Raw genomic sequence first — 72,089 nt, 5'->3', positions numbered from 1 at the left:
CAATTCATTTCATTAGTCAACCTATAATATTGACCCTTGATGCACTCTAAGTGAGTCAATTCTAATGTTACCAATATGTCACATTTAATAGCCTTTTAGTGTTGGTACATGTTACCAAATTTATTTTCAAGTATATTGCATTTGCCAAATTTCGGTATACTAATTTGACCTAGCTGGATGACCTAGTTCCCTCGGTTTTCGGGTTTCAGTCAAAACTACAAACTTGTAGGTCTATGTCTTATTGCATGTGAGGTAAAATTTTAGGACATTCTGTGTTGTGTAGACCAAGTTATGGTCAATTTACCAATACTGGACAAAATGTACCAAAATGGTAACTTTAGGTCATTTTTAAGTCACTTTTGGTTCGGCCAGTTTTGGTACCCGAACTTGTACAAGCTATTTGACTTGCTTATGATCATTTTTGGGTGTTGGTGTCTTCATAAGAATTGTAGATATATGTCTAAAATATTCATGGTAAAAATTTTAAGTCAATTGGACCTGGTTTGAGTGAGTTATGGCTAAAACACTAACTGCTGCCCAAATGGTCAATTTTCAGGCTTTCAAAGCACTAATCCGGATTTGGTCATTTTTCAAGTCATTTTCTCGGCAGAATTTTGGTAAGCTTCCTTCATGAAAGTTGGCACATTTTGTGCCTAGTTTCACGTGCAATTTTCTCATACCAATTGGAGCCACACACTTAAGGTTCTAAGTCAAAACATACGCTGCCCTATTGTACATTGTTCACCCTTTACCAATTACACATCCTATGCTTATCAAGTCACTCTTCTATGCCAATTCTGGTTTGTACCATAACATTAACACATTTAGCAACTCATTTTTGGTCATTTTGGTAGCTTATAACCATTCTCAATGTGCACACTATAACCCAGAATTTTCCAAGTCCAATTACAACAATTAAACACATGAATGCACCTCATTTACATGTCCAAATTCAAACCTTAATACACACATACATGCTGCCATCCATAACAACATAATTCAACAATATAATTCCATAAACCAAACCATGAAACAACATATTTTGATCTTTTTCATAAGGCTGCCACAAGTTTACACATACCCATCAATTTCCACTTTCACTTTTCAAGCTTACAATTCAAAATACAATTAAACATTTCAATATCATTCAAACTACTATTTACATGCAAGAATAAACTGTTTTTATTGAGGTTCCATGGCTACCAAAATGTAAATCTCCATTAAAACATCAAGCTTCGAAATTCTTCCATAAATTAACTACCCATAACATCCATTCAAGGTTTAATGAAACAAGAATAAAAAATACATACTTACCACTTTTGAAATTCTTCAAAACCTCACCAAAACTTAAATTTCTTGCTACCTATCTACTGCCCAAGTTGTGTAGAACAACTTTAGTGAAGGATAATGGAAGGATCATGGCTTGAAGAAGGGAGAGTGAAGCTTACATGGTTGGCCATCCATAGAGGTTTTGAGAGTTTTTTTCTTCAATTCGGCAAGGTGAGTGAGGTTGAAGAAGATGAGTGATCTGCTATCCACAATATGTTTAATGGTCCACTTTAGTGGAGTTAGTGGAGCACTAATAGAATTAAAAGCATTTTTTTATGTTAAACTTCCATAATTTGCACATTTTCCTCCTATCCTTTGCTATTTAGATTTTGTACCACTATTTTAATTTTTTTCATGACATTTTTAAGTGTAATATTATTTATTTTTAATGGAAATTTAGGTCAAAAGACAACTCGGGGTGTCAAATGACCACAATGCTCCTGTTCGGGTTGCATTCCCGATTTTTCGGTAACACTGAGTTTTGTCGTTTTCTCGATTTCTCATTTTTCTTTGTACTAAGTAATTAATTTTTCTTTGATATTTCTAATGATATTTATGCTTAAATAAGTCTTTAATTATTTCTTAAAAATACTTTCTAGGGTTCCCCACGGTCCAGGGCTAGTCCACGGTCCACGCCACAACTTACCGGTGCGGTCACCCATCGCTATGGTTCTCGGCTCGTTTAACTTAGTTATATTTCATTGCTATTTTTTTTTTCTTGTCTTTTCTTTTCTTATATTTCATTATTCTATGTCTTCTCGCTAATATTTAAATATAGTTCTAGGCATTCTAGCTGTCTGGACAGACAATGGTCACCAGAGCAATAGAACGCACTACCGAACATGGGAGCGTTACAATTCCCCCCCCCCCCCCTAAAAATAAATTCCGTCCGTGAAATTTTACCCAATAGCCATATTACAATAGTCATACGTTTATTTTCTCCTTTCTATATGATCGTATAATCTTCTTTCCCTCGAATTTATATAAGACTTTTAACAATTTAATACAATATTTAATTTATTTGTATAACACCAATCTTCTCTTACTATTGTGCTGTCTAATATTTCGGTTCATGTTCCTTCTTGAATGACCCTTGAGGTCATGTTAGAATGATTTATCTAGTCGTTAGTCCTCTGACCATTCTAGTCAATAGTCTACCTCATTCGTAATATTTCTTTGTTATATATGAATCAACTGTTCAAATCTCTACTTCCATAACTCTTTTTATCTGTCAATATTCTATAACTTACTTCCTTTTGTACTAAACTATAACCTTTCGATTTTCTAACTTTTGAGTTTTAAATCCCTAAGTAGGATTTTCAAACTTATTTCTAACAATTAAATTCTGTCCTGGCATAACTATACCAAAACAGATGTCGTTGGCAACTATTCTCATCTTGGTGTACTATCGAGTAGTATGTAGCTTTACACAATAATCTCAAGTCAGTACTGTAATCTGCAGCTTACAGTATAAACATCAAGAACATTGCATAGTTACTACGATACATTCCACTAGATCAAACTTTCCTATCTTTTATCCTTTTCGAATTCACTAATATCCGAGACTTATTCTGATTACAATAACCATTGACAATTACTAACTGTAACATTTTTGCCCTCATTTAGAGCAATTCCATGACTATAACTTACTTTTAGGTGACTAACAATTTTTTTTTTTTTTATATGAGGGACAGCAGGAAGGCAAACAATACTGGCACTAACATAAAAGTATGCAAACCCCGGGTCAAACAATACATATATATATTAGTTACTAGTTTAGAGAGTACCAGCAACGATGTCAAAAGTCTCAGCCTCTTCCCTCTGTTGTATAGCGTATACTCTAGCTGAAGCATCACTTTGTTCTGGCTGATTCACAGTACTCTAACTTCTAGGTGTACTACCCCTACCTCTACCTTTGCCTCTACTAATTGATGGTGAACTATTTGGGGTAGAAACTTGGGTTGACCCCTCTGGTGTAGTAAATGATTCAGAACGGCGTGGATTTATACAATCCCTAGCAAAATGACCAATCTTTCCACAATTAAAACATGCTCCTATGGCTCTATAACATAATCCACTATGTGGTTTACCACAAGTTTCACAAAGTCGAACTAACAGCACATTTCTAGGTTTCTGTTGAGTTTGCTGATCGGATCGAGGTGGTTTCTGTCTAGAAGATTAATCTCTACCGGACTTCTTACCACCTCTGTTGTGTCCCCCAAAGTTTTTCCTCTTTCTAGTAGGACCACTGGAACTCTGTTCTACTGACTTTCCCTCTTTTTCTGTCTTCTCTGATTTCTTTTTCTCAGGGGCCATTTCAGATTCAATTCTTTTTAATTCTAGTGCTTGAGAAATAAGTTCAGAGAAGTTGTTATGTTTGAATCTGACCACTTGTAATCTGATACTAGGCTTCAAGTTGATTTTAAACCTCTCCCTACTGGTAGAGACTAGACTTACTGCATAATGGCTCAGGCAGGAAAATTCCCTTTCATATTCAGCCACCGATCTACTCCCCTATTTCAGACTTAGGAACTCTTGCAGCTTCTGGTCCACATAAGCATCAGGGACATATTTTTGTCTAAACTCCCTTAGAAAATCATTCCATGTTAGCACTGAAGGTTCTACCAGACTATGGGGAATGGTTTTCCACCAGTCATATGCATCCCCCTGTAGCAGAGACACTGAATATTCAAATCTGAGCTCCTTTGTGTAGTGCAGTTTCTTGAACACCCTATCCATTCTCTCTAACCACTGTTCTGCCTCTAGAGGATCTACTGTCCCCTTGAACTCAGTAGCCCCATATTTCATCAATTTATCATACTGCCTAGCAGAAGACCGTGGTTGTACCACTGGTGTCTGTAGTGAGACTTGAGTAGGCACGTTACCAGCTATCTGTTGGAACATTGCAGCCATCTGCTGAGCGAACTGAGCAGGAAACTATGGTAATGAAGGGGCTGGTGCGGCTGATCCACTAACATTGTGTAGGGCTGGGGCATCCTGTAACACCCTCCCGGTAGCAACTCCGTACAGTCTACTATTCCGGTGACCGGTGTCGGTCCGGACAGCTAGAACTTCTGGAAAAAAAATATTTAAACTAAAGTGAAGAACCATAATTAACTCAAATATTAATAAGAAAAATTTAGTAAAAATTTTAGAAATAAAATACAACCAAGTTAAATGAGCCGATGCCCTAGCGAAGGGTAACCAGAGGGAAGTTGCGGTTCTCGCAACGAGGAGCCCTAGACCCGGGGGAAAAATTTTAAAATAATTTTTGGGACTCCAGAGAAGGGTTATTGAGGTTCCTATGGCATTAGAATGCCAAGAAAATACCTAGAAAAATTTTTCAATCGGTACAGACAATTTTGACCCGTTAAGCCAAACGGAGGGCATTTTGGTCATTTCGCCTTCAGAGGTGATTTTTGGCCGACTTGTCCAGTTAAGTAAATAATTAATATGACATAAAATATGAATAAACATTACTAAAAATAAAATTGGAAATGAGTAGTGGATAAAAGAAAAGGAAAATGAAATAAAAAGCAATTTATGACATCTTGATGATGTCATTTAAAAGCCATAACCAATCACAATTAAGTAACCATTTGACTAATTAATAAAAGAGATAAATAAAGACCAAGGAAGACCAAAAACAAGCAGCCATCTTCTTCTTCAAAACGTGATCCTCTCCTCCATAACCCTCCATGGAAGTTTTCTTTAATTACTTCCATTTTCCCATGAATTTGCACTATAAAACCCTAAGTCCCTTCACTAAAAGCTTGTCTCTACCTCTTGGGAAGTGTTTGGCAGCCTAGAAAGTGAAGGAAAGTGAAGTTTTAGCTTGGAAAATTCTGCCCTACAAGAGGTTAGTGCACCTATCTACTTAAAACTTTTATTTTCTATGTTAGGGACTTAAAACCAACAAGTATTTGTGAATGAAATGAACCAAACTCATGTGTATGTCCATTAGAGAATTCGGCAGCCCTATTGAAGGTATAGGAATAAGTGTTTTGTTTGTCTTAGAGTGGACTAAAAATGATGTTTAGGATATATATATATATATGGATGATGAATTGGTATGCTAACTAAGGCATCTTGTAGAAATTATAATGTGAAGCTAGGGTTTTGGGGAGTGAAAATTGGCTTGGCTTATGAAATTGTTAGAGAACATTTTAATGATCAATTAGTGACCATTTTAGGTAAGTTGACCACAATTTGGACTGAAAAATAGCATGGCCAAGTGAATGTGTAGGCTGCCTAAGGACAAGAAAGCAGAGTGATCAAATTTCATCCACTTGGACTGCCATATCTTGGGCTGTGTTGGTCCAATTGGTGTTTGGCCAATTGGACATGAAACTAGGCTTATAATGGCACATTTTTGCTGAAGAAACCATGACCAAAAGTGAAGGAACGGAAGCGTGAAAAACACAAGATTATACCATTGAATTCAAAAATTTTCACCTAGGGTCACATGCACCATGCAAGATTTATTTTTATCTATTTGATTTCAATGATAAACAACATATTAAAACTCTTTTAATATATTTTTGGATCTGTATTTGCCATTTAAGATTTTAAAATTAATCAGATTAATTTTAGAACCCTAGATTAAATCAAGAACGATTACACTAACCTCTTGATGTGCCGCAATGTCTGCGCTTTGAGATTCGTCTTCAGGACACCAAATGTTGTCCCTCTAGCTTGTCCACACCAAGAACACCTATGGCAGCCCTTGAACAGCTTCTAAAGCCTTTTCTATTAATTAGAAATTCAAGTTCTGCCTTTTAAGAGATTAGAGATGTAAACAGGACACTAGAAACAATTTCTAGTGTTCTTAATTCAAGAGATTGATGGCTAATCTCTTTGAATTGATGAGAGATGAAGAGAAATAGCTGGAGAGGCTCAAAGTGGCGTGACATATGAGAGGAGAGGCTGCTGGTTGTGTTTTCTTTTCATAACTCCACTTAAATAGCTAGGTTAACACATTAAACCCTAGCCACATGTCACCTTTTGATTAGCTCTAGGTTTAAGTGACCCAATCACATTGTGCCAAGTGTCAAACCTATATTTAATCTTGATTTTAATCATCTTACATGATTAAAAAAAAAATTTGGCAAGCTTATGTGTAATCCCATGTGTCACCATCTCATGGTGCCACGTGTCACACTGCAAAATGACCAAAATGCCCCTGTGTCTTAATTTTGAGTTCTCAACCCAAAATAATTATTTTTCTTCTTCTAATTAATTTATATCAAATATAAATTAATTAATTAATCTCTATTAATTAATTTCTCATTAATTAAATTCATATTTAAACACTTTAAATATAAATTTAACTTATATTATACATCCAATAATCTAGATTTGGTTTCAAGTCATGCTAGGGACTTTGCAATTTTATTGCAAACTAAATCTATTTAATTAATCAATTAAACTCTTTAATTAATTAATTAAATCATATTTAAATAGGTGATAACTTGTGTATGTGTGTGACTTACTAGGCTCATCACTAATTGGCAATGAGACATGATATCAACTCTTAATATCATCAGAACTCTTTCTTACCATAAATGATTTCTCTAAATCATTTTATGAACCTCATAGACCATGGTTAACACCTAGCATAGCATGCCATGGCCACCCAATTAGTAATAAGGTTTACCTTAAATGAACCTATAATCATATGTTACCATGCACTAGAATCTCTCTGTTACAAAATCCCAACTCAAGCTGGAGTCATGGTTTATGTCAAACTCCATTTGCTATGAATATTATGTTCTCTTTTAATTCCAGTTCTTGATTAAAAGATTTTTCTCATCGAAACTCTTTCTCAATAAATCTATCTGTCCTGCCAGAACTTGAAACATCAAGAACAATTAAATGAACATAGGATTTTAACTCTATTTACTTAGAGGAACAGATTCCATCTTGATCAACACCTACCTCCATATATACATAGCAGTAGCCAACACATGCCCATATACCCATACATAGTACAAGTATGAAAGCAGTATCAAACTCAAACTACCTATATACAAGATAACTGTGCTATCTCAGGTCTAAAGATTATATGCACTGATATGATTTATGACAAAACATTGACAAGAGTAAACTCCATGTGCTTGTCATAAGTGTCACTGGTTCGGCCTACTTATCATTTATAAGTGCCTATCATGTTTGTTATATGGCATGAGACTCACCATTCCATCTTATTTATATCTCATATAAATAACTTGGGAACAAACATGAATACAATCTTTCTGGATAAGTCATGTCCTTATTATGAAGTATCCTCGATTGTGAACCTATTTATGATACTTTGTGCTAGAAATATTGTCACTCATATTCTTAACAACTTAAGAATAATATTTCTAACAAAATATCAATGGACCTTTTCTATTACACATAAATATATTATGTAAACGGAAAAGTGGAAATGCCTTTTATTAATAAAATATATACAAGATACATACTAAATGATATGCTCTAGGGCATACTACTAACAAAAAGACCAAAGAAAGTGGACCAAAAGTTGGCCCCAATCCAGATACCCTGCAACAGCACCTGCAGAAATGACCAAATAAACAGTGTTCATTTGGCCATAACTCACTGTAGAGTTGGTCAATTGATCTGAAATTTTTACAGCAACAAGATATGATATAGACAAACAACTTTCATGAAGAACATCACCCCAAATTATGCCATTAACCCATTCAAATTATTGAACAAAGTTGAGTTATCAAACCTGCAACTCTGCAGATTTACATTTGAACAGTAATGTTTGGAGGACTATAACTCTCTCTAGAAAACTCGGATTTAGGCGATTCTTGAACCGATGGAAACCTAAGGCATGGTAGAACAATTCATATGAAGAAAGTTAGACCAAATTATGAACTTAACTTGGTCAAATTACTGACCAAAATTGGACCAAAATCTGCCAAAATCCAAAATTTCAGCAGAATGCAGTGAGCAGTAAACTTATTTTGGCCATAACTTGAGCTACAAAACTCCAAATGGAGTGATTCAAAAAAAGAAATTCAACTAGACAAAATAAGGAACAACTTTCATGTTTACCATTTCCTCAAATTCCCACTGTAACAGTGCTTAATGGAATAGTAAAATTAAGCTTCAAAAACTGAAAATTTTGTTTCCCTTGGTTTAAGCCTAGAAATGGTAATGGTGATCACTTCCAACAAGTTTTAAATGAAAAATGTGGTATGTTTGAAGTGCCAAAGTCAGTGTACATATTTTCTATGCAAAAGTCAACTTTTTTGTTGACCAATGAAATGAATAGTGACACCAAAAGTTGAAATTCAAAGATTGAAGAAGTTAATATCATAAAACATGATTAGCCCTCGACTAAACATTAAGTTGATAATTATTCAGTTCTTATGAAAACGATGGCTAAGAAATTATGATTTTTATTTGCATATTATATTTTCTTGTATTATTGGCACCACTAAGCTTTATGCTTAGCGCGTCGCTTTTGCAACGCATAGGTACTGAAGATTTGGACAGAGGGCCCAGTAGACCACAGATTCGGTAAGGCAGTTCACAGTTCTGCATAGTGTCCGTGTCACCTCACCTTCCACAGTGCATTGGTAGGACACTAGGTCCCATTTTGTATTTTGAGATTTTTGTAAATTTGGTAATTAAACTCTTATTTTATCATATGTATTTGAACAAATGTAATATAATTTTGTATTAATGTAAGTACTTTTAATTTGTGATTATAAATCACATGTGAGAATTTATTTATGATTTGAGTCTAATGATGATGTGAAATGATAAATAGAGGAATCGTTAAGAAATTGCTGTAACTTGATGTGATACAAAATGTGAATTGTATATAAGCACCATGAGATGAATGATTGAGAAATAAATGAAATTGATGAAATTATTCTGAGACTTTGTTGATAATTGGAGTTGGGATTGATTGAATATGATCATAGGAAGTGTTTTTCACAGGTTCCGAAGAACTGTTTTCTCCATTTTTAGCCGGTACTCCGCCGGATTTTCTATAAAATTTTCGGAACCTCAAATAAATTACAATTTCAATAAATGAATTATATTTCACAAGTTATTTTCAAAACTATGATAAAAATGAATTAAGATAAAATAGAGTGCTCCGGCACACTGAGTGGCATAACTTGCTCGGCTACACTGTAGTCGGGTAAGGGGTGTCACACATCCCCTTGTAGTTTAGCCTCTATTGATTGATCGACTGAACAGTCCCCTTCTTCCATAGTCAAGTAGAGGATATTACACCTCCTGAATAATTAACATAAGGAGATTTCCTCCTGTTAGTGCATATTTATAATGTAATGTACTGTATGTATCAACCCATGACATTGAGCAGTTGTATTATGAAGGAAAAATATTCCAATTATAGGTCAAAACAGAATTTAAAAACTAGCTTTGATACCACTAAAACATGTCACACCCTACCCCTCCGTAAGGCATAACATGATCCCGTAGTATACCTAATGAATTACCAACTTCGTCTCCTGATAACCCATTAAATACACTACAAAGGATTTTAAACTTTTCTTACTTCTTTTTACAGTGGTAAGCACTATTAACAAGTGTTAAAAAAATTTTTGAACTGAAGTGAAACAGCTAACACTTTTGAATAATTAACAATTTATGCAAAAATTTTGGCAAAGTGCCCTCTGTAATTTGAATAAAACAGTTCTTCAATAACCTGTAAAAAGCACTTCAAATATATTTCTCAATCTCAAACTCTAACATCCAAATCAACACAATAAGTTTCTCAACATTTGTCTACTCAATCCACAATAATTTTCCAGTATTTTCAAAAGCTGAGATAAAAGAAATATTTACAAACCAAAATAATTTACAATTTTAGTTTACAACTTTAATGTACAATTTTAATTTACAACTGCTCAAAACCAAGAACACTATATACATACAGTGAACATACATTACAATATAAAATGCAAAATATGGTATACTCAATATACCTAATGAACTCTCAATATAGCATTAGGAGCCTAGTCTGCTGCCCTGTCAGTCTGTCTACCTGCGATAGCAATGAAAAGCTATCGCTGAGTAAAATTTACTCAGTGGTGCACAATAACAAATTGAAATGCGATATATAAATCTTTTATTGACAATTCACAAATCAAATAATTCACAATTCCATTTCACAATTTATAAAGTTCATATAACACAAATTTGATAAAACAATTGAATAACATAGTTTTGTCAATCAATAACACCATTTGATCAAATAACTGAATAATAAAGTTTTGCCAATCAATAACACCATTTGATCAAATAACTGAATAATACAGTGTTGCCAATCAATAACACCATTTGATCAAATAACTGAATAATACAGTGTTGCCAATCAATAACACAATTTAGGCCATGACACAATTTTTCCACACATGCCGTGTTGTACACCACGACAAGGCACACTCGCCTCAATAATCGAAATCAATGAGGGAGGAAGCTAGATAGATAATGAGAACTCATTCACACTCACCTCAGACTGGCAAGTCAAAGAGGGAGGAATACAATCACACTCACCCCATAAATGGAGGAGGAACATAGTAATATTGTCATGCCAAGTGTGAATCAAAACAATTCCAAATCACAATATTTAAATATTTCATACAAACCACAAATCACATTTTAACTCAAAATTTTCCATTTGCAAAGTAGGCAACACAATAATTTTCAAATACTATTCCCAAAGCCAAAACAATAAAAAATTATTCATAACTCATTTCTTCAAATAAATTTTCTAGTAAAAGCAGTGAATATAAAAAGTATTGTGCACAAACACAATTTAAAACTATAATGTTCAATTAAATTTTCAAGTAGAAAATGAGAAATCAAAATTAATGTACACAAACACAATTTAAAACAATAACATATAAATAATCATAATTTATTTCAATTGAAAAATTCAAAAGAAATAACTATTGTGCACAAACCTCTAATATATTCCTCTTGGCCCTGACTCAGTGTTCCTTATGCTTCTCAATATCCTTTTTAACTAAAACACACAATTTAAAGTGTTTCAGTACTCAATGAATTTGTTTCTAGCAATAAAATCCAATATTTAAATTTTCTTAGTACTATTCTCTTCAATTCATTTCATTAGTCAACCTATAATATTGACCCTTGATGCAATCTAAGTGAGTCAATTCTAATGTTACCAATATGTCACATTTAATAGCCTTTTAGTATTGGTAAATGTTACCAAATTCATTTTCAAGTATATTGCATTTTATTGCAATTTGCCAAATTTCGGTATACTAATTTGACCTAGCCGAATGACCTAGTTCTCTCAATTTTCGAGTTTCGGTCAAAACTACAAACTTGTAGGTCTATGTCTTATTGCACACGGGGCAAAATTTCAGGTCATTCTGAGTCTTGTAGACCAAGTTATGGTCAATTTACCAATGCTAGACAGAATGTACCAAAATGGTAACTATAGGTCATTTTTAGGTTACTTTTGGTTCAGCTAGTTTTGGTACCTGAAATTGTGCAAGCTATTTGACTTGCTTATGATCATTTCTGGGTGTTGGTGTCCTCATAAGAATTGTAAATATATGTCTAAACTATTCATGGTAAAAATTTCAGGTCAATTGGACCTGTTTTGAGAGAGTTATTGCCAAAAAACTCACTGTTGCCCAAATGGTCAATTTTCAGGCTTTCAAAGCACTAATCCGGATTTGGTCATTTTTCAAGTCATCTTCTAGGCAGAATTTTGGTAAGCTTCCTTCATGAAAGTTGACACATTTTGTGCCTAGTTTCACCTCCAATTGGTCTCATACCAATTGGAGCCACACACTTAAGGTTCTAAGCCAAAACATACTCTGCCCTATTGTACATTGTTCACCCTCTACCAATTACACATCCTATGCTTACCAAGTCACTCTTCCATGCCAATTCTGGTTTATACCATAACATTAACACATTTAGCAACTCATTTTTGGTCATTTTGGCAGCTTATAACCATTCTCAATGTGCACACTATAACCCAAAATTTTCCAAGTCTAATTACAACAATTAAACACATAAATGCACCTCATTTACATGTCCAAATTCAAACCTTAATACACATATACATGTTGCCATCCATAACAACATAATTTAACAATATAATTCCATAAATCAAACCATGAAACAACACATTTTGATCTTCTTCATAAGGCTGCCACAAGTTTACACATACCCATCAATTTCCACTTTCACTTTTCAAGCTTACAATTCAAACCTTACACATGGGATTCAACTTCAATATAATTAAACATTTCAATCATCATTCAAACCACTATTTACATGCAAGAATAAACTGTTCTTATTGAGGTTCCATGGTTGCCAAAATGTATATCTCCATTAAAACATCAACCTTCAAAAATTCTTCCACAAATTAACTACCCACAACATCCATTCAAGGTTTAATGAAACAAGAATAAAAAATACATACTTACCACTTTTGAAATTCTTCAAAACCTCACCAAAACTTAAATTTCTTGTTGTCTATCTACTGCTCATGTTGTGTAGAACAACTTTAGTGAAGGATAATGGAAGGATCATGGCTTGAAGATGGGAGAGTGAAGCTTGCATGGTTGGCCATCCATGGAGGTTTTGAGAGTTTTTTTCTTCAATTCGGCAAGGTGAGTGAGGTTGAAGAAGATGAGTGCTCTGCGGTCCAGAATATGTTTAATGGTCCACTTTAGTGGAGTTAAAAGCATTTTTTTATGTTAAACTTCCATAATTTGCACATTTTCCTCCTATCTTTTGCTATTTTGATTTTGTACCACTATTTTAATTTTTTCATGACATTTTCAAGTGTAATATCATTTATTTTTAATGGACATTTAGACCAAAAGACAACTCTTGAGATTTTATGTACTTATAAAGTTTTGTACTATTAAATTTTTAATACTCCCATGAATGTAAATATTAATTTTGTTACCTTAATGAGAGGTTTCAATATTTGATTTTATTTAAACTGTGTATTGAGTTGCTTGTGTTGATTTGTGAAATGAGATTGAATAATGGAGTTGTGATTGAGGAAAATATTGGGAGTGTCTTTATTTTCAGGTTTTGAAGAACTGTTTTCTCAAAACACAGACGGCACTTTGCCGAAATTTTTGTAAAAATTGCGGAGATTTTAAATATCTAAAAATTTAATTTATGTTTGGACTTTAAATAAAGGTTTTTAAAATCTGAAAAAAAAAAAATTTACCAACCAATTTAAAAATGAACGAAAATTGTTTTAAAATCCCTTGTAGTATATTTAATGGGTTACCGGTAGGCGAAGTACGGTAATTCATTAGGTGTACTACGGGAGCATGTTACATCTTACGAGGAGTAGGGTGTGACATGTTTTAGTGGTATCAGAGCAAAGGGTTTAAAGTAAATTTTAAACTGTGAATTTGAAATATTTTTCAATAAGTACAACTGCTTAAATATTTGATACATATAGTACATTTACATCATAAATATGAACTAACGGGGAGAAATCTCCTTGTGTTGGTTGTACAGGAAATAGAAAAAAAAAATCTTGTGAATAGATATGGACAAGGGGGATAAAACGGTAGAGCGATATCTGATACTAACGACAAGGAGAGGCCCTGGCCACAGAGCGATGGAGGTCCAACGGCACCAGTCCCTCCTATACAAATTACTGCACAAATGGCCTAGCAGATGGCCATGTTCTTTCAGCAAATGGCTGATAATCTGTCAGCCCAGGCCTAAGTACAAACCCAGCCCCCTCAAGAGCAGCATGAAAAAGAGAAAAGTGGGAAACCCATCGGTCAAAGTTCGAGTAGTAAATTGGGAAAGAGAAAAGATTTTGAGGGACCCCAAGCTCCTAAGTATGACAGAGGCGGATCTTCAGGGAGAAAGCAATCAAGAACCATTCGTCAAAGAACCAGAAGTTCCTACCCTACCCGTATCTGTGACGTTTATGGAAAATTTCACGGGGGTATTTGCCATAGGGTCACTGGAGCCTGCTTCAATTATGGTGGAATTGGACATTTCGCCCGAGATTGTACTAGCGCACGTCGATTTATGCCACATACTACACCAGAGGAATCAGTTTAAGATTCTGATTTTAGAGGCTCATTAATAGTTAGTAGGGGTAGCGGTAGAAGTAGAGACAGCACTTCGAGTAATCCTCGCACAATGGACCAACCCGAGCAGAGGAATACATTAGAAAGAGGGAATGCCATGCATCGAAGGGAAGAAGTAGAGACTTCAGATGTAGTTGCCGGTATGTTCTTAACTTGTGAAAGGAATAATTATGTACTATTTGATTCCAGCTCTACTTGTTTATATGCTAATGATAAAATTATATGTTCTACTGCTATTCCCTTGCATGGAGATAAATTTTAATGTGTTAATAATTAGTCTTTTAGGATAAGAATTGCGATAATAAGCGTGATTGGATTTAATTTTGAAAAAGTTTCTAGTGAGAGACATCTCCTAGGCTATGATAAATTATAAAGTTAATTAGTAAGCCTAATTAGGTAAGGCAAGAGGACCAAAAAGTAAGTTATAGCAATATATCTGCCCTAGATGGAAGTAAAGGTATTACTGTTGATAGATGTCAGTAAGTACCATAATCAAAATAAGTTTAAGATATTAGTGGATTTGAAAGAAATAAGACATAGGAAGGTTGATCTATTAGGATGTATCGTAGTAACTATGCAATATTTTTGATGTTTATGCTGTAAGCTACAGATTATAGTACTGACTTGAGATTTATTGTGTAGAGCTATGTACTACCCAATAGTACATAAGGATAAAAATAGTTATAAATGACTTCGCTCTGGTACAAATATACCATAATAGAGTTTTATTACTAGAATTGAGTTTGAAAATCCTAATTCGGGATTTAAAACTCTATAATTAGAATATCAAAAGATCATGGCTGCAAGGTAATAAGAGTTAAAGACTCCGTTACCCTAGCATGAATTACAGTACATCAAGAATTGTTATGGGATTAGAGATTTTAGCATGGTAAAAATTTAAAAATAACACCTATAGGGCTAAGTCATCCAGTCTCCGATATGGGGTTTATAGTTATTTTGGTATTGCAATGGATCTTTTGCTCAAAGTTTAGTAAGGAACAGTATTCTATTTGTATAGCAGTAAGACACAAAATATGATTTTGTTCCCCTGGAAGAGACAGGATGTTATGGATGGCAATTATAACTTATAAAATAGTTAAGAAATGATATTCTACTGATAACAGTAATTCGATAGGAACTAGTTGGTCAGGTATTCTTTAGGAAGAGCACAATTTTATTATGCGGATCATAAGGATTAGATTAGAATTAAAGCGAAACTTTGGAATAGCATGGAGAAAAGGAGAGGCCGGTAGACTTCCTTCTTAAAATTGAAGAATTGTTTATGGTTGAAAAAAAAAAGGGTATTGATCGCAAACCAGCAGAAAATAAGCTATAGAATATTGATAGATAAAAGAGTTGTGGAAGTAAAAATTAGAATAGTTGGCGCAAATGTAATAAAGAAACATTATGAATATTAGTTAAAGTGTTGACTAGAATGGTCAGAGGACCAAATCAAAGTAATATTGAAGTATAGTGGATTTATTAGGGATGATAAGAGATGCTAAATCATGACTCGATAGTCAAGTTAAGGAAGAAGATAAAATTGAGGAATAAAATAATTAAAGTTAAGTTGTGAAATGGAAAAAAAAAATAAATAGGACTGTTAGAAATGAGAAAAACAGTAGATGAGGAATTGCCACCAGGGCAAATAACCTACTTAAGACGCGTAATGAAATCCCGAACTATTTTATCAAGAAAGAAATAAGTTAAACAAAAGCAAATAAGATAGTGCAAAATGGCACATAGTCCTTGGTCATAAATGGAAATGGTAAGATAATGGTTATGGACCTATGGCCAAGAAAGAGATAAGTAATTCATATATGACCAACAAGTTCATTTAAAAAAAAAAAGACTACAAAGGAAAATAATTGCTAAAACAACAGCAAGAAAAGACTAAAATATTCTAAACTAAACTGAAGGTTGCATCAAATGATCAAGAGATTTGATAAGAAAAGAGTAAAACTAAGTTCTCACCCATAGGATCATACGAGGTCCTAGAAAGAGTGGATCCACTAGCACACAGATTTGCTTACCGCTAAAATTAAAATGAATTTGAATCTAACTTATGACAGAAGGTCATAAGAAACTTGGCACACGAGGTGAGCAATCGATGAGTAAATAGTATTGGTTAAAGTGCTAAGGAACCATCATTCAGGCCAGGAGGCTACTTAGGAGCGTGAATAGGACATGAGGAGACAGCACCCACAACTGTTCAGAGATTGATACCAGGTAAAATTTCGAGATAAAATTTATTTTAAGGGGGGGAGAATTGTAACACCCCTATTTGCATAGCCTGGTACATTTCACTATTCCGGTGACCAGAGTCAGTCCGAACAATTAAGAGGATTAGAACTATGTTTAAGACACCTAGAAAAGCCTTGATTGAAAATAAATAATGATTGCCGAACATAAAAGTAAAAATAAGAAAAACAGAACATAAAAGGTTAAATGAGCCGAGAGTCACTGCGATGGGTGACCTTCTCGGGAAGTGACTACGAAGTCAGTCTAAACTCAAATTTTGAACCGGAAAATGTGACGCTGCGGTCCTTAGGATTATTGCGAACACAGTAGAAAAGAGAAAATCACGAAAAAGAATTGTTAAGCCTGTCAAATAATTAGGTCAGGGATCCAGAAGAAATATTGAATTATTTATAAACTGGGTCGAACCGGCGAGGGGCAGTTTGGTCAATTGACCCCTGGAGCTGACTCCTGACCTAACTGTCCAATAAAATCGAAGAAACGAAAATTTTGGAATCAAAAATTAAATTAAAAAACTATTGAAAAATTAAAGAAAAAGAAAAAGAATAAAAATGGGACTTATTACATCATGATAATGACATCATATATGATGTCAAAATTAATTTTAACTTTCCAACCTTTTTGACCAAGTCAAATAGCCAAATAATTACATAAAAAAAAGAAAAAAAAAAGAGAAAAGAAAATAAGGATTAATGACATCATAAAGCTATATTTAAAATTTAGGAAATTATGGGATAAATACAATTCAAAAGGGACCAATTAAAATTAAAGGATAAAAAAAAAGTAAAAACTCAAATTTTTTTCTTCTTCACCCGTCACTCCCTCTCTCCCATTTCTCTCTCTCATTTTCTCTTCATTTCTACCATTTTTGGACTTAGAAAGCTTGATTTTCTCTAGTTTCTTTTCATAAATTTCTTAAACTCCAACACAAAATCACACTCTTAGACCTAGATACATCACTTGGGAATAAAAAGGAAGAAAGAAATTGAAGATTGGAGAAGAAGAAAAATTGCTTGAATAAGGTAAGCCAATTTTCTCACCATATGCATGGTCTATACATGAAATATAATTGAAATTGATGAAATTATGTAAAGAAACTTGGAAATTTATTCATGTATGGACTTATGGGAAATTTGGCAGCCATGGGAATAGTGGGGTTTATGGTGTTTTAGTAGAATTAAATGTGTAATTAGGCTTAAGGGACTAAGGATAAATGATTGGTATGTTTAGATTTCATGAAATGTGGTAAATACAAAATTAGGGTTCTTGACCTAGGGTTTAGGAGGCAAAAATGTGAGAATTGGTCAAATAGTGTGTTTGACCTTGTTTGAGATGAAAAATGGTCATTTGTAACCAATTGAGATGTGTTAGAAGTGTTAGAAGTGAGTTTAAATTCAGATTGAAAATGGTCATGCTGTAGGTAGTAGGACCAAGGTCTCTTTGAGGGACCAAAACTGAAAATTTACAAGTTCAATTAGTATAAGGCCAATTGGGAATAAAAATAGACACAAAATGGAACATTTTTCATTTAGGAATCATGCCCAAAAAGTGACCAAAACTTAGTGAACAAATTGACCAAATCTGGAATTGGCAATCTAACCTGTACAAAAATGAACAAATGAACAGTATAGGCAGGTCTAAGTGACCTGAAATTTTACCAGTGGATAATTGAGATATAGATCTAAAACTTTCATGAAGAACACAAACCCAAATTATGCCCTTAACCAAGTCATTTGGCCACCCAAAGTTGGTGACCTAAAACTGCCAGAACCAATTTAGTACCCAGAAATCTGGGTTAAGTCCAATCCGGCAATCATGATTCAAATGGCTATAACTTGAGCTACAAAACTCCAAATGGAGTGATTCAAAAAGGAGAATAAAGTTAATACAATAGGGAACATTTTCTATGAAGAAAGTTTTGCCAAATTCTAACAGAAAAATGACCAATGGAACAGTGCAACATAAGACACCAAAACTAAAAATTTACAAATTTGCCTAAAAGACTTAGATTTTGAGTAAAAAACCAAAACCAACAAATTTAGTAACCAAAATGTGGTATGTGAGTGAAATTAGAATTCCCATACCTATTAAGCATTATTCAAGTCAATAAATTGACTTGAATAGTATCATGAATAGTAACCCCGAAATATAAATTTTAAAGAACGTCAAGTTTAGTATGTTAAAGCTAGGTATAAGTAGATTTGAATTTATTTTTGGAGTTGTGATAAATGGTGATACTGAAACACTGTGAAACTATGTGTTTCAGTTGAAAAGAATACCAGGAAAGAACCCGAGGGATCAAGTCAAGGCCAAGAGGTGACTCATATAAGGTTTGTGCACAACTAACTATTTTGTTACTTTTCACTTCTAAATTGTTTTGAACAAGTTTATTTTATGATTTATAATTTTGTTGTGTTGGGGATTTTAATTTTTTGAATAAAATTATATAAATTAAATGAAAATTTTCTTATGCATTTAAGGATTTATTGCATGGTTTTGAGGATTGTAAATTTTAAGGTTGATGTGTTGCCAACCTTGAGCATGAATTTATGATGATTAAATATGTTGATGATTTGTAAACACTTTGTAAATAGAAATTGTTTTTAATATGATTTGAAACCACAGTTGACATGGCAAAATTTGTTGTGAATTCTCATTAGCTTGTCTAGTGAGATATCTCCTCCACTAGATGGGGCGAGTTCCTTCCTCTCTGGCTTGCCAGTTGGGGAAGAATTTGAATGAGTACTCATATAGATTAGCTAGTCTTTGTTCCTCCCTTTCAGTCTCGGTTATTGGGAAAGTGTGAAATGTCATAGTATACAACACGGTATCTACTTGAATCTTGGGTCATGGGTTCAACTGTGTGAATTGTTGGCAACGCCCTTTAAATTATGCATAGTTTGATAAATTGTGATTGAAATAAATAATTTGTCAGTAATTCAAAATATTTTGTATTATTTCAGGATTTAAAAGAAATGTAGATAAATAGTTACTATTTGATCAAAATGTTATTCAAATGAATAATTTGCATGAATGAAAATATTGATTTCTGAATGTTATAAATTTTAAAGAATTTAGAAATTTTAAATTTTATTTGTTATGAATTGTCAAGCATAACTTGTATTAAGTTTTAAATTATTAGTTTGTGCACCACTGAGTTCACCACTCAGCGATAGCTTTGTATGCTGTTGCGGGTGAAAGAAAATATAAAGCAGTTGAGCAAGATTACTAAAAGGCATAGTGAAACTATCTTCGGGTATATCATAGGTATACTCTTGTACTTTAGATTTTGATGTAATTCTGTAATTGTATGTATGAAATTTCCTTTGAGCAATTGTACCAACTCTTTTGTAATATATTTTTGGATTGTAATCAAATACAAATTATTGTAAAATTATCTTGAGATTTTATGTACTTATAAAGTTTTGTACTACTAAATTTTTAATACTCCCATGAATGTAAATATTAATTTTGTTACCTTAATGAGAGGTTTCAATATTTGATTTTATTTAAACTGTGTATTGAGTTGCTTGTATTGATTTGTGAAATGAGATTGAATAATGGAGTTGTAATTGAGGAAAATATTGGGAGTGTCTTTGTTTTCAGGTTTTGAAGAACTGTTTTCTCAAAATACAGACGGCACTTTGTCGAAATTTTTGTAAAAATTGCAGAGATTTTAAATATCTAAAAATTTAATTTATGTTTGGACTTTAAATAAAGGTTTTTAAAATCTGAAAAAAAAAAATTTACCCACAAATTTAAAAATGAACGAAAATTATTTTAAAATCCCTTGTAGTATATTTAATGGGTTATCGGTAGGCGAAGTACAGTAATTCATTAGGTGTACTACGAAAGCATGTTACATCTTACGAGGAGTAGGGTGTGACACAATTGACCAAATTGCCTCTCGCCAGTTCGACTCGGTTTGCAAATAATTCAATATTTCTTCCGGATCCCTAACCTAATTATTTGACCGGCTTAACAATTCTTTTTCATGATTTTCTCTTTTCCACTGTGTTCTCAATAGTCCTAAAGACCGCGGCGTCACATTTTACGATTTGAAATTTGAGTTTAAATCGACCTCGCGGTCATTCCCAAGAGGGTCACCCATCTCTATGACTCTCGGCTCGTTTAACTTCTTATGTTCTGTTTTTCTTATTTATACTTAACTAATTGACAATTACTAATTATTTGTATTTAGGGCTTATCTAGTTGTCTTAGATGTGGTTCTAATCCCCTTAATTGTCCAGACCGACACCGGTCACTGGAATAGTAAAATATACTAGGTTATACAAATAGGGGTGTTATAATTCTCCCCCCCTTAAAATAAAATTTACCTGGTATCAGTCTCTAAACAGCTGTGGGTGCTGTCTCCTCATGTCCTCCTCTCGTTCCCAAGTAGCTTCTTTGCCCGAATGATGGTTCCACAGCACTTTCACTAATGGTATCTGCTTGTTCCGTAACTGCTTCACCCCATAAGCCAGAATCTCTATGGGTTCTTCCTCATATGTGAGGTCTGGATTCACTTCAATCTCTTCTACTGGTAGTACATGAGATAGGTCTGATCGATACCTCTTCAACATAGACACATGGAAGACGTTATGTATCTTCTCCAACTTTGGAGGTAGTGCCAATCGATATGCCAAAGGACACACTCTTTCCAGAACCTCATATAGCCCGATAAAACGAGGACTCAGTTTCCCCTTTCTACCGAATCTCATAATTTTCTTCCAAGGGGAAACCTTGAGAAATACTTTCTCACCCACTGTATACTCAATATCTCTTCTCTTCAAATCAATATAGGACTTCTGACTGTCTGATGTAGTCTTAAGTCAATCTCTGATCACCCTGATCTTCTCCTCGGTCTGCTGAACAATTTCAGGCCCAATCATTTTCCTTTCACCTACTTCATCCCAACAGAGGGGAGTTCTGCATTTTCTGCCATACAAACCTTCATATGGGGGCATCCCAATGCTTGATTGGTAGCTGTTGTTGTAAGCAAACTCAATCAAAGGCAAGTGTATGTCCTAACTACCCTCAAATTCAATCACACAAGCCCGTAGCATGTCCTCCAAGATCTGAATTACCCTCTCAGACTGGCCATCTGTCTATGGGTGAAATGCCGTATTGAAGTTCAATCTAGTTCCTAGAGCTCTCTGAAGACTACCCCAGAATCTAGATGTGAACCTAGGATCTCTGTCAGATATGATGAATACTGGCACTCCATGTAGTCTCACAATCTCATCAATGTACAACTTGGCCAATCTTTCTAAACTGTAGTCCATCCGAACTGGCAGAAAATGAGTAGACTTGGTCAGTCTGTCAACAATGACCCAAACTGCATCATGACTCTTCTGTGTCCTCGGAAGTCCCATTACAAAATCCATCATTATTCTCTCCCATTTCCATTATGGTATTGGTAATGGATGTAACAACCCAGCGGGTACTTGATGCTCTGCTTTCACTTGCTGACAAGTTAGGCATTTAGAAACAAACTCTGCCACATCTCTTTTCATATCCATCCACTAGTAGTGCTCCTTTAGCCCTCTACACATTTTTGTGCTACTAGGGTGCATGGCAAAAGGAGACTCATGTGCTTCCTTCAAAATGATCTGCCTCAAATCAACCTCATTAGGAACACACATTCTACCCTGGTGTAGCAATAGACCATCATCTCTTATTGACAATTTTGGTTTCTTGCCCCGCGGACTTTTTCCAATACCGACATACTTCGATCATTACGAGCGACCATTCGACCGATCAATCAACACTGGCTGTACATGCCATGCAACTGCTATCTGCCCCTTATCATTAATCTCTAAGCTGGCATGTAATGATCTCAACTCATGTACCATAAACAAAGGAGTAACCCGTAACTTGCCATAGTCTTGCGACTTAAGGCGTCAGCCACAACATTAGGTTTCCCTGGCTGATAGTTTATCAGACAATCATAGTCTTTTATCAACTCTAACCATCTCCTCTGTCTCAAATTCAACTCCTTCTGAGTGCCCAGATACTTCAAACTCTTATGATCTGTATAGATGTAACACTTTTCCCCATACAAATAGTGTCTCCAGATCTTAAGAGCAAACACTATAGCTACAAGCTCCAAATCATGTGTCGGATAATCCTCTCATGCAGTTTTAGCTGGCGTGATGCATAGGCAATGACATTTCGATCTTGCATTAATAAACAGCCTAACCCATTGTGAGAAATATCACTGTAAAATGTATATTCTTTACTCGGAGTAGGTAAAGTTAAGACTGAAGCCTCAGTCAAACACCTCTTCAATTCATCAAAACTCTACTGGCATTTATCCGTCCATTGAAATTTCACATCTTTTCAAAGTAGCTTGGTCAATGGAGAAGCCAACATGGAGAATTCCTTCATAAATCGACGGTAGTATCCAGCTAAACCCAGAAAACTGCCAATTTCCGTGATATTTCTGGGTGGTCTCCAATTAAGGACAGCTTCTATCTTACTTGGATCTACCTTGATGCCCTCTACTGATACTACGTGCCCCAAGAAAAGATATTTCTTTTAGCCAAAATTGACATTTCGACAATTTGGCGTATAGCTGTTTCTCCCTCAAAGTCTGCAGTATAATCCGCAGATGTCTATCATGCTCTTCTGCACTCCTCGAATAGACCAATATATCATCTATGAATACCACAATAAACTAATCGAGGTATGGTCTGAAGATAGTGTTCATCAGATCCATAAAAGCAGCCGGAGCATTGGTTAACTCGAATGGCATGATTAAGAACTCATAATGGCCATAGCCGGTTCTGAAGGCAGTTTTAGGAATACTCTGCTCTTGTACTTTCAGCTGATAATAACCTGATCTCAGGTCAATTTTGGAGAACACAGCTGGACCCCTCAACTGGTCAAACAAGTCATCAATGTGGGGCAATGGATATGTATTCTTTATTGTCACCTTATTCAATTGCCGATAGTCAATACATAAATGGAGAGTGCCATCCTTCTTCTTAACAAACAACACTGGCGCTCCCTAAGGTGAGACACTAGGGCGGATAAAGCCCTTGTCAAGTAGCTCTTGCAACTGGACTTTCAACTCTTTCAATGCAGGTGCCTTTCTATATGGTGTTATGGAGGTCCACACCAGGTATAACAACAATCTCAAATTGCACCTCTCTTTCTGGAGGTAATCCTGGCAATTCATCAGGAAATACATCCGGAAAGTCACATACTATAGGGATGTCCCTTAGTGTTGGACTCCCCACCTAGGTGTCTATCACATGTGCCAAGTATGCTTCACACCCCTTTCTAATCATCCTTCTGGCTAGTGCAGCCGAAATGATGTTTGATGGTAGTAAATGCCTCTCCCCATGTATTACTACATCACCGTACAGAAAGGAGACCAAAAGTGACTGTCTTCAGTGTATAGTCAATCATGGCGTGATGCCTAGCTAACCAATCCATGCTTAAGATAATATTATAATCTCTTAAGGGCATTTCAATCAAATCTGATAGAAAAACATGTCCTTGGATCACCAAAGGACAGTCTCTATAGATTGTGTTGACCCGAACCTCTTGTCCTAATGGACTAGTTACTAGCACTTCAAAACCCATTTTGACACACGAAACAGCAAGTGAACTGACTATGCTAGCACTAACATACGAGTGGCTTGAACCCGGATCAAACAACACAAATACTTCTTGATTAGAGATAGAAAATGTACCAGCTACAACATCAGAAGTCTCAGCCTCTTCTTGCTGTCTCATCATGTAAACTCTAGCTGAAGCACTTCCTCAGCCGATCGACCAATAATACCTCGATCGCGTAAGTAGTGCCTCTACCTCTACCTCTTCCTCTGCCAACCGGTTGTGAACCTCTGGGAGCAGGACTCTGAATAGATCCTTCTGCAGTTGTAGGAGCTGGACCGAATCTAGGAGCATTAGTGCAGTCTTTAGCAATATGACCCTTGCCTCCATAGTTAAAACAGGCTCCTGTTGCCCAATAGCATTCTCCCCCATGAATCTTGCCACAAGTCTCACAGGGGCAGGGAGGTTGTGAACCCCTGCCGATCATTGACTGCACCTAGGGGTCTCACAAGAGAATTGGCCCCTTCCAAACCTTCCACCTCGACCTCTGCTAGGTCCCCCAAATTTCTTCCTCTTCCTAGAAGTACCACCAGAACTTGGCTCTACTGACTTTTCCCCCTTATCTTTCTCTGATTTCTCAGCTTTTTCTGATTTTTCTTTTATCGGGATCGCTTCTGATTCAATTCTTTCCAACTCAAGTGCTTGAGAAATGAGCTCTGAAAAATTAGTGTGCCTGAATCCCACTACTTGCATCCGAAGGCTGGGCTTCAAACCCGTCTCAAATCTCTTGCACCTTTCCTTGCTATTAGAAAGGAGTCTCCCAACATAGTAGCTTAAGCGAGAGAACTCCCTCTCATACTCTGCCACTAATCTATTGCCTTGCTTCAGACTCAGAAATTCTTGTAACTTCTGATCCACATATGCATCTGGGACGTACTTTTGTCTGAATTCTCTGATGAAGTCATCCCAGGTTAGTACTGGTGGTTCAGCCAAGTTGTAGGGGATGGTCTTCTATCAATCATACGCATCCCCTTGCAGTAGTGACACAGAGTATTCAAACTTCAGTTCATCTTGGCAGTGCAACTTCTTGAATACTCTGTCCATCCTCTCTAGCCACTGCTCTGCCTCTAAAGGGTCTACTGCACCCTTGAATTCCATAGCCCCATATTTCAAAAGCTTATCATACTGTCTAATTTGCAGCTTGAGGTTGCACCACAGTAATCTGGGGTGGAACTTAAGTAGGTATACCCCCAACCATTTGTTAAAACATTGTAGCCATCTGCTGTGCGAACTGTGCAGGAAACTGCTTCATTTGCAGGGCTGGTGCCATTGACCCACTGACATTCTGTAGAGTTGGGGCTTCCCCTTGTGCCTCAGCTTCAAGAGATTGCTCAACTGAGCGATCCCCTTCTTCCATATCAATCTGAAGTTAGGGTATCTCCTGAACAAATAACACAAAGAGATTTCCCTCCGTTAGTTCATATTTATAATGTAATGCACTGTATGTAACAAATAAGGACATTGAGCAGTTGTACTTAGCAAAGAAAATACACAAATTCACAAATCAAACATATTTCAAAATTTCGCTCTGATACCACTAAAACATATCACACCGTACCCCTCTGTAAGGCATAACATGATCCCGTAGAATACCTAATGAACTACCGAACTTCACCTACCGATAACTCATTAAGTACCCTACAAGGGATTTTAAAACAATTTTCTTATTTTTTATAAGTGGTGAGCATTTTTTAATAGGTATCAAAACATTTAATTAGAGTTTGAAAACTAGTTAAGATTTTTGTTTCATTTTATTTTTTCACAAATTTTATAAAAATTTTGGCTGAGTGCTGTCTGTATTTTGAGAAAACAGTTCTTTAAATACTTGTAAAAAGCACTTCCAAAGATTTATCTCAACAACTTCATTAATTCAAGATCCATCCCAACCAATTTCAACATCATTTCTCAATTTCCAAAATTCAACCTCATCAAAATACTATAATTCAATTTCATTCAAATTAAAACAAATTATTTCCATTCATATTTCAATAAAGATAAAACAATTTAGATACATCATTCTAAAAATTTACATTAAGAAAAATCCAAACCAAATTTAATACAGGCTTTATACAACTTTATACAACTGCTCATAACCAATTTTACATGTCCATACAGTTACATACATTTACGTATATCAAATAGTTTTTACAATCAAGGTATAAAATATACCCGATAGACTTCAAGGCAGGTAGCTCCTCAATCCTCAGCAGCTTACTCTGCTGCTCCTCTAGTCTCTATATCTGTGACAGCAATAACAGCCATCGCTGAGTACTAGGACTCAGTGGTGCACAACATACTAAAATAACATTTATGCAGAATTTAAATCATACTTATTCAAAAATTAAACTGAATATGAGAAATAAATACAAAAAATGATTTATAAGCATTTAATCCAAACAATTTCATTTTGAAAGTATCAAAACAAATTTCATAAAAATACACAGTTATATCATGCCATTCGAAACAAATATCATCTCAATAGCTAGAGGCTAAGGTGAAGTCACATCATAAGGCTAGCTAGCTCAAATATATGGGAACCCATTCTTTTTCTTCTTCTATTGATACACACCTCAACACTTCAGCCAGAGAAGGAATCGAAATTCAAAACTGATTTCCCCCACTATTCATGCTAGTGGGGTGTTCAAATATATGGTCATGACACTGTGGTTTCAAAACTTATCTTAATAATTTACTAAACATTTATTGCCATTTCAAACATACACAAATAAACTTTCAACAATTCAAAGCAAAAGCATAATACACATTTCATGCACTTTGTAAATGAATTTTAAAGCATATTGATGTTGTGCACAAACCTTAAGCAAGTCACCTCTTGGCCTTGACTCGATCCCTTGGGTTCTTTCCCGGTATTCTTTTCCACTGAAACACACAGTTTCACAGTGTTTCAGTATCATAACTCATTATAAATCCAAAAATAAATTCAAATTCACTTATACCTAGCTTTAATATGCTAAACTTGGCATTCTTTAAATTTTGAATTTTGGGGTTACTATTCACGATACTATTTAAGTCAATTTGTTGACTTTCTAAGGCTTAATAGTTATGGGAATTCCAACTTCACCCACATACCACATTTTGGCTACTAAATTTGTTGGTTTTAGTTGTTTACTCAAATTCTAAGTCTTTTAGGCAAATTTGCAAATTTTTCAGTTTTGGTGTCTTATATTACACTATTCCATTAGTCATTTTGCTGTTAGAATTTGGCTAAGTTTTCTTCAAAGAAATTGTTCTTTATTGTCTTAAATTTATTCTCCTTTTTGAATCACTCCATTTGGAGTTTTGTAGCTCAAGTTATAGCCATTTGAATCATGATTGCTGGATTGGACTTACCCAGATTTCTGGGTAAATTTCTGGGTTCTGGCAGTTTTAGGTCACCAAATTTGGGTTGCTAAATGACTTGGTTAAGAGCATAAATTGTGTTTGTGTTCGTCATTAAAGTTTTAGATCTATATCTCAGCTTTCCACTGGTAAAATTTTAGGTCATTTAGACCTGCCTAACCCAAGTTATGGCCAAATGAACAAACACTATTCATTTGGTCATTTTTGTACAGGTCAGATTGCCTAATTCAGATTTAATCAATTTGTTCACTAGGTTTTAGTCACTTTTTGGGCATGATTCCCGAATGAAAAATGTGTCATTTTGTGTCTAGTTTCATTCCCAATTGGCCTCACACCAATTGGGCTTGTAAATTTTCAGTTTTGGTCCCTAAAAGGGACCTTGGTCATGCTACCTGTGTACTGCCCCCATTCAATCCGAATCTCCACTCACTTTCAACACTTTCAACATACACCAATTGGTTACAAATGACCATTTCTCACCTCAAACAAAGTCAAAAACACCATTTAACACATTCTCACATTTTTCCTCTTAAAACCCTAGGTGCCAAACCCTAATCACCCTAATTGTTACATTTCACTGAATCTAAGCATACCAACATCATTCCTCAACTCAATTAAGCTTCCATATATATTGAATTCAATTAAAACACAAGCATATCCATAGCAAACCCTAGCTGGCTGAATTTATTTCTAGTCCTCCAACAATTATTTTCATTTCATTTTAAGCATATTTCCAAGTTCTTCATACTATAAATACTTTAATTAAACTAAAAATTTAAGGTGAACTCACTAACCTTGAATTACAGAATTTTCTTCTTCCTTTCCTTCAAGTTTTCTTTTCTTTCTTTCCCTTGCACTTTGTTTTATAGTTGCCCAAACAAGTTTTAACTATGATGGCTTACTTTTCTATGGTGGGATTTTATAATATTCAAGCTCAAAAAATGAGCTTTAATGGAGTTTGTGGAGAGGGAGAGGTGAGAGAGGTGGGTTCACGGCTAGGGATAAAGATGACTCTCTTTTATTTTTTGTTTTCTTTCTTTTATGATTTTTATCCTTTATGGAAGACCACAATTTAATTTGAATAAATTTATTAATTATAATAGTTATTGCATCATGCATGACCTCATGCATGATGTCATTTAGCTTTCACCTTTTTCTTTCTTTTTTTTTTCTATTTATTTTTCTAATAGTTCTTTAATTTAATTCTCGATTCCGAAATTTTTTTTTCTTCGATTTTATCTGACAGTTAGGTCAGGAGTCAGCTCTCGGGGTTAATTGACTAAATTGCCCCTCGCCGGTAACACATTCTCACATTTTTCCTCCTAAACCCTAGGTGCCAAACCCTAATTATCCTAATTGTTACATTTCACTGAATCTAAGCATACCAACATCATTCCTCAACTCAATTAAGCTTCCATATATATTGAATTCAATCAAAACACAAGCATATCCATAGCAAACCCTAGCTGGCTGAATTTATTTCTAGTCCTCCAACAATTATTTTCATTTCATTTTAAGCATATTTCCAAGTTCTTCATACTATAAATACTTTAATTAAACTAAAAATTTAAGGTGAACTCACTAACCTTGAATTACAGAATTTTCTTCTTCCTTTCCTTCAAGTTTTCTTTTCTTTCTTTCCCTTGCACTTTGTTTTATAGTTGCCCAAACAAGTTTTTAATTATGATGGCTTACTTTTCTATGGTGGGATTTTATAATATTCAAGCTCAAAAAATGAGCTTTAATGGAGTTTGTGGAGAGGGAGAGGTGAGAGAGGTGGGTTCACGGCTAGGGATAAAGATGACTCTCTTTTATTTTTTGTTTTCTTTCTTTTATGATTTTTATCCTTTATGGAAGACCACAATTTAATTTGAATAAATTTATTAATTATAATAGTTATTGCATCATGCATGACCTCATGCATGATGTCATTTAGCTTTCACCTTTTTCTTTCTTTTTTTTTTCTATTTATTTTTCTAGTAGTTCTTTAATTTAATTCTTGATTCCGAAATTTTTTTTTCTTCGATTTTATTTGACAGTTAGGTCAGGAGTCAGCTCTCGGGGTTAATTGACTAAATTGCCCCTCGCCGGTAACACATTCTCACATTTTTCCTCCTAAAACCCTAGGTGCCAAACCCTAATTTCCCTAATTGTTACATTTCACTAAATCTAAGCATACCAACATCATTCCTCAACTCAATTAAGCTTCCATATATATTGAATTCAATCAAAACACAAGCATATCCATAGCAAACCCTAGCTGACTGAATTTATTTCTAGTCCTCCAACAATTATTTTCATTTCATTTTAAGCATATTTCCAAGTTCTTCATACTATAAATACTTTAATTAAACTAAAAATTTAAGGTGAACTCACTAACCTTGAATTATAGAATTTTCTTCTTCCTTTCCTTCAAGTTTTCTTTTCTTTCTTTCCCTTGCACTTTGTTTTATAGTTGCCCAAACAAGTTTTAACTATGATGGCTTACTTTTCTATGGTGGGATTTTATAATATTCAAGCTCAAAAAATGAGCTTTAATGGAGTTTGTGGAGAGGGAGAGGTGAGAGAGGTGGGTTCACGGCTAGGGATAAAGATGACTCTCTTTTATTTTTTGTTTTCTTTCTTTTATGATTTTTATCCTTTATGGAAGACCACAATTTAATTTGAATAAATTTATTAATTATAATAGTTATTGCATCATGCATGATGTCATTTAGCTTTCACCTTTTTCTTTCTTTTTTTTCTATTTATTTTTCTAGTAGTTCTTTAATTTAATTCCCGATTTCAAAATTTTTTTTTCTTCGATTTTATTTGACAGTTAGGTCAGGAGTCAGCTTTCGGGGTTAATTGACTAAATTGCCCCTCGCCGGTTTGACCCGGTTTGTAAATAATTCAATATTTCTTCCGGATCCCTGACCTAATTATTTGACCAGCTTAACAATTGTTTTTCATAATTTTCTCTTTTCCACTGTGTTCGCAATAGTCCTAAGGACCGTGGCGTCATATTTTACGGTTCGAAATTTGAGTTTAAATTGACCTCGCGGTCGTTCCCGAGAAGGTCACCTATTACTGTGACTCTCGGCTCGTTTAATTTCTTATGTTCTGCTTTTCTTATTTATACTTAACTAATTGACAATTACTAATTATTTGTGTTTAGGACTTATCTAGTTGTCTTAGATATGGTTCTAATCCCCTTAATTGTCCAGTCCGACATCGATCACCGGAATAGTGAAATATACCAGGCTATACAAATAGGGGTGTTACAAAAATGAGATCTTCGGTCTCACTAGGCATAACAAAACTTGTTTGCAAAATTTTGTTAAGAATAATGAAATGTTGTTTTAACACTATAGGAGATGGTCTCACTGGACATGTCAAAAATTGTTTCCTTAAAAAATAATTTCGTTGGCCTACTGCTTATGATTTGCGAGCATGCCAGATATTGAGTATATCACCTAAATTGCGCTTTTGACTTCTGAAATCAAATGATTATGAAGACTGACTCTATTGTATGCAACTCATCAATCTCACAATTAATTGACTGAAAAGGGTTGATTTGATTCTTGAACAGTCAATACAAGGCTTTTGAAAAGTAAATACAAGGTTTTTGGAGATTAAATGCAACAATTGAAAAATTAGAGAGCTTGGAAGATCCATCTTTATGTTCTGCAGTCAATGGAAGTTATCTACCTCACTATTTATAACCTTCCCTAACTTTTCATAACCTTCTATAACTAATCTTCTTCAGCTAACCATCCATTATCTATTGACTTCTATTGATATTTATCTCTTAGCCACCAACATTTATCCATTAATTTATCCCCAGGCCTTTAATTTAATTAAATTAATGGAATAAAACTAATTAAATTAATTTTATAAAAAATTAATTTAATTTATCATTGGCCTAAACACAAAAAATTAATTTTGTTGGTGTAAATAACTACTTAGTTGTTTCCCTATATTTTGAAAAACACATTAGCTAGTTCTTGTAATTTGGTTTTGTTAACTCTTAAATCTCTATGATTATTTTTTTACACTCAAATTGTCCTAACCCTCTCCCCTTTATTTCTCTCTTACCCTCACTTATTTCTCTCTTCTCATGTTTCTTCCCTTTTACACCTACACTCTTCTCCCCCTCATTCTTCCTTTATTTTTCTTCTTTTGATAGAAAATGGTACAATCTATTTACGCAAAAAAGATTAATGAGTTCCCTTACATCTCCAAGTAATTAAGGCGATAATTCAGGAAAATTGTTTTCTAGTCAAGAAAACACAAAAATGATGCACAATGAATTGAATAAAAAAACTTGAACAATTTTAAAGTGCAAATTCACTCTTACCATTTCTTATTTCTCTCTCTCCACATTTCTTCCCTTGTGCATCCACGCATTTTTCCTTATCATTTTCTCTCTATTTTTCATCTTTTGATAGAAAGTGATACAAGTTGTATATATAAAAAGGTTATTCAATTCCCCTATATCTTTAAGTAATCGACGCGATAATCTAGGAATTTTTTTTTAAATAGAGAAAGCAAAAAAAAGATGCCCAATGAATTGAATAAAAATATTTGAATAATTAAAAAAAAATGTAATAGATTTAGTCTTCCATAGCAAAATTTTTATTTGAATCTAGGAATATGTTGTTGAAAATATTATATTTTTAAAATACAGGGACTAAGTAATTAGTTTCACTAAAATAAAAGGACTAAATAGCGATATTTTTTAAAATACAGAGACCAATTAAGTAATTTCATTAAATAGAGGAACTAAATAGCAGTTTGGCATGCATTGACTAATAGGGAAAGAATTAAATAGTTTAATGAAAATAAAATATAGAGACTAAATAATAATTTTTTTAAATATAATAATTTCATTAAAATATAGGGATTAAATAATAATTTTACCTATAAAATTTATGTCATTGAATTGGATAATAAATTCTTCCGGTTTTGACACTCATAATTATATTGTTTACAACAACATTTAAAACATATTTTATTTTCCTCCATCTTCCTTAATAAAACTTATTTTCCATTATAATTTTCAGAAAAAATGGTGTTTAATAAATTTTATTTATTTTTTAATTGGTAACAGCATTACATGGTCCTATTGACCAACAAGGGCTCTGATAGGGTCAACAACAGTTTTGATTTTTGTAGGTATTCGATCCAATAAAATTCTAATAGAACGAATTTGAGTAGTATATAATTGGGTTCATGACAGATTTAGGTTTGAAAAATAATACCTATTATTGGTTTGGATCTTATTCTAATTTTACATGTTAGGTATCTATCACTCGAACTCATTTATATAAATATTTAATTAAATATAAAGTATATATTTTTTATAATAATATTTATAAATTTTATATTTTTATTTTAAATAAAAAATAATTTAAATATTTTTTGAAAATATTAAATTTTTAAAGTATGAATTATTAATAAAAATAAATTTTTCTATAGATTACTATTTAAAATATATAAAATTAAATAAATTTGGATATTTTTATGTACTAATAATCAGGTTTGATATTAATTCAATTAATTGATAATAAATTTTAATAAAATTAAAATTTTAAAAATATTAATTAAATTAAAATTCAGATAGAATAATTTTTATGGGTATTCTATTCGCTATTCGTCTTGGGCTCTAGAAAAAGATGAAAGGAGTTAATAAGCCAATTACAAGGGAGTCGGTAGCTTGGCGACACAATGGGCAACTCTAATGCCTTCCCTTCTGATATTGGAGAAATAAACGGAATCATATTGACGAGAGAGATGCAAAATCATTTGAATGGATGCTTGAATCTCCCAATCTGCTGACAAAGGACCAATTTTTATTGCACAGACACCAAACCTTGTGTAAATTTTGTGTTGTTATTTGAGTAATCCATATGAAAAAAAAGTTAATTCTAATTCTGGTCTTTGTAGCTGCCGCTGGGTTGCACATGGAAACATAGAAGTGGGCCTCATGTATGGATTTGTGGCCTATTAGGCTCAGGAGACCAACTCGTCTTTTCTTGCAGAAAACAATTTGGAAGCGCTCAGAGCTGACTCAGGAAATCGGTGTTGGATTAGCCAGCAATACTTGAGAAGAAGGAAAGAATGGAAATCTGAACGGTTTAACTAGGGTTTTATTTATTCATTTTACTTTACTTTTCAATACTCTGTAAGAACACAAGAAATGTGGAGAAGCAATTCGCTTGTTAGCAAGGGATTGAGATCCCACAGTTACCTGCGCAAGTCATTGGCCTCCAGAACCATCGCAACCCTCCCCTCGTCTCCGTTAATTCGGACCCAACGCCTCTCTTCGTCCAACAATCTTTACCGTCCTCTTTCTTCTCCGCTATTCACCACCGCTATACGTTTTCTCCGCACCGGCCGGGATCCCAGCATCAGGTACACTTTAGTGCTGTCAAACAGCTTTTTGTTATTGGGTCAGTTGATTAATTGATTAAATTCTTGTGTTGAATCCAAATGTGTTAAGTTATGAGATTACCCCGCCGATGAACTGGGGCATACGAATCGTGCCGGAGAAGAAGGCCTACGTCATTGAGCGATTTGGAAAGTACGTTAAGACACTTCCATCGGGAATCCATTTCTTGATCCCATTTGTGGATAGAATTGCTTATGTTCATTCCTTGAAAGAAGAGGCCATTCCCATTCCTGACCAATCTGCTATCACCAAGGATAATGTCAGTATTCTCATCGACGGTGTCCTTTATGTCAAGGTTTCTCTTCTTCTCTTCCCTTTCCTTTTCCCTTTTTTGTCCCCCTTGATCAATCAGCAATTGATATATAATGTATTACTTGCCTAAATAGATCGTGGACCCTAAACTGGCCTCTTATGGTGTGGAGAATCCCATCTATGCTGTTATTCAGCTTGCACAGACCACCATGCGCAGTGAGCTCGGAAAGATTACTCTGGACAAGACCTTTGAGGAGAGGGACACTCTTAATGAAAAGATTGTGGTACGTGGGTTCGTAATTAATTTCATCAATGCTATTTAAGCCTCCACACTTGTGTAGTGCTATTGTTTGTATATTTCAACCATTGTTATTTTCCTACTTTGCTTGACTATTGCACTGCAAATTTTGTTTTTCCACTATCCTATTAGATAATTGGGTTGAATTTAATTTTTATGTTATCCAATATTTAAATTCAACCATTGTTATTTTCCTACTTTGCTTGATTATTGCACTGCAAATTTTGTTTTTCCACTGTCCTATTAGATAATTGGGTTGAATTTAATTTTTATGTTATCCAATATTTAAGCATTTAGGAAAAGAAATGATACAAGCTATGTTGATGTTTCACCACTTTTGCAGGAGGCCATCAATGTGGCTGCAAAGGACTGGGGCCTCCAGTGCCTCCGTTATGAAATTAGTGAGACACGCTTATCTAATTTGACTCCCTTGCTTTGGTTCCTAGTCTTTGTATTCTATATGCTTCACTGAAACTTTTTTTCTAGGGGATATTTCTCCACCTCGTGGAGTGAGAGCTGCAATGGAGATGCAGGCAGAAGCAGAACGTAAAAAGAGAGCTCAAGTTCTTGAATCTGAAGGTAGTAAAGTTGGCTTGTTGTATCCATTTTTTTTCCTGATAGGAATTTACTTAATGTCAATGTTTCACAATATCTTATTTGGTATTGCTTTATGTTCCAATTTATTACTTAGATGTATTATTTGTCATTGTATTGGTCTTATTTGCACATTCAACTTCAATATTAACAGGAGAAAGGCAGGCCAACATTAATATTGCTGATGGTAAGAAAGCTGCTGTGATCTTGGCATCAGAAGCTGCAAAGATGGATCAGGTTAACAGAGCATTAGGTTAGTTATATTTACTTACATTTTATGCATTCATCAACACAAATGGCAGCAACACACGTCACTTTTCAGTATTAAATTTGAAAATAAACACATTTTGCATTATGTTTGAATATTTCTTTTGTAAGATGCCTTTGAATTTGCAATTGGTTGAAGCTTTATTTCACTGTGGTTGTATGAAATTGCATGATGCATGAGAGGTAGAAAGTGTACTTCACTTCTCCTCTGTATCATGTATCTATCCTCTTTTGGTTGCTCTTCACTTCTTTGTATCATGTCTTTGACTCTATCAGCTATTATAGAATAGCCAGTTTAGAGTTAATCTTGAAATATTGTGGCTTATATTGATGTGGACTTTGCTGTAATAGGCATTTAAATTTCATTTCATGTTAAATCCTTATTAAATATTCATAATACTTCTTTCTCAGGTGAGGCAGAAGCCATCCTAGCTAAAGCACAAGCAACAGCCAAAGGACTTGCGCTGGTGTCAAAGGCCCTTAAAGAAACTGGGGGAGTAGAGGTGAGGTTTCTGTAATCCTCATGATTTTATTTGAATGGTAAACTTCTTGATGTCATTAATGGAAATTTATACAACAGAGTCTATTTTTCTGTTAAGAAGATTAATAAAAATTTATAGAGAGGAAAAAAAATATTTTATATGTTATTCATTGACCTAGAAAAGACGCATGATAAAGTACTGAAGGAAGTTCTTCAGTGGATGCTGGAGAAGAAGGGAGTTTATGTCAAATATGTACATATCATTAAGGACATGTATAAGGGGGCAGCCTTAAGTACAAGAATAATGAGAGCGGATACTGGCGAGTTCTTCATAACAATAGGTTTACATTAGAGATTGGCTTTGAGTTTGTATCTTTTTATTTTAGCTATGAATGAGCTAACCAGTGATATTCAAGATGATCTTCCATGGTACATATTATTTGCAGGTGATGTTGTCTTAGTATATGAAACTAGTGAAGAAGTTGCAGTGTTATCAAGGCGAAAGGCGACACTAAGGCGATAGAGTATTCTATTGCCTTAGGCGAGAGGCGAGAGGCGAGGCGAGAGCCTTTTTGAAGCGAGGCGCCATAACCTTAATTGTTTAAATTATATATATATATATACTTTTAAATAGTTGATAAGTTAAAAAACATATTAAAAAGAAAAAAAATATGATTTACACTATGTTTATATCTAAAATAAGAGAAATTGAAAATAGTGCATACCTGTATTTCCAGCTTAAGTATAAGATACAAGTGAAAGTATGAGACTGTAAAATTAAAATATATAGCATAAGTAAAAACACACTTAATAATAAGAGATATTAAAAAAAGAAATAGTTCATACCTGAATTTTCAGCAGATGTATATGATAAAAGTGATGCTATAAAATTATACATAATAAATAAAAAATTAGCAATAAGTCATAAGTCACATAATAGAAAATATAAATTATAGAAGTTCAGACATTAATACATAAAAATAAGTTGTAAGTCATAATAAACAGAATGCAATAAGTACATAAAAAACTTATAACTAAAACTACTCATCATCAAGATTTCCAAAATCATCTTCATTTTCAACAACGGCCATCACAAATTCTTCCTCCTCTTCATCATCATCAACTTGCGAAGAGGATGCACCTATTATTGCACGAGGCCTTCGAAATGATGGAGTTTCAACTGGTGGTGTTGATCTTGCAGCCGTTCTCGATTCATAACGAGATTCAGAAACTCCAGTTGCTCTACCAACATCACCCCAGGTCAATACGTCATTCATGAAAACAAGAGAATCATCATCATCATCATCCCCATCACCTTTTTCTAATTCACCAAGCAACCATTCATTACTCTCATCAATATTTGCCAAATCAATAGGTGTTGTGATATCCCCAAAAGTTTGTCGGCGTAGCAATGCTCTATTGTACTTCACATATACCAAATTGTCCAAGCGTTCTTGAAATAGCCGATTTCTTTTCTTACTATGAAGCCGTCATTTATTTTACAGTAACAAATAAGTTAAACTTCAAACTCAAAAGGCTCAAGATAAAATAACAAATTAAGAAATCTATATATATATATATATATATATATTACTTACATGCTCAAATACACTCCAATTTCTTTCGCAACCACTTGCACTACATGTGAGACTCAGAACCTTTACAGCAAATTTTTGTAGGTTTGGAGTTGAAGAACCATATGTTTTCCACCAAGCAGCTATTAAAATATAGAACTAATGATTGTTAAATTCATGATATAAATTAATAAATGAGCAAAATGAAAAATTAATAAGAATTAAATTAATAACCTGGAGATTTGGTTGTTCTTCCTCTAATAGCTGAAGGAAAACCAAAGGTCCCTATGACTGCCTTGTATTTCTCAATTTCATCAAGAATCATATCAACTTTTGCTGAATTTTTTTCCATTTTATGAATGCATGAAAGCAATCCTGTATTGACCTCTTCATCAGATTCAATTCTCATCTTATTTGGATAAAAAAATTCAGGATTCAAAAAGTATCCAGCAGCATGCAAAGGACGATGCAATTGAAGTGACCATCTCGCATCAATAATCTCAAAAATGCTCTTGTATTTCTCTTCATTGCCATTGAGTGAGTTGGCAATGGCTTCTTTAGCCTTATCCATGGCTTCATAAATATATCCCATAGCTGGTTTTTTTTCATTATCAACAAGTCGAAGCACACGAACAAGAGGACCGGAAACCTTAAGAGCATAAACAACATGATTCCAGAAGGCAGGACTCAAAACCGTCCTTTCACACTTTTTGCCTTTCACCTCTTTAGCCCATTTACTAGTTGTCCAACTTTCCGAAGTAAACATTTTTCTAATGTTGGCTTTCTGAAGATGAATCCTTCCCAGTGTAATAAAAGCAGTAGCAAATCTAGTTTGTCCTGGCCTTAGCAATTCTACTCCATTAGTAAACTTCCGCAACATATTTAGAACTCCTGAAGAGCCATATGTGAAACCAGTAAGCTCAACAGCTTTGCGGAATGTTTCTTTGAAAACATGGATCTTAAAGATATCCTCCAACATCAAATCTATACAATGAGCTGCACATGGAGTCCAGTATAGATGAGAAAAATTTGCTTCCAATATTCTCCCTATCATAAACAAGTAGAAAAATTCATTCCATTAATAATAAAAATAAAATGATATTTTTTTTAGTAATATAAAAAATTAAATAAAAATTTTACCTGCTGCAACATTATTTGATGCATTATCTGTAACAACTTGAACTACTTTTTCAGGACCAATTTCCATCAATTCTTTCTCAATCAAACTAGCCAACAATGCCGCTGTCTTTGATTCATCACTTGCATCAACTGATTTAATAAATACACTTCCCTTTGGACTATTAGCCAAGAAATTAATCAAGGTTCTCCCTTTTCTATCCGTCCATCCATCACACATCAATGTACATCCATAATTTCCCATTCTTCTTTATGAGACTCGAAAAGATCATTTATGATTTGCACTTCTTTGTTAAGTAACCGAACTCTAACCTCATGAAAACTTGGGGGTTTCATTTCTTTCCCATAATTTCCAATTGCTCAAATCATTTCCCCAAAGCTATCATAATTCACTGCATTAAAAGCTATTCCCACATCATACATCCATCGTGCTATGGCAACACAAGCACTCTCCCTTAACTCCTTTTTAGCTGGACTATTTTCATCAATGGTAGTTTGCCTCATATTTTTTCCCAAAACAGCAGGTCTAGGGGAAAAATAACAGTCAATAGGCCCTCTACTACTTTGTGGTGGTAAAACTTTTGGTTTTTTAAAAGCACTAGTACCTGTAACTTCCAGTACTTGCCTTCTTCTTTCACTGCCAATTTCTTGCATCAACTCTTCCTCTTCCTCATTTTCATCTAATCCCAGTACTTCAACATCATCAAATTCAGGTGGTCTTTCCATATTCATAATTGATTTTTGCTCTCTTTTTTTAGCAATGAATTCCTGCATTTGATTCCTTACATCTTCTAGACATTTTGTACACCGAATTAAATTTTTTTAACCCCCAGAAGATGTTGCTTGATTCTATTAATTCCTCCTTTATAAACTTTCATACAGTACATGCATTGAAGATCATTGGTATTGTTTTCACTAACTTGAATTACATGTGCCCATCCTGGGTCCGTTCTTCTACTACTAGCAGAAGATCCAGATGTATTATTCTTATCACCCATTTATAATCTAACAAAAAAATTAACAAGAATAAAAAATAAATTAATTAACAACAAATTAACAATATCCAATATAAATTAAATAAGTAATTAACAAGAATAATAAGTAAAAAGTAAAACAGTAAACTAATTAACAACAAATTAACAATGCCCATATAAATTAAACAATTAATTAATAAGAACAAAAAGTAAAATCATAAATTAACAATGCCTATATAAATTAAACAATTAATTAATAAGAACAAAAAGTAAAATCATCAAATTAATAATAAATTAATAATACCATATAAAATAAACAACTAATGTCTAATTAACAAGACAAAAGTAAAACTAATTAATCTAACAACTAATTAACAATAATAAGAAGTAAAAAGTAAACTAATTAACAACAAAGTAATAATGTCCATATAAATTACACAATTACTTACTAAGAACAAAAAGAAAAATAATCAAATTAACAATAAATTAATAATACCCATATAAAATAAACATCTAATATCTAATTAACAAGAAAAAAGTAAAATTAATCAAATTAAAACTAATTAACAATAATAACAAGTAAAAGGTAAACTAATTAATAATAAATTAACAATACCCATATAAATTAAACAATTAATTAACAATAATAAGAAGATAAAAAATTAAATTAACAATAAATTAATAATACCTATATAAAATAAATAATTAATTAATAAATAATGTCTAATTAACAAGGTAAAAAGTAAAACTAATCAAATTAACAAGAATAACAAATAAAAATTAAACTAAATACCAACAAATCAACAATACCCATATTAATTAATCAACTAATTAAACAAGAATACAAATTAAAATAATCAATTTACCAATACCCATAAAATTTAAATAATTAATTAATAAAAATAAAATAATTAAATTAATAAATAAATAAATAATTAATAATAACTAATTAATTAAAAGGAGGAGAAGGAAAAAAAAATAAAAAGGGACTGCTGAAAGAAGGAGAGGAGAGGAAAAAAAAAAGAAAAAAAAAGAAAAAATAAAAAACAGAGCAGCAGGAAAGGGACAGGAAAGGGACGTGAGATCAACAGAGGAGAGCAGTAGAAGAAAAGTGGAGAGGGAGAGAAAAAAAAAAAAAGAAAAAAGTGACGTGAGAGAGATTGAAGCAGCGGCAAGCAGCGCAGCAGGAAAGAAAAAAAAAAAAGGATCTGAGAGAGAGATCGAACAGAGGTGAAGACTGGAGAGGGAGAAAAAAAAAAAAGAAAGGGACGTAACAGAGAGAGAGATCGAAGAAGAAGTGATGGTTTAGCCTGTTGTGTTGTATGAGAGTGAATGTTGGGTATCTGAGCTACAACATAAACTTAAGATAAATAACAAAAATATAGATGCTAATATGGATGTATGGTAATATGATAATTGATAATATTGGAAATGAATATATTTGCTAGAAAGTGTATATAGCACACATTCGGTATAAAATGAGATGGCCAATTATGATGTTTGGTAATGTCCAACCTAAAGAATCCAATGTCCCAGTACGGAAGTGTGATAAATTAGTGGTGGAAGTAGTGATAAGGAAAATGTGAGATCTAACATTACGTAGAAGGAAGTAATATTAAAAGATTTATAATTTTTTTTGATATTGATGCGGAATTGGTTTCAAACAGAGTTGAATGGTGAAAAAGGATCCATTTAGTTGACCTAATTAGCTTAGGATTAAGGCTTAGTTTTTGATTTTGTTGTTGGAAAACCTCGTGATTTTATTTGAATGGCCTATTTTTTACTGAATATAGAATATTGCTAAATTTGCAAAAAACTTTTGCGAGTACAAATTTCTTCCTTTCCCTTTGGTAGAGAAACTATAAATACATTATAATGGTTCTTATATCATACTAGTGGTATTGTTTTCCGGTTAAGGATGGTGATTAATATGCATGTAGTTGGATACTATTAAGAATTACAAAGTTATAGCTGGTGTGGCTCTATCTACTGAGCATACTAGTTGTTTAAAATGTGAAGTTAAGAGTAGAATGAGTGAGGAAAAGTGATTTATACAACCTAGAGCTAGATGGTGGTACCTAAAAGGCATGAACCAAATAGCTTCTAGGGAAATACTATTAATAAAAAGATGCGAAATTTAGACAATAATGTTAATAACGCATGGAGATCGATGGTGAGCTACATTAAGAAGTTAGCAGTGGATATATTAGATGTATCCTAGGGTAGTGGACCATGTGCATGACAATCTTGGTGGTAGAGCGAGGAGTTTCAAAAAGCTATTAAGATTGAAAGAGAATGGTATAAAAAGTTACCAACGACAAAAAATTGGGGAGACATTTGAGAAATATAATTTGGCAATAAGAGAAGTTAAGAAAAGAATTAGCGAGGCTCATGATAAATCTCTAGCAAATTTGTACAAAAAGTTGGGAACACGATAATGGGAGAAGAAGATGTACGAGGTAGCATGGTTGAAGGAAAAGAGGGGTAGAGATCTAAATCAAGTCAAGTGCATTAAATATGATAATGAACAAGTTCTTTCAGGATGTAGTGAGATGATAGAGAGATGGAGATGCTACTTTGATCAACCATTCAATGTGATTCATGAGGATGATTTTATAGACCTTAATGTGCCTTTGACAGAGAAGAAGACACTCGTAGAATCAGTTTTATTGAAATTAAAAAGGCCATGAGAATATGAAAAAAGACAGATCTTGCAGCCCAAAAGGTATCCCTGTATAAGTATAGAAGTGCCTTAATAAGGGTGGATAGCTTGGCTAATCAAGCTATTTAATGGCATACTAAAATCTTTTAAAATGCTAAATGAGTGAAGAAATTTGGTTCCAATCTTTGAGAACAAAGGAGACATCCAAAGTTGTACATGACATTGTGACATGAAATTGATGAGTCACATGATACAGCAATAAGAAAAGTTGATTGAACACAGAGTTAGGGCTATTACTAAGGTATTAAAGAACCAATTTGGCTTATTACCTCGTAGATGTATAATAGAGCCTAGCTTTCTATTTGGAATATTAATGAAAATTTATTGGGAGAGAAAAAAGGATCTCTACATGGTATTCATTGACTTAGAAAGACGTGATAAAGTACCGAGTAAAGTTCTTTGGTGGGTGCTGGAGAAGAAAGGAGTTCATTTCAAATATATAAATGTAATTATGGAAAAGTACGAGGGGATGATTACAAATGTAAGAGCAGTAGGAGGGGATGCGGACAACTTCCGCATAACAGTGGATTTACTTCAATGATCGACATTGAATCCGTAAATGTTTGCCTTAGTTATAGATGAGCAAACCATTCAAATTTAAGATGATGTCCTATGGTATATGTTATTTTTAGATGATATTGTGTTAGTGGATGAAACTAGCGACTAAGTTAACAAAAAATTGGAGCTGTGGAGGAGTCTTGAAAGTAAGGGCTTTAGGTTATGTAGAAGTAAGACATGACATATGTATTGCGAGTTTAGCTATCGTAGAAGGAGTGAAGATAAGGTTAGATTGGATAAATTTTTGGTGCCAAAATAAAATTAATTTAAGTATTTAGGTTTTATCATCAAGAATAACAAAGTAATAGATGAGCATGTAACTCACAGGTCAAACCGAGATAGATGAAATGGAAGAGCGGATGGATGTGTTATGCGACCGTAGATCCATGAGAAAATGAAGGTGAGTTCTATAGAACTATAGTTGGGCCAACTATTATGTATGAGATTGAATATTGGGCATCTAAGGTATAATATACCTACAAGATGAATGTGATGAAAATGCAGAAATGAAGATGGATGTTGGTAACATACTAACATGATAATGAATAAGGTTAAAAATGATCACAGTTGCTAAATAATATATATAGCACATATTGGGGATAAAATGAGAAATGGTCGATTAAGATAATTTAGTCGTATCCAATGTAGAATATTGAATACTTGGTACGAAAGCTAATAAGTTAGTGATGGAATGAGTGAGAAAGGAAATGAAGAGACCTAAAATAATGTGAATGGAAGTGGTATCTAAAAGTTTACAATTTTTGGATATTGATGCATAATTAGTTCAAATAGTGTTCAATAATGAGAAATAATCCATATAATTGACACCATCTAGTTTGAATGAAGATTTTGTAATTGTATCGTTTTAGTTTTGTTTTTACAACCAACTGTAGGCAACTTTCCTTTTTTTTTTTTTTCTCCTTCTATAAGATTGTCAGTTGTGCCCCATGCTGGTACGAGCTATTACATGCTGTATCTAGTGCATGTAATTTGAAAATTGGATGATTTACTTTTTCTGCATGTGCACATCTGACATAAAAGCAATTGACGTGTAGATAATGGCAGATGCCAAAAGATTGAAATGTTGCTGAGGGTAAGGTTTGAAATCTTACTGCCACAATTATTTTGGCCTCTCTGTGTTAAGACCTACCTGGGTTTTAGAAAGTCTTAAAACAAAATGCAAGTGCAATCTCCTATTTTTTGTTCATCTCTAGTTTGAAATAGAGAGTGCATACGTCAACATTCATGTGCATGCTGCAACAAAGTTTTAACATCTACATTTGAAGAGTTTACTTCTACATTTGAGCAGAACACCTCACTTTTTGTTTGAGATCTGACTTTGCAATAGTGTTGCATACATTTTATTGTACCATGGGAATTCCCACAATACAAAGTGGAGTTTCCTTTTCAATTGGCAAAACATATTTATTTGTTAAATTAATGTTTGTAGAGATTTTGTGTACTATGTAATTTGCGCGTTGCGCATTTAAATATATATAAGAACAAATTAATTATGCCAAGTTCAATGGTTATTGAGACATAAGATTTGTGGTGTGATTTGTAGGCAGCAAGTTTGAAAATTGCTGAGCAATATATTCAAGCCTTCGGTAATATTGCGAAGGAGGTAAGAGGACAACTATTATGTTTCTGAGTGTTTTGTTTGATGTGCAATTAATTTACATTCTGCTAAGTATTGTCCTTTTATCTGCTCCACTGTTTTTTAGGGGACAACAATGTTGCTTCCTAGTGCTAGTGCCAATCCTGCTAATATAATGGCTCAAGCTCTGACTATGTACAAAAGCCTACTTGGCAATGTTTCAAATGATACTTCTCATGAGTCATCCCTAGAGTTGACAGAAGGCGTGAAGGACAGTGCTTCCTCTGGAGAAGCTATACATAAGAATACAACATTCTCAAGTACAGCTGATACTAGTCAACTAAATGCACCAAGATTTTCGCTTCAGAGGCCGACAAAAGGAGATTAGATTTGTTTTCAAACATGGAAGGATAATGGAGTTAGATTGCACCATGCTCATCTACAAACTGAGCAAGATTTTTACTAAAATGGTTTTGTAAGTTTTCCGGGTATTACATTAATTTCAATCTCGACTCCTTTGGAAAAAAAAATATATATACTTCTTGACTCCTTCAAAGAGAAGGACAATTGATAGATATTGTAGACATTGAAATTGATGACTTTTTTGGCTAAAACCTTAGAAGCTCAGTGTCATGCGAGGAATTAGGTTGTTATTTTTGGTAACACAGTGGCAGGCATGAGGGGAACTGATGAAAATTTTTACAGAATTTGTCATGGCTGCCAACTTAAAATGGTGAGTAGATGTTATAAGCTAGAACATTTGATTGGGTTAATTTGAGTACTCTACATTTTTTGTTTTTCCATATGTTAATTTAAGAATCTTTGTTTCATTAAGGTCCATTGTAGGCCTCTCAAAGCAATATTGCACGTATATACTACTAAGAAATCAAGGATTAAATATTACCTTAAGAAGGTAGCTATTAACTTAGTGTTCCCAAGGTTAACATTTAATATCTCAAGATAGTATAAATATTAATGAGGTGGAAAGTTAACATAATTTTTAAGTATCTAAATAACGTTAATGCGGGGTTACTAGGTAACGATCACCCATTGTTAAAACTAAACGCCCCTAAAGATTAAAGTATGTTAATGTGATTGTATTGATGAAATAGAGCAATACTTGATTTCTAGGGGTGTGTGATTTCAGTTTCGACTTGGGGTTTGTTTTAATGTGATTAAATTGATGAAATTGGGCAATAACTAATATTTAGGGGTGTGCAATTTTAATTTCGGTTTTAATTTGTGATCTGTTTAGAAATCATAATTAAATCAAAATTTTAATATGATTTCAATATGATTATTCATTATTTTGGCTCTCGGTTCTTCAATTCTACTTCGATCTTGATTTTTGAAATAATTTTATACAATTATTTTCATAAAAGTCATACTTAAATTAGTATGTAACCACAATAGGTCATGTAATATATCTTTTAACTATTTTTAAATTATTTAATATTTAACTATAATGTCTATATATATTTTAGAATTAAGCATGCTATTTAATATAGTAGAACAAGTATATCATATAAATACCTTTAGTTATTTATTAATTATGTAATATTTAACCATAAGATTCAAATATATTTATGAATTGAGCATATATGCGGTATAATAGTATAATTATAATTAAGAATTATAAAATAATTAAATGTCTTTGTAACTATAATGTATTTAATCGGGCACTTATCATCGTGCTAAAAACTTAAGCCTTAGCAAAGGCACAACTAGAACTTCTTATAGTGTAATAAAAGGGATCTAGACAGTATACTGGCCTATTGAGCTATTCTTACTCAATGCTAACAATCCTCCTTTCACCTACCAGGGATTGGAACCCATGACCTCGATTCTGATACTAATTGTACGAGCAAGTGCTTACCATTGTGTCAAAAGATTAAGCTATTAGCAAAGGAATAACTCTAACCTCTTATAAAATAATAGTCCATGCTTCATGGGTCGAAGGGATTTGGGTAGGGTGTTGGTCCAGTGAGCTATCCCCACTAAGTGTCAATAATTGCCCCATCACCTGCTAAGGTGTAACATCCTCACTTTACGTAGTCCGTATGTTCCACTGTTCCAACGGCTAATGTCTGTCCCGAAAAGTCGGAATATCCGGAACTATATTTTGGTGATAGTGAGGAGACATAAAATGATGGAATACAAGGTAAGAAAGATACAAGAAAAATTAAAGGAAAATAAAAGAGATGAAATACAATTAAGTTAAACGAGTCGAATCGTAGTGATGGGTGACTGCACCAGGAAGTTACGACGAAAATCGTTGACTAGCCCTGTACTACGAGGAACCCTAGAAAATATTTTCGGGACCTAATTAAAGGTCTACTGAGGTATAATTAACATTGGAAATATCAAAGAAAATTTAGTGAGTCAATATAAACAAAAACAAAAATTAAAGAAATCGGTGGGTCAAGGAGTTAATCGGTTGCACCGAAAAATTCGAAATGGAACCCGAAGAGGGGCATTTTGGTCATTTAACACCTAGAGTTGACTTGTGACCTAAATATTCATTAAAAATAAGTGGTATTAAATTTTTAAAATGCCATGGAAATAAGAAATTTTACAAGTAATGTAATTAGAGGACTTATGGGGGATTAATTGAAACATTAATAAGATTTGATTATTATAATGTTAATTATACTTAGTGGACAATTAGTGGAACACTAAGTGGGACTATAAAATGCCAAAATTCTGTCCACTTTCACCTTCATCTTCCTCATCACTTGATCTTGCCGAATCCATTGTCCTCCATGGCTGGCCACCCATGCAAAGCTCCAATCTTCACTTTCAAGCCATAATTTCTTGTAAGTCTCTTCATTAAAAGTGATCCTCACACCATGGGCAGTAGATAGGCAGCAAAAAGAAAGGGATTTGGTGAAGTTTTGTCAAGCTCAAGTTAAGGTTAGTGCTAGTTTTTCATTCATTGCTTCATTAAACTTTGTTTTAAGGTTGAGATGAGTTGAATGGTGAAGAAATTTGAAGGTTTTGATGAGTTATTGATGTGTACAATTTTTGGCAGCAATGGGAGCTCATGTTCTTTGAATTTTTCTTACATTAAATTGATGGGAATTAGTGTTGATTGAGTTAAATTGAAGTGCTAGCAAATTAATTCCCATATATGTGTAAGTAAGTATTGAATTTAGGGGTTTTGGAAAGAAATTTGGAGACCTTAGCAAACTGCCATTTTTGACAGCCTTGAAGTGCATGGATTAGTGTTTGATTTCATGAATTAAATTGATGAATTATGGTAATTATGGTTTAAGGGCAGTATATGTGAAGTTGTAACACCCTCACTGTAGCAATTCCGCACATTCTACTGTTCTGGTGATCGGTGTTGGTTTGGACAGCTAGAACGTCTGGAAAAATATTTAGACTAGAGTGAGGAGTCATAAATAACTCAAATAAGTATAAGAAAAATTAAGGAAAAATTTTAGAAATAAAATACAACCAAGTTAAATGAGCCGGTGCCCTAGCGATGGGTAACCTAGTGAGAAGTTGTGGTTCTCGCAACTAGGAGCCCTAGACCCGGGGGAAAATTCATAAAATAATTTTTGAGACTCCAGAGAAGAGTCATTGAGGTTTCTATGACATTAGAATGCCAAGAAAAGGTTTAGAAAATTTTTTCAATCGGTACAGACAATTTTAGTCTGTTAAGCCAAACAGAGGGCATTTTGGTCATTTCGTCTTCAGAGATGATTTTTGACCGACTTGTCCAGTTAAGTAAATAATTATTATGATCTAAAATATGAATAAATATTGCTAAAAATTGAATTGGAAATGAGTAGAAAAGAAAAGGAAAGAAAAATAAAAGAAATTAGGAATTATGACATCATATGATGTCATTAAACACTCTCTACCCAATCACTATTTGACAAGCAAATTAAAAGGGATTAAAATGACATAAAAAATGAGATAAAAATAGAACAATTCCAGCAGCCCTTCTTCTTATTCCCGCACCAAAGAGAAAAAAAAAGAGGAAGACCACCATTAAAGCTCCAAATGAGCTTGATTCCCTAGCTAACTGCACCATAAAACCTCACCCTCTCTTCACAAAAAATTTCCCTTACCACTAGAGCTAAACTTGGGCAGCCATTAGAAGAGAAGAAAGTGAAGGAAAGTGAAGGGTGAAAATTCATCCAAGAGATTAGTGCTAATTTTCTTGCTTCCATTCTTTTCTAAGCATGAATTTAAGTTGAGTTAAGTTGAAAATTTGATGAAAAATGAATTAAAGATGTATGAACTTGCCCCGTGAAATTTTGGCAGCCTTAGGGTACCTAGGGTTTCAACAATTTGATTGCATAATAGTTATGTATGGCTGCCATTAAACATGATTTTGGTGTTTTAATTCATGGATTGTATGTATATAGAGAATTGAAATTGTTGGAGTTAGGGTTTGGGCACCAAAATTTGGATTTTGTTTAAGTATTGGTAAAAAGAGGTTGTAATGGTCAGTTAGTGACCATGTGGTCATGTTTGAGTAGGAAATTGAGTGAATGGTGCCAAGAGAATTGAGGTTATGTATGCTGCCCTTGGTGACCTGCAGGACTGGGCATGAGTCCAGCAGGTTTGGACAGCCATAACATGAATTTTATAGGTTCAATTGGTACAAGACCAATTGGAAATGAAACTAGACACATAATGGCACAACTTTGGTGAAGAAACCATGCCCAGAAAACCAAACCAAGTGGACCAAAAATTTGCCCTAATCCGGGTGACCTGCAGTCTGCCTAGGCAAAATGACCAAATAAACAGTGTTTGGTCATTTGGCCATAACTCAGTGTATAAAGGTCCAATTGACTTGAAATTTTACCAGCAACAAGCTGAGATATAGACCAACAACTTTCATGAAGAACACAAATCCAAATTCTAACCATAACCTAGTCAAATTGCCAACCAAACTTAAGTCACAAAATCTGGCAGAACCAAATTGCCCAGAAAATCTGGGTGCAGGTCACTCTGGCCAGTTATGGTAAAATGACCATAACTTGAGCTACAAAACTCCAAATGGAGTGATTCAAAAAAAGAAATTCAACTAGACAAAATAAGAAACAACTTTCATGTTGATCATTTTTCCAAATTCCCACTGCAAAAAAGACCAATGGAACAGTAAAAACAAAGCATGAAAACTGAAAATTCTGCTCAATTAACATTAAGCTTGGAAATGGTATTGGCAACCGATACTAACAAATTTTGAATGCAAAATGTGATATCTTGGAGAACTTAGGTTCAATAAATTTATTATGTATTAAAAAGTCAACAATTTGAGTGAATAGTAATGTGAATAGTAATACAAAGACACAAAGTATAATAACTAAATTGGTAGAGGAAATTAAGGTATGAAATTTAGAATCCATGAAACATTCATGGATTACTTGGAATAGGAATAGTAATTCACCTAAATGGCTTAATGAACATTTAAGTTATGTGAGTATATAGTTAAGATTTATTTCCATTACTAGTAGGTCTAATAAAACATAAGTCATACAACTTGAATATGAAATGACATTAACCTAGATGGATTGTTGAGTATAAATGGGATGAGGTTTACATTAGGATTTATGTTTCCATTACAAATAAGATAATAACACCTTGTATGAGTTATGAATTCATATAAATATTGTAATGAATAAATGAATCACATGAAAATATGAATGGAACATTAGTTTTCTTTATAAGAGAAAGGAAAAATATTTTGAGTACAATGGTATATGAACACCATTATTGTGAATTGTGATCAATATGAATGATGTAAGGAATGTATGAATATTATGATGAATGTATAAATTATGAAATTTATCATGAAATAATAAAGTCATAAAACACAATATATTAATATTTAATAATATTATGTGCCCTTGTATTGCCTAGACATGTGTGTTAGATTGGATAGTTTGGCATGCCAATAGGGTATTGTTTTAGCAGTACTGCGAAAGGCTTTATGCCTGTATTCATGGCTTTATGCCCGTATTTATGGCTTTATGCCCGCATTCATGGCTTTATGCCCGCATTCATGGCTTTATGCCTGTATTCATGGCTTTTATGCCCGATTATGTGTTATCATGGCTTTTTAGCCATACTGACTGCATAAGTGGTTGACGTTCCGTGTCCCATGGTATGACGGCCCGAGGCATCGCGGTGTCCAGTGCCAACGACCCGTTATCTAGTTTAGTCAGCCTGTCATAGGTTACTTGGGCAGTGAAATTTATTGAAATAAGTTAAGAATATTAGTAATAAAAAAAATTAGAAATTAAATAAATGAGTAAGATGACCTAAAATAAATTAGAATAGTTATTTATTAGAAAGAATTGAAATGAACTGGACATATATCAAAATTTACTTATTATGAAATAATCTGAGACAACCTAGCAAGTATAGAGAAAATGCTAAAAGATTAGCAAAGAAAATTATAATATAAATAAATATTGCAAATGTGACTTATATAATAATATAAGCATAAATTTATTATTTTCAGATCATTTTTCTTTGTACATTATTACTGTACATTGGCGAAATAAACACTTTCAAAGAAGACTAAATTAGGATAAAATATATTAAATTTTAGAAATCGCATGTGAAGTATAAATAAATCTTAATTATTTGAATTATGTTTTATTTTTATCTTTATTTATATATTATTTCCTTGTTATATTATTGCACCACTAAGCAGCAATGCTTAGCGCGATGGAATTATTTCCTTCGCGCAGGTACTGAAGCTAGAACCCAATGGATGTTTGACTGGTAATTTTGGGAGTTTTGATCTGTAGAGTGTCAAAATTTGTCACCTCCTCAGCAATGCATGTAGATAGGGCCCATATAGATCATATTTTATATTTTGTATAAAATGCTAGATATTGTATTATAATGTAGATTATGAACAGGTAATTAATAGGAATGCGATGTAAATTAATTAATTAGCTTTTTCATACGTAATTAATTTATATATTATGTAAATTATGAAATTTTATAATTATTTTGTAAATTATGTAAATTAAGGAAATTTGAAAATTTTGCTTATGTAATTTGAGAATGTTTACATATGAATTGAGTATTAATGGAAATGTATGGAATATGAAATTGAAATGTATGGATGAGATTTGAAATATGAGAAAATTATGAGAATGATTGATGAGATAATTATGATTAGCATGGATAAGATTTTATTTTAGAAATATTATTGAATTTCAAACAGGTGAATATTGAAATACGCCAAACGATAATAAAATAGGGGAAACTCCGCTGGTTTCTCCGTCGAAAAATAATTGATATTAAATTAAATAAATTGAAAATTATTTAAAATAATAAAGTAAGATAAGTTAGGGTGCTCCGGCACCGATTGTAGCATGCCTTGCTCGGCTACACTGTAGTCGGGTGAGGGGTGTTACAGAAGTAGTGGTGGAATTGTATGTAGTAAAAATTAAGTGAATACATATATATATTGTGTTGAATTTAATTTGGAGAATTAGGGTAGTAATATGTGTATTGAACACTTGTGTATTCTGCCCAAATTGACATAATTGAGTTGTGATGAATGGGATAGAAGTGCCATGAATGCAATATTGTAGTATTGAGAGGAGGAGAATTGCCAAATTGAAAGCGAATTTTTCATGTGCAGGTTATATTGTTGTTGGCAGTAGATAAATTGAGCTATAAGTGCAAAATTGTGACCCCAATTGGTATGAGGCCAATTGGAAGCAGAATTAGACATAAAATAGGCCAACTTTCATGTAGAAATGTTGCCAAAATTCTTTTTAGAAAGTAACCTAAAAATTGACCAAATCCGGATTGCCATGAGTAAACCCATAATTTTTGACCATATAAATAGTAGTCAATCAAATGACCATAACTCCCTATAGACGGGTTCAAATGACCTGAAATTTATACCGATGGAAAGCTTAGACATAGATCTACAACTTTGGTTAAGATCACCAAGCCCAAAAATGCCATTGAGCAAGTCAAATTGATTGCCCAATTTGGGTTACAAAAACTGGCCGAATTGACTTTGACTTAAAAATGACTTAATTGTGCAATATAAGTGCAACTTGACCAGCCATAGTAAAATGACCATATCTTGGTCTACACAAATCCAAATAACCTGAAATTTATACCAACAGAAAGCTTAAACATAGGGCTACAACTTTGGTGTAGATCACAGAACCCAGAAATGCCATTTACTAAGTCAAATAGCTTGCACAAGTTGAGGTATCAAAATTGTCCAGAACCATTGCAACCCAAAATTTGACCATATGAATAGTAGTTACTCATTTGACCATAACTAACTCAAAACAGGTCCAAATGACCTGAAATTTATATCAATGGAAAGATTAGACATAGAGCTACAACTCTTATGGAGACACCAAAGCCCAGAAATGACCAGAACCAAATCAAATTGCTTGCCCAAGTTAGGGTACTAAATCTGCCAGAATGAAATTTGACCTAAAAGAAAATGACCTAAACTTGCATTGAAAAATACAATCTGTCCAGCTTCAGTAAATTGATCATATCTTGGTCTAAATAATTCAGAATGACCTGAAATCTGTGCCAAAAGTTCAATTAGACATAGAGCTACAAATTTGCTTCTTTGACCAGAAGCTAAAAATCAATGGAAACAGGACATTTAGCTAGACTAATCTAGCATTCTAAAACTGAAAATTTGACAATAGTATGTAATGAAACCTAGAAATAATTTGACAATAAATGCCAACTTGTGAGAATTGTAAATTGCACTATACTGGCAGAATATTGAAATGCGAATTGTGACATGTTGATACTAGAATTAACTTATCCATGGTGTATAAAAAGGTCAACATGTTCGTTGACCAGTGAAAGACGTAATGACGTATAAACCCTAAAAATAAAGAATTAAATATGTAATCTTGTAATATGCTCTAGTTTGCCTAGTTAACTAGTTTGGATAGGTTGGCATGCCAATAGGTACTGACAACTGTACGGATTTTAATAGCCTATGGCTATACAGATTATGTTTTTAATAGCCTATGGCTATACGGATTATGTTTTTAATAGCCTATAGCTATATGAATTATGTTATGATACTCGGCTTATTGCCTTACTGATTGATTATATGGCTTTTTAGCCACACTGTTTGTACACTGGGAAACATTTTGTGACCGATGGTGTGACGGCCCAAGGTACTAGGTACCCAGTGCTATTTTAACCATTTATCCAGTCTGGTCAGTGTATAGGCTACACGGGCAGTCAATTAAAATATTATTCAATTCAGGCAGTTAAGTTAAGTTAAGTATAATGAAATTTCAGTACAACTAAGTTAAGTATTGAATGAAATGAGTAAAAGAGATTAGCAATAGAAACATAACAAAAATACAATTTACAGAACCGTAGAGACTTAAAATACAATACAGTTAGAATAATTTGTATACTAGGTATTATTGCTGAAAGGATATAACTTAGTACTTCCAAAGAAGATCAAACTAGTATATAAGATAGTTGATACTAGAAATGCCATACCAAAATTAAATTGATTCCTGAGTATCCGAATTATGATTTATTTCTTTCTTTATTTGTATATATTATTTCTTATTATACTATTGCACCACTAAGCAGAAATGCTTAGCACGATGGAATTGTTTTCCTCGCGCAGATACTTCAACTGAGATTTTGGAGTCCAGATCTACAGAAGTGTCAGAAGAGTTCAAGGTTGTCATCTCCTCAGCAATGCATGTAGATAGGGCTCACATTAAGCATATAATATATTTTATATATTTTAATTATTTCTTATGTTGTAATTCAAATTAAGAAATTGTATTGAATAAGTCTGTGATTTAATTAAACTGTATAACATGTAGACTATAATTTTATGCAATTAGTTGAAAATTATGTGTGACACCCCTTACCCGACTACAGTGTAGCCGAGCAAGTTATGCCACTCAGTGTGCCGAGCACTCTATTTTATCTTAATTCATTTTTTATTCTTCCTTTTGAATATAACTTGTGAAATATAATTTATTTAAGCCATTTATCGAAATTATAATTTATTTAAGGTTCCGAAAATTTTAAAGAAAATCCGGCGGAGTACCGGCTAAAAATGGAGAAAATAGTTCTTCGGAACCTGTGAAAAACACTTCCAATATTCATATATTCGTATTCAATTACTCTCAAACTCCAATAATCAAAATCTCAATATTTTTCAGTTCACATTCATTTCTCAATCATCCATCTCGTTTGATAGTCATGTATGATCCATGATCAATATTCACTTTTCCATTTACAAGCACAAATTTGCATTATTTACATGAAAATCAAAATACATTACATAAGTTTCATTACATATGAGAAAATCAAAATTTATTACAGAATGCCAAAATGACACCTAGTGTCCTACCAATGCAATCGCAGGTTGAGGTGACACGGACACTATGCGAATCGTGAACCGCCTTACCGAACTGCGGGTCTACTGGGCCCTTTGTCCAAATCTTCGCACCTACGCGTTGCAAAAGCGACGCGCTAAGCATAAAGCTTAGTGGTGCCAATAATACAAGAAAATATAATATGCAAATAAAAATAATAATTTCCTTGCTATTGTGTTCATAAGAAATGAGTAATTACTAACTTATTGTTTAGTCGAGGGCTAATCATGTTTTTTGATATTAACTTCTTCATGCATTTCGTTAATTATTTTTTTCATGATCTTGAGCTTCTTTGTATTTTTGGTAATCATTCTTGATACTTAATTTTCGTATTTTCTTTAATAATCAGTTCAATCACAGTTATACTTTTCCATGCCCAAGTAACCTATCTTTGACGATCGGATCGATAACGGGTCGTTGGCACTGGACACCGCGGTGCCTCGGGCCGTCATACCATGGGACGCAGAACGTCAACCACGTATGCAGTCAGTATGGCTAAAAAGCCATGATATCACATAATTGGCATAAAAACCATGAATACGGGCATAAAAGCCATGAATACGGCATAAAGCCATGAATACGGCATAAAGCCTTTCACAGTACTGCTAAAACAATACCCTATTGGCATGCCAATCTATCCAAACCAATCACATTAGGCCTACTAGGGCATTTTGCACTTTTAAGTTTCACAATTTTTGAATTTCAAGTTTTTATGTCACTATTCATTTCATTAGTCAACTAAAATGTTGACTTTTGCATAAACAATAGGTACATTGGTTTTAGTACTCCCAACATACCACATTTTGTATTCAAAACTTGTTGGTTTTGGTCACTTTCTCAAAGCTTAGGTCATTTTGGCAAAATTGCCAATTTTTGGTTTTGGTGTCACTATTCACCTCATTGGTCAATAAAAATGTTGACTTTTAGATAGAAAATAGGTGTATTGGTTTTAACACCCCAAACATACCACATTTTGTATTTAAAACTTGTTGGTATTGGTTGCCAATACCATTTCTAAGCTTAATGCTAATTGAACAAAATTTTCAGATTTGGTGCTTCATCTTTACTGTTCCATTTGTTATTTTTACAGTGGGAATTTGAGGAAATGGTAAACATGAAAGTTGTTCCTTATTTTGTCTAGTTGAATTTCCTTTTTTGAGTCACTCCATTTGGAGTTTTGTAGCTCAAGTTATGGCCAAAATAAGTTTACTGTTCACGTGCACTGTTCATGCTGCACTTTTGGGTTTTGGCAGATTTTGGTCCAACTTTGGTCAATAATTTGATCAAGTTAAGTTCATAATTTGGCCTAACTTTCTTCATATGAAATGTTCTACTATGCCTTAGGTTTTCATCGGTTCAAGAATCGCCTAAATCCGAGTTTTCTAGAGAGATTTATAGCCATCCAAACATTACTGCTCAAATGTAAATCTGCAGAGTTGCAGGTTTGATAACTCAACTTTGTTCAATAATTTGAATGGGTTAATGGCATAATTTGGGGTGATGTTCTTCATGAAAGTTGTTTGTCTATATCCTATCTTGTTGCTGTAAAAATTTCAGGTCAATTGACCATATCCACAGTGAGTTATGGCCAAATGAACAGTTACTGTTCATTTGGTCAATTCTGCAGGGGCTGTTTGCAGGGTATCCGGATTGGGGCCAAGTTTTGGTCCTCTTGCTTTGGTCTTTTGGGCATGCTTTCTTCAGAAAAAATGTGCCATTATAAGCCTAGTTTCATGTTCAATTGGCCAAACACCAATTGGACCAACACAGCCCAAGTTATGGCTGTGTAATTGGACTGAAATTTCAGTCCATTGCTGCTGTCCTAGGGCAGCCTACACATTCACTTTGCCATGCCATTTTTCAGTCCAATTTATGGTCAACATACCTAAAATGGTCACTAATTGACCATTAAAATGTTCTTTCACAATTGCATAAGCTAAATCCAAGTTTCACTCCCAAACCCTAGCTCAACAATTTCAAAATCATGCATTTTCATTTTATTTCATCAATCTACTTAGCAAATACATATTGTGGGCAGCCCTATTATCCATTTAACTTCATTAAATTCAACACCATCAAACCCTAACCATGGCTGCCAAAAATAAGGGATGGCATACCAATGTCTTTTATCAAGTTTCTTTGTCATTTAATCAGCAATATAGTGCTTAAACATGAAATTGAATTGAAATTTAAGGTTTTGGTCACTAACCTCTTGTAGGGCAGATTTTTCCAAGTCAAATCTTCATTTTCTTGTACTCTCTTGGCTGCCAAACACTTTTTTTTATTGTCACACCCCGGCTTAGTGGGCCCCAGCTCAAGCACCATGCTCAATTGGTAAGAGGCGAAGCAAATCCGTGAGGTGATATGGGTTCGAATCCTAGCTCTGCAGGGCGAAGGGATTGAACTCCACCAAAGCGGACAGTACCGATTTGAGTTGCATCGCCGGCCTCTAGAGGGGTACGCCGACAAGATGGCCACCCATAGAGGGGCTTGAGCTGGGGCCCACTAAGCCGGGGTGTGACATTATGGACATTGATGAAATTGAAAATTTTGATATAAGAGCTGAATGTGATTATGAATGAGACTGTGATTATGATTATTGAGACCATATGGTATTTACCATATTAGTCAGACTTTAATAAATAACGTTACTGCCTAAACCATTTTTGAATAAATATATCAAGAACTGTAATGAAATTAGATAAGATCAGGTGCTCCGGCACACCGTGTAGCACGCCTTACTCGGCTACACTGTAGACGGGTGAGGGGTGTTACATAAGGATTCAAACCCATTATCTCTGTTCTAATATCAATTATAGTATCGAGTGCTTACCACCGTGCCAAAAGGCGAAGCTTAGTAGAGATGCAACTCTTACCTCTTATAGTATAGCAGACCAAATGCCATGGGTCGAAGGGATCTAGGCAAGATACTGAGCCATTGAGCTATTCCCACTCAATGCCTCATGGAACCCCAAACTCTTAAAACATTGTATATCACACCTCAACTTTTAAACAATGGAATTAGGAGGATCCCATGAGCTTTTTGACTAAATAGCGTGTTATACAATTATGTTAACATGGATAAGTGGAGCTGACATGCATAAGTGAAAACTTAAAAATATAATAAAAATAAAAAAAGTATAAAAAAGTAGCCTCTTTTATCTTTTTTCCAGAATCTTTCCAAAATCTTTTTCCTTTCTCCCCAATCTAGTCTACTTTTGGAAAATGCTTATTGGTCATTGGCCCTCCTAGTGTGGGTAAAACCACTATGATTACACGAGTTTTTGAGAGCCTCAAAACTTTTAATCCAAACTTGAAGATTTAGGGTTTCTACACTTGTGAGATTAGGAAAGGAAGTGAAAGCAGGTTCTAAGTTGTTACTTTGGACTATCAAAAAGCTTTGCTTGCCTTATCTACCATTCATACTCAAAGTCTTTCAAGCAGCCTATTATTCTTTTCATTACCAAACATAAACTACATACTAAAGTTTAAACACATTTAGACATGCGAAAACTATTATAAAGCCTAAAAATGGGAAGATAAAACAATTACCAGCTGCTATGTGTTAGTAACATGCCCTAGAGCATAACTTGTAATTTGTATCTTGTAAATATTAATTCCCAATTAATGGTAAATGTATTTTCTTTCAATTTAAATGGTTTGTATTTAATTGAAAATATCCTTTAGTAGCTTGTTAAATGTTCCATTCTTAAGATGTTAAGAATATGAGTGACGAAACAATCTAGCATAAGTGCTATAAATTATGATTCACAGTTGAGGATACCTCACTGGGTATGATTTAGCCATATAAATTGTTATCTCTGTTTGTTTCCATGGATTAGTATGAGATAATAATGAAAATGGAATGGTTAGTCTCATGCCATATAACATTGTGATATTAGGACAAACATAGTACGCACTTATAAGATAAGAAGGCTAAATCAGTGACACAAAGATGACATGTATATGAAGTTTACTCTTATCAATGCATTGTCATCTAGATCATAATACTGCATATAGTTTCTTGACCTAAGACAATATGATTATATAATATATAAGTGGTTTGATTTTGATACCGCTTACATACTTGTACTTGGTATGGGTATACGAGCATATGTTGTCTTTGACTAGTTATATATGGAGATAGGTATTTAGTCATTATGGGATCCATTGCCCTAAGTAAATAGGGATAAAATCCTATGTCTACTTAAATTGTTCTTGATAAATAAAGTTCCTGGCCTAGAATAGATAGATAAAGAGTTTCTTATAGAAAAGTCTTATTAATCAAGAATTAGAATTAAGATGTGGGCACAAGCCATTACGGTTTGACATAAATCGTGACCTCTAGATAGAATCAGGATTATGTAATGGAGAGATTTTAGTGCATGGTATGTATGATCAATATTCAAAAGTTAAGGGATGAATTAATTCATCACTAATTGAGTAGTCATGGTATTTTATGCTAGGTGTCAACCATAATTTATGAGAATTAAGATGAAAAGAGATTTTTTTTTTCTAAGTATTGAATGAGGTCCAACAATATTAAAGAGTTAATATTATTCTCAATGCTAATTAGTAATGAACCTAAGAACTCACACACAAAAGAACAAATGATCAAAGCAAAATTGATTTGATTAATTAATTAAATAGTTTAATTGACTAATTAACTTGAAACGAAATTCAACCTATTGGGTTTATTAGGAGAATATAAGCTAATATTTAAAGTGTTTAAATATAAGTTAGATTAATTAATTAAAAGAGTTTAATTAATTAATAAAGTAGGAGAATTTATTTCGCTTATATGGCTTAAGAAGCCATGAGAGAAAATGGATAAATGGCTTGTTAGAGATTTCTATATACTTTAGGGATATGGAAATCCCTAAAGTGATTTAATTTGATTAAATCCCTAAAATTTTCAAAATTGACAAGTGGTAAAATGAATTTGGGAAAAAATGAAATTGCATTCTCATTAACTAACTTGAGAGAAGTACAATAGATATATATACAGGTAGCTGATGAAACTAAGTAAGCTAACAAACAAACTATTCTAACTAATCAATGTTGTACACATGGATTTAGCTAAACTAACAACTAACTAATTTATTGCTCTTTTTCTCCTTAACACCTCTGCCCACTTTACAATTATTATCAGCTAATACCAACCCCCCCTCCCACCACCCCCGCCTGCTCATGCGCGCGAGTTGGAGAATATATATTAATCATTCCTAGCTTGGAAATAAGCTCTCTAAATGGAGGAATGCCAATTGGTTTGGTACAAACATCAGCCAACTGAGTGGAGGAAGCAATTGGTAGAAGCTTAATGAGACCTGAATGAAGTTTTTCACGGACAAGATGGCAATTTATTTTAATATGCTTGGTGCATTCATGAAATGTGGGATTGGCTGCAGTTTGGAAAGCTAATTTATTATCACAGAAAGTTAGTGCTAGTTGGGAATGAGAAACATGCATGTCTTTCAGCAGATAAGTGAGCTATTGAAGCTCACATGTAGTCATTGCTAAAGCTCTATATTCAGCTTCTAAGGAAGACTGAGAGATTATATTTTGCTACTTAGCTTTCCAACAAATCAGTGACGTACCAAGAAATACACAACATCTAATAATGGATTTTCGTGTGTCAATTTAGCCAGCCCAATTAGAATCACTAAAAGCTTGAAGCTGAAAAGGAGAAGAAGCTGAGAAGAAAATGCTAGCACTAGGTGCACTTTTAATGTAGCGAAGGACTTTGTGGGCGGCTTGCAAATGCATAGATGTAGGCATGTCCATAAATTAGCTAAGCTGTTGTACAACAAAGCATATATCAAGCTATTTGTAAGTGAGATATAGAAGTCTACCTACTAGTCGCCTGTATTGAAGTGCATCTGATAAGGCTCACCTTAATCCTTGTAAGTTTAAGTTTGGAGTCCATTGGAGTATGAGCAGGCTTTGAATTGAGAAATCATGTGTTAGAGAGAATGTCAAGTGCATATTTTCTCTAACTAAGAGCAATACCTTGCTTGGACCTAGCCACTTCCAAACCCAAGAAAAATTTTAATTCCTCCAAATTTTTAATTCTGAATTTGTTATCCAAGAAGGTTTTAACACTATTAATCTCTTCTAAAGATGTGCCAACAAGTATTAAATCATTCACATAAACCAATAAAATGGTAATTATAGTATCTAACTTCTTAATAACGAGTGAATAGTCAGATTGAGACTAAATATACCCCAAAGATATGAGAGCAGTGGAGAGTTTTGAGAACCATTGCTGGCTGGCCTGTTTTAGGCCATAAAGTGATTTTTGAAGATGACAGACCTACTTAAAATTTGCTGATGAAAAACCAAGTGGCATAACCATGTATATCTTTTTATTGAGATCCCCATGAAGGAAGGCATTATTCACATCAAGCTATGGAAGATAGCAATTAGAAGAAATAACAAGAGCAAGTAACAGCCTGACAGTTGTGAGTTTGGCAACTGGGGAAAAAGTATCAAAAGTCTACCCCTTTTATTTGTGTATAACCTTTTTCCACCAAGCGAGCCTTGTACCTTTCAATGGAGCCATCAGCCTTATATTTAATTTTAAACACCCATTTACACCTTATTGCGCTTTTACCATGAGGTAGATAGGTAGATCAGTAACAATCCAAGTTTTATTTTGTTTAAGAGCTGTAATTTTAGCTTGTATGGCCTGTCTCTAATAGTCATGTTTAATAGCCTGATTATATGTTTTTGGTTCATCTTAGACAGAAATTAAAAGAGTGAAATGATTTTGTCTTGGTGATAAGTGAGAATAAAAAGGTACAAAAGATAGAGGGTGAGAAATATCTGATGATGTTGCCGGATTGGTAGCAATTGAAGTTAAAAGATTATAGTGGTAATCCTATAAATAGGTAGGTTACTTTCTTATTCTGGTGGACTGCTTAGACAAAATAGATGATGGTTGTAAAGGAACAGTAGATGAATGAGAAAGTGAATCAGAAGTTGAAGGAGAAACATCAAAATAAGACATAGTTGAATTTGAAGGAAGAGGAATTGAAGATGCAGAAGGTGAAGGAACGGAAGCGTGAAAAACACAAGTTTATACCATTGAATTCAAAAATTTTCACCTAGGGTCACATGCATCATGCAAGATTTATTTTTATCTATTTGATTTCAATGATAAACAACATATTAAAACTCTTTTAATATGTTTTTGGATCTGTATTTGCCATTTAAGATTTTAAAATTAATCAGATTAATTTTAGAACCCTAGATTAAATCAAGAACGATTACACTAACCTCTTGATGCACTGCAGCGTGTCTGCGCCTTTGAGATTTGTCTTCAGGACACCAAATGTTGTCCCTCTAGCTTGTCCACACCAAGAACACCTATGGCAGCCCTTGAACAGCTTCTAAAGCCTTTTCTATTAATTAGAAATTCAAGTTCTGCCTTTTAAGAGATTAAAGATGTAAACAGGACACTAGAAACAATTTCTAGTATTCTTAATTCAAGAGATTGATGGCTAATCTCTTTGAATTGATAAGAGATGAAGAAGAAGAGATGAAAACCCTCAAAGTGGCGTGACAAAGGAGTGTGGCTGCTGGTTGTATTTTGTTTTCTCATAACAACACTTAAATAGCTAGGTTAACACATTAAACCCTTGCCACATGTCACCCTTTGATTAGCTCTAGGTTTAAGTGACCCAATCACATTGTGCCAAGTGTCAAACCTATATTTAATCTTGATTTTAATCATCTTACATGATTAAAAAACATTTGGCAAGCTTATGTTTTATGCCATGTGTCACCATCTCATAGTGCCACGTGTCACACTGCAAAATGACCAAAATGCCCCTGTGTCTTAATTTTGAGTTCTCAACCCAAAATAATTATTTTTCTTCTTCTAATTAATTTATATCAAATATAAATTAATTAATTAATCTCTATTAATTAATTTCTCATTAATTAAATTCATATTTAAACACTTTAAATATAAATTTAACTTATATTATACATCCAATAATCTAGATTTGGTTTCAAGTCATGCTAGGGACTTTGCAATCTAATTGCAAACCAAACCTATTTAATTAATCAATTTAAACTCTTTAATTAATTAATTAAATCATATTTAAATAGGTGATAACTTGTGTATGTATGTGACTTACTAGGCTCATCACTAATTGGCAATGAGACATGATATCAACTCTTAATATCATCAGAACTCTTTCTTACCATAAATGATTTCTCTAAATCATTTTATGAACCTCATAGACCATGGTTAACACCTAGCATAGGATGCCATAGCCACCCAATTAGTAATAAGGTTTACCTTAAATGAACCTATAATCATATGTTACCATGCACTAGAATCTCTTTGTTACAAAATCCCAACTCAAGCTGGATTCATGGTTTATGTCAAACTCCATTTGCTATGAATATTATGTTCTCTTTTAATTCCAGTTCTTGATTAAAAAGATTTTCTCATCAGAAACTCTTTTCTGAATAAATCTATCTGTCTGGCCAGAACTTGAAACATCAAGAACAATTAAATGAACATAGGATTTTATCTCTATTTACTTAGAGGAACAGATTCCATCTTGATCAACACCTACCTCCATATATAACTAGTAGGAGCCAACACATGCCCATATACCCATACACAGTACAAGTATGAAAGCAGTATCAAACTCAAACTACCTATATACAAGATAACTGTGCTATCTCAGGTCTAAAGATTATATGCACTGATATGATTTATGACAAAACATTGACAAGAGTAAACTCCATGTGCTTGTCATAAGCGTCACTGGTTCGGCCTACTTATCATCTATAAGTGCCTATCATGTTTGTTATATGGCATGAGACTCACCATTCCATCTTATTTATATCTCATATAAATAACTTGGGAACAAACATGAATACAATCTTTCTGGATAAGTCATGTCCTTATTATGAGGTATCCTCGATTGTGAACCTATTTATGATACTTCGTGCTAGAAATATTGTCACTCATATTCTTAACAACTTAAGAATAATATTTCTAACAAAATATCAATGGACCTTTTCTATTACACATAAATATATTATGTAAACGGAAAAGTGGAAATGCCTTTTATTAATAAAAATATGTACAAGATACATACTAAATGATATGCTCTAGGGCATACTACTAACAGAAGGTTGAGAAATAGAGGTGAAGGGAAGAATATGTTCATGGAATGAAACATTTCTGGAAACTATAATCTCTCTAGTATGAAGGTCTAAAAGAACCCTTTTGTGCCAGGTTTATAGCCAATGAAAACACATTTATTAGCTCTAGAGTCAAACTTTAATCTATTAGCAGAAAAAGTTGAGGCAAAACATAAGGAACCAAAAACCTTGAGATCATTGAAATTGGGAATAGCATTATATAATAGCTCATAAGGAGATTTATTGTTAAGCAAAGGAGATGGGAGTCTGTTTATAAAAAAAACTACATGAATCACAGTGTAATACTAGTATTGTTTGGGTAGTTTGGACTGAAATAATAGTGCTCTTGCAACATTTAAATGTGTTGATGTTTATGTTTAACAATAGCATTTTGTTGTGGTATCTCAATGTAAGACAATTGATGAATAATACCTTTAGAGGCATAGAAACTAGGCACATAAAATTCAACACCATGTCACTTCTGACTATTCTTATTTTGGTAGAAAAATGAGTTTCAACCATGAGAAAAAAAGATTGAAGGGAATGTCTGATTTGTGATTTTGATTGTAAGAGGTAAGTTCATGTATGTCTAGTAAAGTCATCCACTACAGTTAAGAAATACTTGTGATTATGAACAAATATAGTAGAAAAAAGACCCCAAATGTCAACATGAATGAGATCAAATGGTTTAGCAGACTTAGAAGTGCTTACAGAGAAAATGTCATACCTTACCCCTCCGTAAGGTATAACATGATCCCGTAGTATATCTAATGAATTACCAAACTTCGTCTACTGATAACCCATTAAATATACTACAAGGGATTTTAAACCTTTTCTTATTCCTTTTTATAGTGGTGAGCACTTTAGACGGGTGTTAGAATTTTTATTTTTTATTTTTAACTGAAGTGAACCCAAATAACAAATATGAAGTATCAGTAATTTCTGTAAAAATTTTGGCAGAGTGCCATCTGTATTTTGAATAAAACAGTTCTTTAAAAACCTGTAAAAAGTACTTCCAATATATTTGTTCAATCCTAAACTCCAGTATGGCTCAACACAAATCAATTTTCTTAACATTTGTCAAATTCAATTCAACATCAATTTTCAATATTTCCAAAGATAGAGTTCAAAATGACTGAGTAGTTCAAAAGCTGAGATAAGAAATAAATATATTACAACTTTAGTTTACAACTGCTCAAGACCAAGTACAATATATACATACAGTGCACATACATTGCAACAAAAATTATAAAAAGGTGGTATACTTAATATACTCAGCAGAATCTCAAAATGTAGCACAAGCAGCCTACTCTGCTGCTCTGTTTGTCTGTCTACCTACGACAGTAATGAAAAAGCTATCGCTGAGCCAATGTCTCAGTGGTGCACAACATTAAGAAAATGCAATTTAACCATAAATCATATAAACTGTGGATACTTAAAATCATAGTTAAATTCAAAAGACAGAGAATGTCATAAAGAATTTAAACTCTATTTCGCAATGTATCAATGAATATCAATAAATTACACACACAGCTTAATCATGAATCCAAAGTCCAATTCGTCCCAAAAGCCAATGGCTAATGAGGAATAACATAGCTAGGTAGCAATTATATGAGTACTCATCCTATTCGTCCTCAACTGACACACACTTCAACACTTCAGCTAGAGAGGGAATTCAAAGTCAATTCGTCCCACTAGACAAGCTAGCGAGGAATTCAATCAAATATACATGATAGCTGTGGTTTCAAACCATTTACAATATTTTTCAAGCAATAAGTATTCATCAAATATCATTCAAATAAATTTTTCACAATTTAAGCAATAACATACAAATTGTCATAATATATTTCAATTGAAAATTCAAAAGAAATAACTGTTGTGCACAAACCTCTGATGAATGCCTCTTGGCCTTGACTCAGTGGTTCTTTCCTTTCCCTGAGTCTTTGCTAACTGAAACACACAATTTAAAGTATTTCAATACTAAGTTAAGTTGTCTCTAACAATAAGGTTCAATAATTAAATTTATTTAATACTATTATTTTCATTAGTTAACCTATAATGTTGACTTTTGATGCACTCTAGAGGAATAAATTTTAATGTTACCAATATGTCACATTTTATAGTCCTTTAGTGTTGGTACATGTTACCAATTTCATTATCAAGTGTATTGCATTTTATTGTAATTTATCGGATTTTGGTATGCTGTTTTGACCTAGCCAGATGACCTAGTTCCCTCGATTTTCGGGTTCTGGTCCGAATTTTAAATTTGTAGGTCTATGTCTTAGTGAACTTTTTCTACAAAGTTTAGGTCATTTGGAGTTTACTAGACTAAGTTATGGTCATTTTACTATTGCTGGACAGACTGCACTAAAATGGCAATCTTAGGTCATTTTTAGGTCATTTCCGATTTTGGTAGCTTTTATACCTGAACTTGTGCAAGCATTTTGACTTGCTTATGGTCATTTCTGGGTTTTGTGATATATACAAAAGATGTAGCCCTATGTCTAAGCTTTCCAACCATATAAATTTTAAGTCATTTGGATATGTTTTGAGTGAGTTATGGCCAAAATACTAACTGCTGTTCAAATGGTAAGTTTTCAGGTTTGCAAAGTCACTAATCCGAATTTGGTCAGTTTTCATGTCACTTTCTGGACAAAATTTAGGTAGGCTTCCAATGAAAGTTGGCACATTTTGTGCCTAGTTTCACCTCCAATTGGCCTCATACCAATTGGAGTCACACACTTAGGGTTATAGGCTCATTTGCATACTACCCTTTATATATCTCTCAAACATTAATTCAAATACACATTAACCTTGTTATAAGTCTACTTCTTTACCAAATTCTGAATTAGTACTAACCATAACCACTCAACACATCATATTTAGGTCAACTTGGGTAGAATATAACAACTTACAATATACAAAATGCAATCCTAATACACAAAGTCCAAACCCAACAATATATACACATAAACACTCCTAATTATTACATACAATTTTCACTACCAAATTACATACATTTTCACTACTATATCATATACATATGCTACCACTTTTAATACCATAATTCAACAAACTTTTTATGAATTTAAACACTCCCAATCTTCACCATGAGGCTGCCCAAGTAACACATATACATCAAGCTTCCATTTTAACTTTTCAAACTTACAATTCAAATTATACATGGTAAATCAACTCCTATACATTTAAGCACTTAAATCAATACCCCAAATCACCAAATACATGAAGAAATAATTCATTCTCCATGGACAAGGGGGCTGCCTAAATTTGAACAATTCACTAACTCAACAAATCTTCCACTTTCTTCCATAAATCAACTCCTCTCAACACTAACACAAACTTTAACAAAGAAATGAAAGAAGATTGGACAAGTACCTCAAGTGGAACTTGTCAAAACTCCTTCAAATCTCTCCTTTTTTGCTCCCAAAATGCTGCTCAAGAGGTGTACTCTAACTTTAGTGAAGACAACTTGATGATTGGATGGCTTGATCTTGAGTGGATGAAGCTCCACACATAGGACGGCAATGGAGTTCTTTAAGGAGAAAGGAATTTGGCAAAGATGAATTTGAGAGAAAGAAGAAGACATTGGTGGAGTATTTGTCCTTAAGTGACTTTATATAGTCCACTAATTGTCCACTAATGCTCCACTTAACTTAAATTAATAATATTATAATTAAACTTTTAATTATTCCCATATTTTTCCACTTAATTTCTCTTAATCATATTTTATCTTTAATCTCATTTTTCATTCAAATTTTCAAAATATACTACCACTTATTTTTCACGGATATTTAGGTCAAAAGCTAACTCGGGGTGTCAATTGACCAAAATACCCCTATTCGGGTTGTACTCCCTATTTTTCGGTAACACCGATTTTTTTCGGTTTCTCGATTTCTCGTTTTTCTTTGTACTAATTAATTAATTTTTCTTTGACATTTTCTAAGTCAATTATACCTCAATAGATGTTTATTAAAGTCTTAAAAATATTTCCTAGGGTTCTCCGCAGTCCAGGGCCAGTCAACGGTCCTCGCTGCAACTTCCTGGTGCGGTCACCCATCGCTACAGTTTTTGGCTCGTTTAACTTAGTCACATTTCATTGCTCTTATTTTTCATTTGTTTTTCTTGTATTTTCCTCTATTGAATTTCATTATTTTATGTCTCCTCACTAACATTTAAGTTTATTTCCAGGCATTCTAGCTATCCGGACAGACACTGGTCACCGAAACAGTAGAACACACTACCGAATATAGGGGTGTTACAATTCCCCCACGCCCCCCCCCCTTAAAATAAATTTCGTCCCAAAATTTTACCTGACATCAGTCTCTGAACAGCTATGGGTGCTGTCTCCTCATGTCCTCTTCACGTTCCCAAGCAGTTTCCTGGCCTGAATGATGGTTCCACAGCACTTTAACCAGGGGTATCATTTTGTTCCTTAGCTGTCTCGCCTCATATGCTAGAATCTCTATGGGTTCTTCCTCATATGAGAGGTCTGGATTTACCTCAAACTCTTCAACTGATAGAACATGAGATGGGTCAGATCTGTACCTCCTTAACATGGACACATGAAAGACACTGTGTATTCCTTCTATCTCTGGAGGTAATGCCAACAGATATGCCAAAGGACACACTCTTTCCAGAATCTCATATGGTTTGATAAAGTGAGGACTCAGTTTCCCCTTTCTGCCAAATCTCATAATCTTCTTCTAAGGAAAAACTTTGAGGAATACCTTATCACCCACTGCATATTCAATATCTCTTCTCTTCATATCAATATAGGACTTCTGACGATTTGATGCAGCCTTGAGTCGATCTCTGATCAATCTGATCTTTTCCTTTATCTGCTGAACAATTTCTGGCCCAATTATCTTTTTTTCACCTACTTCATCCTAACACAGGGGAGTTCTGCAATTTCTGCCATACAAAGCTTCATATGGAGGGATCCCAATGCTTGATTGGTAGCTGTTGTTATATGCAAACTCAATCAAAAGCAAGTGTGTATCCCAACTACCTTCAAACTCAATCACACAAGCTCGTAGCATATCCTCTAATATTTGAATTACCCTCCTAGACTGGCTATCTGTCTGTGGGTGGAATGCCATGCTGAAGTTCAATCTAGTTCTTAGGGCTCTCTGAAGACTACTCCAGAATCTAGAAGTGAACCTAGGATCTCTGTCAGATACAATCGATACTGGTACCCTATGTAGTCTTACAATTTCATCTATGTACAATCTGGCTAATCTTTCCAGGCTATAGTCCATCCGGACTAGCAGAAAGTGAGTAGACTTGGTCAGTTTATCAACTATAACCCATACTGCATCATGACTATATTGTGTCCTCGGAAGTCCCATAACAAAATCCATAGTTATCCATTCCCATTTCCACTCTGGTACTGACAATGGATGTAATAAACTAGCTGGTACTTGATGTTCTGCCTTCACTTGCTAACAAGTTAGGCATTTGGAGACAAAATAAGCTACATCCCTTTTCATAGCCATCCACCAGTAATGCTCTTTCAGCACTCTGTACATTTTAGTTCCACCAGGATGCATAGCAAAAGGAGACTCTTGTGCTTCCTTCATAATGATCCGTCTCAATTCCACATTATTAGGAATGCACATTTTTCCATGATGTAGCAATAAACCATCATCTCTCATAGAGAATTTAGGTTTCTTGCCCTGCTGGACTTCTTTTAGTAGCTTCTAATATTTCTCATCATTCTGAGTAGCCATTTTGATCTGATCAATCAACACTGGCTGTACATGCCATGCAACTACTGTCTGTCCCTCATCATCAGTCTGCAAACTGGCATGCTGTGCTTTCAACTCATGTACCATAGACAAAGGAGAAACTCTGAGACTTGCCATAGTCTTGTGACTTAAGGCGTCAGCCACTACATTTGCTTTCCCTGGCTGATAGTCTATTAAGCAATTATAGTCTTTAATCAGTTCTAACCATCTCCTCTGTCTCAAGTTCAATTCTTTCTGAGTGCCCAAATACTTCAAGCTCTTGTGATCTGTGTAAATGTAGCATTTCTCCCCATACAAGTAGTGTCTCCAGATCTTCAGAGCAAAAACAATAGATGCTAGCTCTAAGTCATGTGTCGGATAGTTCCTCTCATACAGTTTCAGCTGGCGTGATGCATAAGCAATGTCATTTCGATCTTGTATCAGTACACAGCCTAACCCATTGTGAGAAGTATCACCATAAACTGTGTATTCTTTACCCGGTGTAGGTATAGTAAGGACTGGAGCTTCAGTTAAACACCTATTCAACTCATCAAAACTTTGCTGGCATTTATCTGTCCACTGAAATTTTACATCTTTCCAAAGCAGATTGGTCAGTGGAGAAGCTAACATAGAAAACCCTTTCACAAATCGGTGGTAGTATCCAATTAAACCCAGAAAACTGTGAATTTCTGTGATATTCTTGGGTGGCTTCCAATTACGGATAGCTTCTACCTTGCTGGAATCTACCTTGATCCCTTCAGCTGACACAACATGTCCTAAGAAAGAGATTTCTTTCAGCTAAAATTCACATTTCGATAATTTGGCGTATAGCTGTTTCTCCTTCAAAGTCTACCGCACAATCCGCAGATGTCTATCATGCTCCTCTGCATTCCTCGAATATATCAAAATATTATCAATAAAAACTATCACAAATTAGTCAAGATATGGTCTGAAGATAGTGTTCATCAGATCCATAAAAGCAGTTGGAGCATTAGTTAACCCAAATGGCATTACCCGAAACTCATAGTGGCCATATTGAGTTCTGAAAGCAGTTTTTGGAATACTCTGCTCTTGCACTTTCAACTGATAATAACCAGATCGCAAATCAATTTTGGAGAATACAGCTGCACCCTTCAACTGATCAAACAGATCATCAATATGAGGCAATGGATATCTATTCTTCATTGTCACCTTATTCAACTGCCGGTAGTCAATACATAAGCAAAAAGTGCCATCTTTCTTCTTAACAAACAATACTGGTGCTCCCCAAGGTGACACACTAGGGCGGATGAAGCCCTTTTCAAGAAGTTCTTGCAACTGTACCTTCAACTCCTTCAATTCTGCTAGTGCCATTCTGTATGGTGTTATGGAGATTGGATCCACACTAGGCATAACATCAATCTCAAACTGCACTTTTCTTTCTAGAGGTAATCCTGGCAACTCATCAGGAAACACATATAAAAAGTCACATACTGTAGGGATGTCCCTCAATGCTGGACTCCCCACTTGGGTGTCTACCACATGTGCCAAGTACGCTTCACACCCCTTTCTAATCATTTTTCTGGCTATTGCAGCCGAAATGATGTTTGATGGCAATAGCTACCTCTCCCCATGTATCACCACATCACTGTACTGAGGGAGACCAAAAGTGACTATCTTCAATCTACAGTCAATCATGGCGTGATGCCTGGCTAACCAATCCATGCCCAAGATGATATCATAATTTCTGAAGGGCATTTCAATGAGATTAGACAGAAAAGTATGTCCTTGGATCACCAAAGGACAATCCCTATACATTCTATTGACTCTGACCTCTTGTCCTAGCGAACTTGTTACTAGCACCTCAAAGTTCATTTTTGTACACGGAACAACAATGCAATCAATGATGCTAGCACTCACATAGGAGTGGGTAGAACCCAGATCAAATAACACAAACACATCTTGATTAAAAGTTGAGAATGTACCAGCCATAATATCAGATGTCTCAGCCTCTTCTCTCTGTCTCATTGCATAGACTCTGACTGAAGCACTGACTTGCTCTGACTGATTCACTGTGCTTTGGCTGCCTGATGGACTATCTCTACCCCTGCCTCTACCTCTGCTAGGTGGTTGTGAACCTCTGGTGGCAGGATTCTGAACTGACCCTTTTGCAGTAGTAGGAGGTGGCCCAACTCTACGGGCATTGGTGTAGTTTTTAGCAAAGT

The 72,089-nt window shown here is 34.0% G+C and overlaps 2 protein-coding genes across 4 annotated transcripts; one reads left to right on the top strand and one right to left on the bottom strand.

The window, feature by feature from the left end:
• Window positions 1–33,372: 33,372 nt before the first annotated feature.
• On the top strand, window positions 33,373–45,377 carry LOC110663392 (uncharacterized). Of its 2 annotated transcripts, XM_021822671.2 has the most exons (10): window positions 33,373–33,548; window positions 33,618–34,085; window positions 34,174–34,417; window positions 34,509–34,658; window positions 35,016–35,073; window positions 35,159–35,251; window positions 35,421–35,519; window positions 35,945–36,036; window positions 44,544–44,603; window positions 44,704–45,377. In XM_021822671.2, exons 2-10 carry the CDS (start codon window positions 33,871–33,873, stop codon window positions 44,962–44,964), a joined length of 1,272 nt encoding a protein of 423 aa, XP_021678363.2. In that variant the 5' UTR covers window positions 33,373–33,548; window positions 33,618–33,870; the 3' UTR covers window positions 44,965–45,377. The 2 variants fall into 2 exon arrangements, with proteins under 2 accessions (XP_021678363.2, XP_021678364.2); XM_021822672.2 differs by having other exon boundaries at window positions 33,373–34,085.
• Window positions 36,940–38,958, bottom strand: LOC110650384 (uncharacterized). 2 transcript variants are annotated; one of them, XM_058135181.1, is made up of 4 exons: window positions 38,729–38,958; window positions 37,823–38,635; window positions 37,613–37,731; window positions 36,940–37,493 (listed from the first exon to the last, which is right to left on the bottom strand). In XM_058135181.1, the coding sequence occupies exons 1-4, from the start codon at window positions 38,943–38,945 to the stop codon at window positions 37,491–37,493; spliced, it is 1,152 nt and encodes a 383-aa protein (XP_057991164.1). In that variant the 5' UTR covers window positions 38,946–38,958; the 3' UTR covers window positions 36,940–37,490. The 2 variants fall into 2 exon arrangements, with proteins under 2 accessions (XP_057991164.1, XP_057991159.1); XM_058135176.1 differs by having other exon boundaries at window positions 36,940–37,731.
• Window positions 45,378–72,089: the final 26,712 nt, after the last annotated feature.

Source organism: Hevea brasiliensis, chromosome 2 (genome assembly GCF_030052815.1).
Source record: "Hevea brasiliensis isolate MT/VB/25A 57/8 chromosome 2, ASM3005281v1, whole genome shotgun sequence".
NCBI classification, from domain to species: domain Eukaryota; kingdom Viridiplantae; phylum Streptophyta; class Magnoliopsida; order Malpighiales; family Euphorbiaceae; genus Hevea; species Hevea brasiliensis.
This window is presented reverse-complemented; position numbering and strand designations above follow the sequence as displayed.

Excerpts from the sequence above, each read along its gene's own strand:
- LOC110663392 (XM_021822671.2), top strand. The coding sequence starts at position 33,871 with ATGTGGAGAAGCAATTCGCTTGTTAGCAAGGGATTGAGATCCCACAGT. Across the intron at positions 34,418-34,508 it reads ACGGTGTCCTTTATGTCAAG|ATCGTGGACCCTAAACTGGC; the intron begins GTTTCTCTTCTT and ends TTGCCTAAATAG. Across the intron at positions 44,604-44,703 it reads TCGGTAATATTGCGAAGGAG|GGGACAACAATGTTGCTTCC; the intron begins GTAAGAGGACAA and ends ACTGTTTTTTAG.
- LOC110650384 (XM_058135176.1), bottom strand. The coding sequence starts at position 38,945 with ATGTGTGATGGATGGACGGATAGAAAAGGGAGAACCTTGATTAATTTC. Across the intron at positions 38,636-38,728 it reads ATCAAATAATGTTGCAGCAG|GGAGAATATTGGAAGCAAAT; the intron begins GTAAAATTTTTA and ends TGTTTATGATAG. Across the intron at positions 37,732-37,822 it reads AAGAACAACCAAATCTCCAG|CTGCTTGGTGGAAAACATAT; the intron begins GTTATTAATTTA and ends ATATTTTAATAG.